The sequence below is a fragment of the Triticum aestivum genome, chromosome 1B, assembly GCF_018294505.1.
Source record: "Triticum aestivum cultivar Chinese Spring chromosome 1B, IWGSC CS RefSeq v2.1, whole genome shotgun sequence".
Taxonomy (NCBI): Eukaryota; Viridiplantae; Streptophyta; class Magnoliopsida; order Poales; family Poaceae; genus Triticum; species Triticum aestivum.
The window spans coordinates 562918291-562990379 of record NC_057795.1 but is presented as its reverse complement, the minus strand read 5'-3'; the positions used below and the strand labels follow the sequence as shown (position 1 = coordinate 562990379).

At 44.2% G+C, this 72089-nt stretch overlaps 2 protein-coding genes across 2 annotated transcripts; both read right to left on the bottom strand.

Annotated features, from left to right (window-relative positions):
* Positions 1-29878: 29878 nt before the first annotated feature.
* Positions 29879-31280, bottom strand: LOC123095258 (peroxidase 1). The gene is made up of 3 exons (XM_044517019.1): positions 31015-31280; positions 30740-30925; positions 29879-30654 (listed from the first exon to the last, which is right to left on the bottom strand). Exons 1-3 carry the CDS (start codon positions 31222-31224, stop codon positions 30067-30069), a joined length of 984 nt encoding a protein of 327 aa, XP_044372954.1. The 5' UTR covers positions 31225-31280; the 3' UTR covers positions 29879-30066.
* An 11612-nt stretch (positions 31281-42892) lies between these two features.
* LOC123095242 (peroxidase 1) lies at positions 42893-44477 on the bottom strand. The gene is made up of 3 exons (XM_044517017.1): positions 44203-44477; positions 43936-44121; positions 42893-43850 (listed from the first exon to the last, which is right to left on the bottom strand). The coding sequence occupies exons 1-3, from the start codon at positions 44410-44412 to the stop codon at positions 43263-43265; spliced, it is 984 nt and encodes a 327-aa protein (XP_044372952.1). The 5' UTR covers positions 44413-44477; the 3' UTR covers positions 42893-43262.
* Positions 44478-72089: the final 27612 nt, after the last annotated feature.

Below are 72089 nucleotides of genomic sequence, written 5' to 3'. Positions count from 1 at the left end.
GGAGGCAAAAAGAGGCACTTGACGGGCTGGATGAAGACAGCGACTTGTTAGAATTAAGCCTTTAAGATTAACGTGAATTGGATGTCAATCTCTAATTAGCACACCTTCTATGGATCAGAAGTGTGATTGGTAAGTACCTTCGATGGCCGTGGCCGTCGAAGACTGAGGCAAAATCCCTCGCCTGGTTGATGCAGACGCGATGCAGGATGGAATCGTGGTGATGTAGTCGTGGAGGGGTAGCAGCACATCCAGAAGCCTCGCCGACACTGCCTTTGTGGTGGCCGGCGATGGAGATGGTCTTCAGTACCTCACCATACCTTTAGGATCGGCAGTTAGGGGGCTTTGAGCGCGGTTCATTTGTCCATAATGAAAATCCCCATTTTCGTTATATATGTGTGTGCTTGGTACATGGGACCAAAACCGAAAGTTGTTATATGTGATCCCGTTCAAGGCACACTCGTGAGAGGTGGAGACTTTGTCTCCCTTATTTTTCTCTCGGTTTGTTAACCGTGATATCAATTCCAACGTTCTTCCCCTTGATCATAAGGTTAACAAACATCATAAACCCACCGTCATAGTAGAAGTAATGCACCAAGATCAAGTTTTAGAATGACCAATGAAATACCACTGACCTCGGTACCTATAGTACATCGTTCTATCTCGAAATGTCACATAATACTTTATGGGAGTTGGTTTATAAGATGGTCCTAATTTCCAGGGTTAAAAGGCTTTCGAGCAATCCATGCTAGCAACATAATCATACAATTGGGTGGTAAGCCTTCGATAGCTTGATCTTGCATTCTATCTTTCACAACACTAAATGTATTGTCAATCATTTTGGCAACACCATTTAGCTTGTTGTTACTCGCATAGAAAACTGTGTGTCCATATTGCAGTGGGTGGTTACAAAATGTTGTCTACCACCATAATTTTGGTAAATAATATTTCTTGGCATACAACCTGCCATTTCAACACCTTAACATTGGTATATAAAGAGAGAGCCCCTCATTGTCGATAGAGGTGGTTTTTGACACGGTAAGTGTGAAACTCTCTATCCACCAATCCTAGAAAGGGCAAAGGGAATCGAAGGTCGTCTACCACCGCGGGCCACCGCAGGGCTGTGCCAGTGGCTTGCTACCATCATCTAGGTGGCTTCCCTGCCGCTCATTTCATCCACCATTTCCTCATCGTTGGAGATCATGGGCTATGCTATGCCTACATCGGGTAGGCATGAGACCCTACACAGTACCCGTAAGATCTTACGAACTCCTTTCTATTAATTTGTTTTAGGTGGTCTAATGCTAGGATTAAGATCATGCCACGTTTATCTCTAAAGATTGGCTTAATTCTAACACGACTGGCACGTAGTAGGACACTTTGCCGAGAGCCTGAATAGGGGACTCGGCAAACTTGGAAGCCCAGGAGCGAGGCACGTGCCCCACATTGTTTGCCGAGATTCGAATGCAGGATCTTTGGAAACCGTGTCTTTACTGAGTTCTTTGTTTGCCCAGTACGACCCACTCGGCGATACCTTGCCCTGGTAAGTCCCTGCGGCTTAGCTTGGCTGAGATCCGTGTAAGTGTACTTGGCAAACTATTGATTAGGCTACCAGAGCTTGACATGTAGCTTTTTCGCCGAGCTTTGTTCTCGGCAATACTTCTTCACCAAGTAGTGTACGGACAGCCAGACGGAAGAACATCATTAGATCAATTCACTAAACAGCAATCTACCCAATAACTTACTAATTAGTCATCACGGAGTAAAGTGGGGTGCCAAGTTGTAATCAACAAAGGCTATGGGCAATGAGTGAATGCCACCTACTGGTGGTTCGAAGACATGGAAGTCTCATGATATGTATGTTTGTACCAGCGCCAGATGATATCTGGAATATATCATTATTGGAATTTCCAGGGTTTGGAGTGCCGGGAAAACTCAGCGAAAGCCGTTTCACACTCGGCAGAGACTTTGTCGAGTGTAGTTCTCGGCTAAGGGTACTCGACCCCTTCAGGCTTTGCCGAGGTTCGTCCATCGGGGATTCGGGAAACTCTTTGGCAAGCTTTAAGTAGGATACTCAGCAAAAAAGACACTTGATGGTCTGGACGGAGATGGCAACTGCCATGTGGCAGGATACTTTGCCGAGAGCCTAAATAGGGGACTTGGCAAACTTGGAAGCCCGGGAGCGAGGCACGTGGCCTCCATTGTTTGCTGAGATTCGAACACGGGATCTCGGCAAACCGTGTCTTTACCGGGTTCTTTGTTTGCCAAGTACTGCCCACTCGGCGATATCTTGCCCTGGCAAGTCCCAGCAGCCTAGCTTGGCCGAGATCCCTGTAAATGTACGTTGCAAACTATGGATTACAATACCAAAGCTCGACAGGTGGTTGTTTGGCCGACCTTTTTTCTGGGCAATACTTCTTTACCAAGTAGTGTACTCTGCAGAGAGCAATTCATATGTTTTCTTATATTTGTTTTTGCATCTTCCCTGTAACAAAATACATATCTACTATTCCTAAATAGTTTATCCCCACTAACTCTAATTATCTGAACATGCAACCCTCTACCTCACAAAGTGTGCCATGCAAGAATCCACTAACATTATATTGCAGCCCCATGCAAACCACATGCATACTCTTTGTTCACACACAATGCAAGTATGAAAGATTTCTACATTAAAAAAACATTATCTTTTGGTTTAGATCATTTTGTTCATACATAATTCATCTGGGATTCATCTTTAACTTCCCGCCGCAACGCGTGGGAAAATAATCTAGTATTTATGGCAAATTGTACCACAAAACTTACAACATCGTAGCCAATGCCACAAATAAAAGATAATAACAAGTCCCATGTTCTTCGTAATAAACTAACAAAAGCATCATAACAAGTCCCAAGTAGTCACTAAAAACTCAATGTGACCAATTAATGTTACATGGACCACCCAAGCATCACAATAAGCAAGATCACAATTAGGACAAACAAGTTCTTCAACCAATCCCGCCCGTATCCGATTTCTCTCCTCTTGGAGCAAATAGTTGGAGTAAGCATGCTCTACCTACTTTCTGGTATCACACCCTTTGTAGCAATTGTCTCTGTTACAATTGACTTGTTCATGGCATGCTTTCCATGAATCATAGACTCCTGAACATCTACATGCCTGAGTATACCACATTACCGTCATCTACAAAAGGGAGCATAACAAGATTTCATGATTCATATATGGAGGTGTAAGCAACATAAGGATTCATGATTCATATACCAAAAGCATCAGAAGTTGTCATCTGAGTCCACATCACCAGCTACATAACTACATACCTACATCAACGTCAAACTATCAAGCTAGACTACTCCGGGAATGGAGCTCTACTCCGAGTCATGGTCAGTGAAGGCGGACATCGTCGAGTCAGAGTAAGTGGGCATCCCCCCCAATGAAGGAGGCAGTGTCATCAAACTGGCACTCGACATAATCAATGGCACCAAGTCATCACTCTCCTCAGGCGGCACTTCTTTTCTTGGCTAGCTCCTCAAAAGGCTTCTGCTGCTCGGAACATAGGCGGACCATCATCTCGCAGATGCCCTCGATCTTTCGCTCATCCTAGATCGACTCGTAGATAACGCGGTTCTCGGCAAGGAATTGTGGGTTCTCCTAAATGAGTGGTGCGAAGGATGCCTCATCCTCGGCCAGGGAGTCCACCCTAATGGGAGTGATGGCGTAGGGTGACGCCATGACTACGATTTGATGCTAAAATCCTTCAACACATAAAAAAAATGTGTGACAAACATAATATGAAATAAATATCAAGCGTCAAAAAAATAATTTTGCTACAATGGAAAATTGACTTTCAATACGTCAAGACTCTCTTCACAACATAAGATTAATGTCGGGCATTCAAACATTCTGCATTGCTATCACACATGGGTTTGCCCAAGATGGAAGAAAAGATAGCCATTTCGAACATAACGGCTTTCGAGTTCTTCACGATCTTACTCCCTAGTTCGAGAGTAGGATAGTGAAGAACTGGAAAGCCATTATGTTACGAATGGTTCCACTACTAGGAAAATGTTTATACATAGAAGTCTAGCAGTAGCATTTGTTTGGGCCCCCACGGTACTGGTAACTGCCACTAGCGGTGGGTACAAAGCGTGCTACTGGTATGGCTTAGCAGCAACGTTGGCTAGCATGGGCCGCGCTGCTGTTATGTGGGCCACAGGGCCAAAAACGGTAGCCCACTTAGCTGTAGCGTGGGCTAACCACCGGCGCTGCAGCTAGTGGGCTTAGCAGTAGCTCCGACCCTTGCGCAGCGCTACTACAACAACAAAAGAAAACCCATGCCCCCGCCCCCCGCGCGCACCCTCATCGCTTTCGAGCGTCCCCTCTGCCCGGTGCCGCTGCAGCTAGAGTTCCTTCCCCAGCCACCGCGCGTCACCGCCACCGCAGGTAATGCTCCTCCCACCTCACCCCCCGCTCCTCCTCCACCCTCTCGCCACCCCCTCTGCTGCCGCCCGTGAGCTCTGGCCGACCGCTTATGGCCGACCGCCCTCCCCTTGCCGGCCTGCTATCGCCGCCCCCTCTCGTAGGAAAGTCACCGGCCTTCCCCCTCGTCAGCACCCACGACCGAGGTCACCATGCCACCCCCCTCCTCGTCAGCACCCCCAAGGGCTACCCAGTGCTGCATTTAGTTCTGTGAGCATCGAGCATCACTTGTACGCGTCGGTGCTATACAAACGGTTTTTAAACCCTTTCTGCGACGGCATTCGGAACTGTCACCTATTTAGTGTGGGCGATAGGGGGGGGGGGGGGTTCCTTCCAGCACGACCCATAAACCGTCAGGGATATGCCCTCCTAGCACACACGCTCGGCAAAATGAGGTCGTGTACGACCGGCGAGCGAGCAAATATGGTTATACGTACAGTAGTGCTAAAAAAATATAATTATACAGGCGAAATCATTTTCGGTCGTAAGTACATCCCACACAGTCAGTCCCCGCTAAACTTTTCCGTTCATATATACATCCCACACAGTCGCTGCAAGGAAAATATTTCCGTTCGTAGGTACATCACACACAATTTTCCCCGTTAAATCGTTTGTAATAGCGTTCCCATCGCACACAATATTAGTAATTTTATCGTGTACGTTATTGAATGCATGACACACGGTGCAAGAAACTATGTGGCAAAGGCTATCCATCACACACAACTTCTATGCAGAAAACGTTTGCGCAAGGTGGCCTAACGCAAACAGTTTTGAAGAGAATGTCGTGTGTGATTGTTCATCGATCAAACATGGTTTATTCCTAGAAACTGTGCGCGTTGCCTTAGGTCATCGCCCATGGTATTTTCTCAATAACCGTTTGCAATAGCAAAAACCAATTAGCAGGCTAATTTCCCTATTATTAATAATCCATTTGTTAATCTAATTGACATTCATATTAAACACGTAATATATTTCATTCCCATATTAAGGAAGTAGGATTTTATAATTGAAATACATCAGAGTACAACATGATATAGCTTCAACATTCAGCTATTCCATTACACAACTACACCAGCACCAAACTAGTTCCGCATGCAACATCTAGAACCTTTCGAAATTAGCATCATAGACGGTACATAGACAGATGCATCTCATCGGGAAAAGTGCTAAAGCAGAAGGCGAATATTGAGCTTTCATTTATGTTGAAGGTCTTTGTAAGCCAGTGCCTGTGGATTATTGACCGTCCATCCTTCGTCCTCTTCAGGAACACTTCAATATTGAACTGTGGGTGTTGTATGAATACCTTCCTCGCCTCCCGTCCATACAGGTAGTTTGAGAGGTAATCACCAGTGAATTGTTTTGGAAAGGCCTGAAAACAAGGATGTGCATAAATATCTTCTCTATATTGGAAATGGGGCAAAGGAATAAAAAAGACAAGGTATAATAGTTAGTACCATCCTGTAGTGAACTGATGTCTTCTTCATTGTGCAGACAAAGATCTTGTTGTTTTTTGTCGCTAATTTTTTTATCCTAACAATATTTCTGAGTTTCTTGACTTGACTGATATTCATGGACAACTCATTTTCCCATATGCAAAAAGGGTGAACAGTGGGTCAAAACCTTTGACAGCAGGACCTACATGTGCAAGACCAAATTGTTTAAAACCTAAGTATTAGAACGGTTCCTGCAATTGCACAATAATGTGCTATTAGACAAAGGACCATGCATGTGCAAACCTCGATTGTAAACCTCACTGCTTCCCATTGCTTCCTCGCAACACATATAAGGTAGTTAGCTAGTGATCAGGTTAAGTGAGGGTCCGCATGCTATTAGTAAAATATGTTGATGAAAAATAAGCACATTTCAGATTCCTCAGATTAATTCAAGCCACATGGAAGACCCATTTATACAAACCAAGCATCATTAAGAATTAGGAAATATAGCAAGTGTATATAGTAGCCAAACAGGATCTACAGGAGTATCAAGGAGATAGCCTTAACAACAGGGATCGATGGAGGAGTTGGGCGCTCTCAAGCTGGTGCTATCACTGATCCAAACCAAATATCATCATAATTAGAGGGATGCTTGTGGAGCTCTCCACCTTAGGCATTCCAGAGACCACCCCTGTTGGTTCTCATCCCCTCCTGCTAACATATAATCTGATAAAAAGAGATGTTGCAAGATTAAAAGGGAAAAGACTTATTTATCTTGATGGAATCAAGCCGACTTATTGGTGATTCTATGATTAACTCAACAAACCGGTTAACAAAGGATGGATTTAGCAAGCTGGATTATTTACCGGCGGGGTAGGCCAGGAATGCTGGGAGATGAACTCGTATTAGGTTTAGAGTGTGAATTGGATGACATTCCACCACCGATCCAACGCAATTCCTCCACTTGGCAGCCACAAGTATTGTTTGTCATCCTCCTCTCTTCAAATTATCGTGGATACACATCCTCATCTGATCCATCAACCATCTTGAATTGCATAAGTTGGAATAGGAGAAGATCTAAAGGTTGGAGGGGGGGGGGAATACCTGGATTAATTCCTATTCTTCTCACTAGTAGAAAACAGGGCATTTGTCCCGGTTTGTAAGGGCCTCTAGTCCCGGTTCTTGAACCGGGACTAATAGGTCGTTAGTAATGCCTCCCCCCTTTAGTCCTGGTTCTTACACGAACCGGGACAGATGGGCCTCCACGTGGCCGCTGCGGAAAGCCCAGGCAGGGGGGCCTTTGGTCCCGGTTGGTGACATAAACCGGGACCAAAAGGCATCCACGCGTCAGAAGCTGGCTGCAGCTGAGGTTTTTTTTTTGAAAGTGGCTGGTTTAGGGGTTTTGGGGGTTAATTTAGGTTGTTATTAGCTAGCTAATAGAGAGAAGTGTCCTCTCTTATATCTTCGTGCTTGGTTTACCAACGCTACTGCTATGTTCATTTCACCAGCTGATATATAATAACTCTTCATGCTCGCATCATACATCATCATATATAATAACAAGTCCTACTAATCATGCATCATCATACAACTTCTACTCGTTATTAATAACAAGTCATACGATCATCATACTCATAGTCATCGAACCCAACCCTACATAATTGTTCTTAGCACATGATCATCAGTATCAGGTAGGACCTAAACACACTTAAGATAAAATAGCATAAAACAATATAGACCCTGACTCTCCATTATGAAGAATGGAGACCATCCTGTCTCCAATTCTTGCGCTTCGCTTCCTTTTGCTTCCAAGAAGCTCCTTACGACTGTCCATACATTTTTTTCCATTTTTTGATTGTCATGTCTCCACTTCTTTTAGAAATCCGGTATGGACAGTTGAGATTCGTAGGATGACCTGGTTGTATGTTCAAAACATCAAGGCGACCGTGCGTATACATCAGATGAGGCACACAATCATTCGGGATTATCTGTTGAAAAACATAGTAATAACTTCATAGTTAGCAATGATGTACTAGTTTTAGAAGTATGCACAAAGATGCACGGATGTCGTAATAGTTAAAAATCTTACCAGGGTATCTCCATGGTAGTTACCGTAGTTCAACACGTGCACTAGTGGCACATATTGACCATAATGTTGAGGAGTTTGATTGTAGACATTGTAATTCTCAAGATCAGTACAAAATGCGATCAGATGATTTTTCTCCTTATAAGTTAATTCGCAGCCATTGGTGTAGTGGGTTTTGTCTACCATCTTCCGCACATTCTTTGAAGAATGAAAATAAGCTGTCAACGGAAATAAGCTGTCAACTATTTTGAAATAAATAATATAAATTACTTAATAACTATGTTTGAGAAACTCACATGGGGAAGAATTGGAAGTGTATCCACAAGGACCCAAATGTCCATATTGTCTTGCTCGATTGTAGGATCACCAAGATCCATGGTGATAATCATACCCTCATCAAACCATACATCTTGCAAAGTGCTTCCCAATTTTTGCAACCAAAATGGGTTACACTCTCAGCATTGTACAACTTTACTTCAAAATCCACACCATGATGGGTCCTTAGGTGAATTTGTTTGGTTTCCATACTTTCATGGTCTTCAAAACCCATCCTCTCCAAGACATAGCGTCTTGCATAGCATGGGATAAGCTAGTCGAATTGGAAAAGATGAAAAATACACGTTAAAAAAGATGAAGTCGTGCTTAATTATGAAAAAAACTATTGTCGTCGTTGCGTACCGTATGAACATCGAAGGTCTCCTCGAGCTTAATGCTGAAGCGCCGATCTTCGTCCAGCTCAAGGAACTTGTCGCACATACCTCGGTTGTCGTGGCACCAGTCGCACTCCCCCGAACGTTTTTCATTGTCCGAGTACGACATTTCCGGCCTATGTTCATAATTCAAATATTAAACTTGTACAATTAAATATATGTACTAAAAAAACCTAAATTAGATCATTATTAATCATGGGTTGACTATCGGTGATGGTAGCTCCTCCTTTCATTCCCGAGTGCATTATTACACCAAATTGTCTATCACACGGGAATGAAGGAGAAGCTACCCCCACGACGGCGCGGATGATGGAGGGGGCTCTTCAATTTTAGCATTCAAAGTAGGAGTACTTTTCCAATATGAGCATTCAATAAGCAAAACCAAATCATAAAATAAAGTAGTATTCAAATTAGCATGCATTCAATTATAACCAAAAGTACATCATCTCTTGTGTCCATACATCATCGAATATTATCACTAATACTCCTCGAATACTATCATACATATAGCATCGCCAATACAGCTAGAACCATAGCGCCCGACGGGTATCGTCGCGGGCGGTGGACACCCAAAGATAAGGAACCATCACATGATCATAGCTCCAGTGAGATCCCTGAAGAACCTGCCAGGTATTGTCGAACCTGCCCTCCAACGCAACCATGTAGCGACGGACGTGCTCGTCCTCCTCGCTGACTCGATGACGTACCACCTCCACGGTGTTCGGAAGCCTCGGCACCGTCACTGGCCCATGCGACCGCCACCAAATAAGGATCGGGTCAACAACGGGCTGGCTCCTCAGCAACCTACGTCCCCCGGAAGGTAGCACCTCCCAATACCAGCCCGGCGGAGCCCAGTCCCAGACATGGCCCTGATTAAGCAGGCCTCCACTGCCGAGTCGACGACGAGGATGCGGGATAGGCATCGTCGACGTCGATGCGGGAACTACTTTTATATATAGTAAAATAGAGTAGTTTTATTAATTAAATCAACTAGTTCAACTACTAAGCACTTACTATAAATAAATAAAGTAGTACTTACTAAAAATAAACTACTTCTATATATAGTAAAATAAAGTAGTTTATTAAATCAACTAGCTAGTTCAACTATATATTAAGCACTTACTATAAATAAAATAAAGTAGTACTTACTAAAAATAAACTAGTTTAACTATAGTTCTATTATTTTTCTAACTAATTATATTAAACACTTTCTCTTCTTATTTTCCTTTTTCCTCTATTGTAAATATGAACATATTCATAAATGACTTTGATCATGCACAATTTTCCTATACATACACAATATGAACATATACATAAATTGGCAAAGAAAATTCTATGAACAAAAAATCATTAAAATTCTATGAACAAAACTACAACAGAAAAAAATCAAAAAAAATTCTACGAACAGAAAAAATTATAAAAAATTGACATATTCGATCTTTGCATATATATGAACATACAAACATGCATTTGCAGTATGGATGGAACGTTGAAGTCAAAGATGACATGAAAATACGACTTGGAGAGATACAGGAGGAACAAAGGCGCTAGGGCTTGCTTGATGACGGGCCAATTGGGGGGAAGATGGGTGGAGAGAGACGGGGAGAAGGAGACATACTTTTTCAGATCTATTTTGCAAAGGGGCATACGTGTGGCCGTGTGGGATAATATTGTGAGGACTCTTGTACTTTTTTTTGTGGGAAACTATGGTACTTCATCTGATGGCTGCAGATGAGTAACATGTTGATCACATCGGATGGAATTTTTATTCACCCCTGATGGCGTTTTTATGTGTGAAGGCTTTCCTTGTTTCCGTAACTAAAAGGTAGACGTGGCAGATGGTTTTCGTATGTAACGGGGCCATCCCTGTTACGTATCTTTTTCCTTTTATCCTGGCCATAAATTTTGTAATCCAATGGTATAATTAATTCTAATGATGTGGATTAATGAGATCGCTAGAACGGTGCCTCCAATTAGTAAATAACAGATAACTAAGCTTATTCGAAGATTTTTAATTGTGCAAAGGAGAAATTACCCAAAACATTCTGATCACCATGTTGGCCTTTGTGTGGCACAAGACACCATCTATCATCTCCTCCGGCGGGGCCGGGGCAGCCAAGTAGTGCTCCCAGGTCAATCCTAGCTCTGGAAGCTGACCCTCAACGGGCAAGGTGAAAAATTCCGGGATGTTTTGCCAGCAAATCACACCAAGGACTTGGTTGGGCCTGTGGACATCCTGAGGGTGGTCCCAACCCCTGCGGTATGACAAGGCTAACGCATTAGATATTTGAAGAAACATGATGGCAAAAGGTACAAAAGAGTAAATGCACTTACCTCGTTCCATTAGGCCAAATAAACCACCTCTGCTCGCGGGTCATCGGCACGGACAGGAGCCGTGTACTATCACGCTGGTAGACGGTGCCCCCCTCAATCACCTCATCCTCGCTGGTGCTATCAGAAATCTGATGCCCGCCAACATCAGCATGGCCACTCGACCCCTTAGGAGGATCCTGCCAGGTACCCCATCCGGATGTCTCATGGGACGTAGCCTAGGCCGGAGTCACGTGGGCCCAAGTGTCTTGGACCGAGGTCTCGTGGGCCTAAGGCTCGTCGACCCGAGGCTCGTGGACCGGAGTCTCGTGGGCCGAAGGCCCGTCGACTTGAGGCTCGTGGACCGGAGTCCATGTAGCCTCCTCCTTAGACGTGCCACCTAGCAGTCGCGTGCTTGGGTGACTCACCTGGGGGTGGGGGCGAGGAAGGCGTAGGAGCCTGCCTACCTCTCCCGCGACCACGTCCTGATCTACCTCCTCTCTTCTTCCCTCCCCGACCTCCTCTCCCGGTGGGCACTGACGCTGACAAAGAAGGGCCCGCCGGTGTCCCCAAACTGTCTAACTCGTGTTTGAGCTGGATGGTGATTTTTTTGGGAGGAAGATGAAGTGTGTTGGTGCAGGAATAATTGGAGGGGGGCCACCATGGCCCCACGAGGCAGGGGGAGCGCCCTAGGGGAGGGGGCGCGCACTAGACCCTCGTGGCCAGGTGCCAGCTCCCCCTGCTGTGTTCTCAGTGCTAGATATTCTCAAATATTCCAGAAAAAAACATATTAAATTTGCAGGGCATTTGGAGAACTTTTATTTTTGGGGTATTTTTTTATTGCATGGATAATTCAGAAAACAGACAGAAAATACTATTTTTACTTTATTTAATCTAAATAACATAAAGTAAAAGGAGGATACAGAAGGTTGTGCCTTCTAATTTCATCCATCTCATGATCATCAAAAGGAATCCACTAACAAGGTTGATCAAGTCTTGTTAAAAAACTCATTCCGAATAACATGGAACCGGGGAAATTTTGAAAAACACTAGGTTACCTCAACGGGGATATGAACATCCCCAATAATAAGAATATCATATTTCCTCTTGATAGTAGGAAGTGGAAATTCAAAACCTCCAATAACGATAGTTGGAATTTTTCCAATAGAATTGATGATATGAACTTGAGGTTGTTTCCTCGGAAAGTGTACCGTATGCTCATTACCATTAACATTAAAAGTTACATTGCCTTTGTTGCAACCAATAACAACCCCTGAAGTATTCAAAAAGGGTCTACCAAGGATAATAGACATACTATTGTCCTCGGAAATATCAAGAATAAGAAAGTCCGTTAAGATAGTAACGTTTGCAACCACAACAGGCACATCCTCACAAATACCGACAAGTATAGCAGTTGATTTATCAGCCATTTGCAAAGATATTTCAGTAGGTGTCAACTTATTCAATTCAAGTCTACGATATAAAGAGAGAGGCGTAACACTAACACCGGCTCCAAGATCACAAAAAGCAGTTTTAATATAGTTTCTTTTAAAGGAGCATGGTATAGTTGGTACTCCTGGATCTCCAAGTTTCTTAGGTGTTCCACCTTTAAAAGTATAATTAGCAATCATGGTGGAAATTTCAGCTTCCGGTATCTTTCTTTTATTTGTAATAATATCTTTGATGTACTTAACATAAGGATTTACTTTAAGCATATCAGTCAAACACATACGCAAAAAGATAGGTCTAAATATTTCAGCAAAGCGCTCAAAATCCTCATCATCCTTTTTCTTGGATGGGTTCGAAGGAAAAGGCATGGGTTTTTGAACCCATGGTTCTCTTTCTTAACCGTCCTTCCTAGCAACAAAATCTCTCTTATCATAATGTTGATTCTTTGATTGTGGTTTATTAAGATCAACAGCAGGTTCAATTTCTACATCATTATTATTGCTAGGTTGAGCATCAACACGAACATTATCATTAACATTATCAATAGGTTCATGTTCATCACCAGATTGTGTTTCAGCATCAGAAATAGAAATATCATTGGGATTCTCAGGTGTGTCTACAACAGGTTCACTAGAAGCATGCAACGTCCTATCATTGTTCTTTTTCTTCTTTTTAGAAGGACTAGGTGCATCTACATTATTTATCTGAGAATCTTGCTCAATTATCTTAGGGTGGCCTTCAGGATTTCCTGAGTCATTTTACCAGTTCTAGTAGCCACTCTAACAGCAAAATCATATTTATTATTTAATTCATCGAGCAAATCACTTTGAGCTTTAAGTACTTGTTTTGCTTGAGTAGTAACCATAGAAGCATATTTACTAATGAGTTTAAGTTCACCTTTAACTCTAGCCATATAATCACGCAAGTGTCCAATCATGTAAGCATTACTCTTTAATTCTCTACCAACATAAGCATTGAAATTTTCTTTTCTAGCCATAAAGTCATCAAATTCATCCAAGCATTGGCTAGCAAACATAGTAGACAGGGGTTCAACCTTATCATATCTATAGAGAGAATTTACCTTTACTACCTGTGTCGGGTTATCAAGACCATGTGTTTCTTCAATAGGTTGTATATTAAGACCATGCATTTCTTCAAAAAGAGGTAAATTCTTAACATCTTCAGCTTTAATACCTTTTTCTTTCATAGATTTCTTTGCCTCTTGCATATCTTCAGGACTGAGAAATAGAACACCCCTCTTCTTCGGAGTTGGTTTAGGAGTTGGCACAGGAGTTGGTTCAGGAGTTGGCTCAGGAAGATTCCAATTATTTTCATTAGTCAACATATTATTCAATAGCAATTCAGCTTGATCGACTGTTCTTTCCCTGAAAACACAACCAGCACAACTATCCAAGTCGTCCTTGGAAGCATCCATTAGTCTATTATAAAGGATATCAAGTATTTCATTTTTCTTAAGAGGATTTTCAAACAAAGCATTAAGTAATTGGAGAAGCCTCCCCCAAGCTTGTGGGAGACTCTCTTCTTCAATTTGCACAAAATTATATATTTCCCTCAATGCAGCTTGTTTCTTATGAGCAGGGAAATATTTAGCAGAGAAGTAATAAATCATATCCTGGGGACTACGCACACAACCAGGATCAAGAGAATTAAACCAAGTTTTAGCATCACCCTTTAATGAGAATGGAAATATCTTAAGGATATAATAGTAGCAAGATTTCTCATCATTACTAAACAGGGTGGCTATAACATTCAATTTAGTAAGATGTGCCACAACAGTTTCAGATTCATAGCCATAAAAAGGATCAGATTCAACCAAAGTAATTATCTCAGGATCAACAGAGAATTCATAATCCTTATCAGTAACAAAGATAGGTGAAGTAGAAAAAGCAGGGTCATATTTCATTCTAGCATTCAGAGTTTTATGTTTTAGTTTAGCTAATAATTTCTTAAGATCAGATCTATCATTGCAAGCAAGAAAATCTCTAGCAGTTTCTTCATCCATAACATAGCCCTCAGGAACAACAAGCAATTCATACTTAGTGGGAGAACCTTCATCATCACTATCTTCAATAATTTCTTTTTCAATAATTTCATTCTCTCTAAACCTAGCAAGTTGTTCATCAAGAAATTCACCTAATGGCACAGTAGTTTCAAGCACAAAGGTAGTTTCATCATAAGTATCATGCATAGTAGAAGTGGCATCATCAATAACATGCGACATATCAGAATTAATAGCAGAAGCAGGTTTAGGTGCCACAAGCTTACTCATAACAGAAGGAGAATCTAGTGCAGAGCTAGATGGCAGTTCCTTACCTCCCCTCGTAGTTGAGGGATAAATCTTAGTTCTTTCGTCTTTCAAGTTCCTCATAGTGACCAGCAGATATAAATCCCAAGTGACTCGAAGAATAGAGCTATGCTCCCCGGCAACGGCGCCAGAAAATAGTCTTGATACCCCACAAACTTAGGGATATTAACGCCTCCTTTCAATATAGTACCGGACCAAAGCATTAACACATAGTGAATACATGAACTCCTTAAACTACGGTCATCACCGAGAAGTATCCCGATTATTGTCACATCGGGGTTGTTGGATCATAACACATAATAGGTTACTATAGACTTGCAAGATAGGATCAAGAACTCACATATATTCATGAAAACATAATAGGTTCAGATCTGAAATCATGGCACTCGGGCCCTAGTGACAAGCATTAAGCATAGCAAAGTCATAGCAACATCAATCTTAGAACATAGTGGATACTAGGGATCAAACCCTAACAAAACTAACTTAATTACATGATAAATCTCATCCAACCCATCACCGTCCAGCAAGCCTACGATGGAATTACTCAGGCATGGCGGTGAGCATCATGAAATTTGTGATGGAGGATGGTTGGGCATGACGATGACGACAGATCCCCCTCTCCGGAGCCCCGAACGAACTCCAGAGCAGCCCTCCTAAGAGAGATTAGGGCTTGGTGGCGGCTTTGTATCGTAAAACACGATGAAACTTTCTATTTGATTTTTTTCTCCGCGAAAGCAAATATATGGAGTTGGAGTTGAGGTCGGTGGACGTCCAGGGGGCCCACGAGGCAGGGGGCGCGCCCCCACCCTCGTGGACAGGGTGTGGGCCCCGTGACGCTGATTCTTTCACCAGTATTTTTTATTAATTTTGAAAAGTTGCTCCGTGGATTTTCAGGTTATTCTGAGAACTTTTATTTCTGCACAAAAATAACACCATGACAGTTCTGCTGAAAACAGCGTCAGTCCATGTTAGTTCCATTAAAATCATGCAAGTTAGAGTCCAAAACAAGGGCAAAAGTGTTCGGAAAAGTAGATACGACGGAGACGTATTAGGTACTTCTGCAACTCAAATAAAAAAACTTAGAACAGACGCGAGAATGTCAATTGTAACAGGTCGATATCTGCACGAGGGACGTAATTGCTTGTTGATGACACTATTGATGTGAGTGAGATCTTAGTTAAGCAATTCCGCTTGTCTTATTCAGCTAACCTTGGTAACTAAGCATATTAGAGCTAATTTAGAATTTTAGAGCTAACTTAGGTTAATTTGGAGCTAACTTAGGTAAAATTGATCATTTTGGAGCTAATTAAGCTTATTATGTCATTTTCGAGAAAAATAAGCTAAGTATATGACATATATCAGGTTACCAAGGTTGTTATGCCATTTCAAACCTAAGTAAGCTAATTATGTCACTTTTTACATAAAGAAGCTAAGTGTATGTCATTATTGAGCAAACCTAGGTAACTAAGCATATTAGATATAACTTAGCATATTAGAGCTAACTTAGGTCATTTTGGAGGAAACAAAGCTAAGTATAGATCATTTTGGAGCTAAGTAAGCTAATTATGTCATTTTTGAGGAAGGTAAGCTAAGTCTAGGTCATTATGGTAAGCATTTTGGAGGAAATAAAGCTAAGTCTAGGTCTTTATGTATTTCTTAAGCAAAACAGTAGAGAAAACTTACCGTCATCACGGAGGAGAAGCACCGGTGTGGCTCGTGCCGGTACAACCACCTGGAGAAGGATCATGTGATGCTTGTCTTGAGGCACGCCGCACCAAAGATCATTTGCAATGTCTCGTTAGCATGAGGACACTCAAATGTTACTACTAGTAAATAATGACCATTCAAATTAAACTCACTGTGGTCCCCGGAGCAATCTCTAGCATCGGTGGAGGGGTCTAACCGGCCTTCTGGCACACAGGCTGCACAATTGGTTTTCACGGGTCAGTCATACTAGTTAGTAATGAAAAGAATATTACGTGAATGATTTGGATAATATGCAGAAGAAACTTACCACGAGGAGCTCGTACATGGCCCGGTTCTGCATGTCATTCCATGCCCTCTCCTCCTCCATCAACCTTGCCATCTTCTCCTCCAACTCCTGTTGCTTCTCCTCCACCTGCCGGTCCCTCTCCGCTAGAAGTGCCTGGGTTCTATCTCTCTCACTCTGAAGAGCAGCCTGCAACACCACTCCTCGTTAGCATTGTAATCATCGATGACTGCACACACAATGTAATGCTTGAAAGAAATCCGAGTCTATAGAACTAACCTGGAAGGCAAGCTCGATTGGTCGTGGACGAGGCTTTATCTCAGGATCTGAGCTTGTTTGACGCGCCTTGATCTCCGGGAGAGTGCGAGGACAAAGGAAAAGTCCATCTCCAATGGCTATCGAGCCATGGGACCTCTCGCCACCAGATATAATCAACAGCTTCGGATCAAACGCCCGCTCGGGTTAAAGTCCTGCCCTTTCCTCACCTTCCCCTCATCTATGTACTTCACGAGCTTGTTGTGGGAGGAGATGTTGGTGAAGTTCTCTGGATGATCAAGGCCAGACGCAGAGAATGTCTTGGCCTTCTTGTATGGGGCAGTATGGGCCATGACATAGAGGTCGAACACCTGTGGCACCAGTACCATATTGTATCCCGCTTAAAAGAGAGGAACATATTATTAGTAATTAAAGGGCTCAAGCTAGCATGACAGAATGAATTGCATGAATCATGAAGCAAACCACATACCCAGTTCCGCCCGTAGTGATATAAGTTGGCGCTGCCTTGATGGTGTGGCACACCTCTCATTTGGGCACGCTTGTCCTTGGCATTTTTGTGGACGGCTAGCCATGCGTCTGAGCACCACTCATCCACCAACGCCTCCCAACAATCCATCTTATCCGCACACCATCTCGGGAGCACCTAAGTCAGTAAAGAGAAACTTGAGTGCTACACCTACAAATCAAATCAACGAAACTAAGAACCAGGCCTTAAGAATATAGTCAATTACCGTCATGTACTCCTCCTTCTTCAGAAACTTTCCGTGACACTTCTTCTTGGGCTTCCGAACACCCCGCGAAGCGAACTACTCTCGAACAACCTGCACCCGAGCCTCGTGCTGTAATTTTTGTAGTAGGTGCCTCCACTCGGCATCGATAACCCGTGCACATGCCTCCTCATATCCCTCCTTACACCTGTAGAAGGTCTGCAATCAAACAAGACAACATTGATTAGTACAACTAGTCATCAACCCGTGAATCCTCATGGGCTAGTGAATATTTAATATTTATGATTTATGTCATTGTAATAAGTACAATTTTAGGAGAACTATGATAATATTTTAAATATGTAATATGTTTGTTTAGTGATCTCATGGAAAGAGGGATTACCATTGTTTGATCAAGTTGTGATTAGACGATTTGGATGAATTATCATTTTTTGGACATCCCATGTCTCATAATTCTCAAATGAGAAGTTCGCTTTATGTGCTATTTCCTTCGAACTTATGTGTCTTTAAATTTCGAAAATATATATAGGAATCTATGTTTAATTGTAAGAAATCGCGAGGTCCGATGAAATTAAACACTTTCTTTGGGTCTAGTAGTTTGCAAAGGCAGTAAGCAGTTCTCATATGATGTTTTCTATACTTCTTATTGAAAAAGCATTTTAATTATCAGGCACAACTTTGTTGGATAAGTTTTACCTCGATCCATGCAAAGATGTATAATTATATCAAGATGAGAGGACAATCATCTTCTTTCATCTTTTGGTCGCCTTGGTAATATATGTGATTCCATTACCATAGAAAGACATTTGCTTATGTCTGCTACACAACCAATTTCTTCCACTAAGAATGAATAGTCATCCTAACTTTATTTCTCTCCATACTAAAACCGAATGGCGCTAAAATTAATGTCCAATTTTTCTCTTTTGTATATTCCCTTTATTTCCATAGCATTTGATATATGCCTTGAATTTATTATATATGCATATGGTCAGTCATGAATTTATTTATAACGAATAATATATTGCATTGCGGATTCTTCAATATTTTGGTGTAAGATGTATATTTGCTCACTTAAGACTTGACTATACATTTTGGATATATGGCATACATATGTACTCAGGCAGATAGCATAACTTTCTCAGGGATCATTCATCACGATGGCTAATTGTTTTTGTTCTTTATTTGTATACAAATTTCTGGCTGATTTAAAGGTGTTGTCAGTTCTGGCTAATCAGTTGTGCGTGCACATACACATCTGTACAACATATTGTGCAGAAAAAAAAGAAATATTAGCAGAGACTACATTGCTATTGACTTGGTTGTGTCCGGCAAATAATAATCAAGTCAAATATAACTATGCACTATTCCAGTATACACAACATGATGCCATTGCATTACTTTTGTTGCATGAATGGCTCTGGCTGTATACTGAAAAGACATGCGCCCATGAGTAGCTCTCATCAAGGAAGTCCTTAAATGTTATCATTGAAATACCAATGGTATAAATATTTTTGCTGAAGATATAAAACCATGCAATCCTAAACACTAATATCAAAACTCAGCATTGATGTCAACAGAAAGAGAGAGAACCGTGATGTCTTTCCCCAAAATAGTAGTAGTATTATATATGAGGGGAAGAATAAGTGCATAACTGAAAGTATATAATGAGTTGCGAAGTACTATGATGAGATGTTTGGAGCCCCGCATCATCACTGAACATTAAAATTTTGTTTATTCAGTACGTAAAGAAGGCAATGGCTTCAAAGATACTAACAATACAAATGCATCGAAAGTTAGTCCCTAATAAGATGAGATTGATATCAATTCCAATCAAAGTAATTCACATTATCCACACATATATTTTTTTAGTAAATGTTTTCATTGTCTTTGATTGATCACAAACTTATTTCTGCCTATCTGCATGAAGTTGATTCCTATGACATGATGGGAACTGTATCAAAAGCATATGAGTAGACCATGAAAATATCGAACAAAGTGCAAACATGATCCAACCTACTTGTTCTATTTATCCTGGACTGTATATAGTAGCCAAACAGGATCTACAGGAGTATCAAGGAGATAGCCTTAACAGTAGGGATCGACGGAGGAGTTGTGCGCTCTCAAGCTGGTGCTATCACTGATCCGAACCAAATATCATCATAATTAGAGGGTTGCTTGTGCAGCTCTCCACCTTAGGCATTCCAGAGACCACCTCTGCTGGTTCTCATCCCCTCCTGCTAACATTTAATCTGATAAAAAGAGATGTTGCAAGATTAAAAGGGAAAAGGCTTATTTTTCTTGATCGGATGAAGCCGACTTATTGGTGATTCTGTGATTAACTCAACAAACCGGTTAACAAAGGATGGATTTAGCAAGCTGGATTATTTACCGGCGGGGTAGGCCAGGAATGCTGGGAGATGAACTCGTATTAGGTTTAGAGTGTGAATTGGATGACATTCCACCACCGATCCAATGCTATTCCTCCACTTGGCAGCCACAAGTATTGTTTACCATCCTCCTCTCTTCAAATTATCGTGGATACACATCCTCATCTGATCCATCAACCATCTTGAATTCCATAAGTTGGAATAGGAGAAGATCTAAAGGTTGGGGGGGGGGGGGGGGAAGAGATACATGGATTGATTCCTGTTCTTCTAGATGGATTTGTAGTATGGATGGAACTTTGAAGTCAAAGATGACATGAAAATACGACTTGGAGAGATACAAGAGGAACAGAGGCACTAGGGCTTGCTTGATGACGGGCCAATTGGGGGGAAGATGGGTGGAGAGAGACGGGGAGAAGGAGACGTACTTTTTCAGATCTGTTTTGCAAAGGGGCATACATGTGGCCGTGTGGGATAATATCGTGAGGACTCTTGTACTTTTTTTTGTGGGAAACTCTGGTACTTCATCCGATGGCTGCAGATGAGTAACATGTTGATCACATCGGATGGAATTTTTTTCACCCCTGATGGCGTTTTTATGTGTGAAGGCTTTCCTTGTTTCTGTAACTAAAAGGTAGACATGGTAGATGGTTTTCGTATGTAACGGGGCCATCCGTGTTACGTATCTTTTTCCTTTTATCCTGGCCATAAATTTCGTAATCCAATGGTATAATTAATTCTAATGACGTGGATTAATGAGATCGCTAGAACGGTGCCTCCAATTAGTAAATAAGAGATAACTAAGCTTATTCGAAGATTTTTAATTGTGCAAAGGAGAAATTACCCAAAACATTCTGATCACCATGTTGGCCCTTGTGTGGCACAAGACACCATCTATCATCTCCTCCGGCGGGGCTGGGGCAGCCAAGTAGTGCTCCCAGGTCAATCCTAGCTCTGGAAGCTGACCCTCAACGGATAACGTGACAAACCCCGAGATTGCCGGCAAATCACACCAAGGACTTGGTTGGGCCTGCAGACATCCTGAGGATGGTCCCAAGCCCTGTGGTATGACAAGGCCAACGCATTAGATATTTGAAGAAACATGATGGCAAAAGGTACAAAAGAGTAAATGCACTTACCCCATCCCATTAGGGCAAATCAACAACCTCTGCTCGCGGGTCACCGACACGGACAGGAGCTGTGTACTATCACGCTGGTAGACGGTGCCCCGCTCAACCACCTCATCCTCGCTGGTGCTATCAGAAATCTGATGCCCGCCACCATGAGCATGGCCACTTGACCCCTCAGGCGGATCCTGCCAGGTACCCCATCCGGATGTCTCATGGGATGTAGCCTAGGACGGAGTCACATGGGCCCAAGTGTCTTGGACAGAGGTCTCGTGGGCCGAAGTCTCGTCGACCCGAGGCTCGTGGACCGGAGTCTCGTGGGCCGAAGGCCCGTCGACCTGAGCCTTGTGGACCGGAGTCCATGTAGCCTCCTCCTCAGACGTGCCCTCCCAGCAGTCGCGTGCTTGCGTGACTCACCTAGGGGTGGTGGCGAGGAAGGCGTAGGAGCCTGCCTACCTCTCCCGCGGCCACGTCCTGATCTACCTCCTCTCTTCTTCCCTCCCCAACCTCCTCTCATGGTGGGCACTGACGCCGACAAAGAAGGGCCCGCCAGTGTCCCCAAACTGTCTAACAATGCTATCCAGAGAGGTGCGGGTGGAATGGAAGAACCCCTCCCACCATGCTCCGGACCCGAGCCCACCATCTTTCAACACCTGTCATGACAGAAGAGTAAACGTAATTAGTACAACATAAAAGAATTGAATACCGACATGAATAATAAAATGTATATTAACTCACTAGATAATAGGTAAAGATAGGTCCATCAGCACGTATATTCAAACAACTAAACTGACTCATGACAAAAGATCCTCGACCATCGACCCCTCGACCCCTCGGCGATGAGGATTGAAAGCCAAGATTTGAAACTTCAAACAACCAAACTGACAACAAATCAGGGCATAGAAAGAGAAACGCAAGATGAAATAGTACATAGTGAGAGGTTGTGCAACTAGGATGATTTTTCTGTACAAGCCTTTTTAATGAATTGGAGACGATGATGGCGAAGAAGTCGAAAGACTCCAATGGCTTTCGAGTTCTTCACCATCATCTTCTCAAATTCGTTAAAAAGCTGTTATAAAATATCATCCTAGTTGCAAAACCTCTCACTATGTATTGTTTCATCTTTGGTTTCTCTTTCTACGCTTTGATTATTTGTGTCAGTTTGGATGTTTCAAGTTTCAACACTTGGATTTTAATCCTCGGCGATCATCAACCCCTAGACCCTTGACCCCTCAGCAACCCTCGACCCCTCGATCCCTCAGCTGTCATGTCGAACACCTTCACTGTGATGCCGCTGTTGTCATAGCTTAAGATGCGGACATGCCCGAGCTGAATGTCATCAGCGCGGGCAAACTGCTTCAATCCGTTCTTTGCGAATGGATCGAAGCAGTTCACCCATGTGCATGACATTCAGCTCGGTGGCGTCCTCATCTTAAGCTACACCACCAGTCGGTCGGCACTCGGACCAGAAGATCCTCGCCCCTCGACCCTCGACCCATCGCCACTCGACCACTCATCCCCTCGGCGACCCTCGACCCCTAACCCCTCCGCGACCCTCAACCCCTCGACCCCTGACCCCTCGGCAATCCTCGACCCTCGACCCCTCGGCGGTCCTGTGTGCATGGTGCGGCTATTGTCGTAGCTTAAGATACATACGTGCCCAAACTGAAGGTCTTCAGCGCGGGCGAACTGCTTCCATCCGTTCTTAACACACAGATGGAAGCAGTTCAACGACTCTCATGACCTTCAGCTCGGGGACGTCCTCATCTTAAGCTACGACACCAGTCGGTCAGCACTCGGACCGGAAGATCCTCGAGCATCAACCCCTAGACCATCGACCCCTCGATCCTCGACCCTCTGCCCCGACCCTCGACCCCTTGGCGACCGGTGATCCTCGACCCGCTTCCGTCGGTGCCGACGCACCCCTAACCTCGACCCGGTACCGTCGGCACCGATGCACCCCTAACCTCCTCTTCTTCTTCTTTCGCCTCTTCTTCTTCTTCTTCTTCTTCTTCTTCTTCTTCTTCTTCTTCTTCTTCTTCTTCTTCTTCTTCTTCTTCTTCTTCTTCTCCTTCTTCTTCCTCTTATTCTTCTTCTTCTTCTTCTTCCTCTTATAATTATTATAATTATAATTATTATTATTATCTTTTTTTTCATCTTTCATCTTTCTTCTTTCTTATTAACTAAACCTAAACTAAACTAAATATAAACCTTAACCTAAAAACAGAAGAAAAAAAACCTAAACTACACTAACTACACTAACTAGACCTAAAAGACAGAAGAAGAAAAAAACCTAAACTAAACCTAGACTCTTCTTCTTCCTTCCTTCTCCTCCTCCTCCTCTTCTTCTTCTTCTTCTTCTTCTTCTTCTTCTTCTTCTTCTTCTTCTTCTTCTTCTTCTTCTTCTTCTTCTTGTTCTTCTAATTATTCTTATTTTTTACTTTTTTAGAACTAAACCTAAACCTAAAACTAAACTAAACCTAAACCTAAACCTAAAAACAAAACTGAAACTAAAACTAAAACTGAACATAAACCTAAAACTAAAAAATAGAAGAAAAAAAGAAAAACAAGAGGAGCTAGAGCTCACCTTCAGAAGTGGGGAGGCCGGTGGAAGAGGTGGCCGGTGGAGGAGGGGGTGGGGCGGCCTGGGGCAGGGCCGGGGGTGCCGGGGGGTAGGGGCGCTGGGCGGCGATGGCGACGGGGTTGCGGGGCTCCGGGGCGGTGGGGCGCGGGGGGGCCTGGGCACGGTGGCGCCGATTCGGCAGGGTGACGGGGGCGACAAGGCCACGGTGGTGTCAGGGCCGCGGTGGCGCTGAGGCGGTGAGCCGGTGGGGCGGCGGAGTGGTTGGGCGATGGGGCGGCGGCGGGTGGTGGGGACAGTGGCGCACGTGCGGTGGTCGTCGGGGAGGAGAGGGAGAGAAACGGGGCGGGGTGGGCTGGGGCGCGGCCGTTAGTTAATCAAATGTTTGTCGTCTGCCCCGCCTTTGTCGTCTGCCTTGTTGCTCTTCGTTGTCTACTAGCAGACGGCAAAGAAGTTGCTGATGGCAAATCCTCTGATTCCAGTAGCGTGGGTGGTAGAAGGAATACCGAATTGTTTCTTTGGGATAACCTACAAAGTAAGATTTCTCTGATTTGGAATTGAGCTTATTTGGTTGTAAACGCTTCACATAGGTCTCACAACCCCAAATTTTGAGATGCGACAAATTGGGTTTCTTCCCATTCCATAACTCGTATGGCGTCGACTCAACAAACTTAGAGAGTGCTCTATTTAGTGTGTATGTTGCTGTTTCAAGTGCCTATCCCCAAAATGATTAAGGCAGATCGGTAAAAGACATCATTCAGCTCACCATGTACAACATGGTTCGGCTTCACCTCTTAGACAATCCATTTCTTTGTGTAGTTCCAAGAGGAGTAAGTTGCAAAACAATTCCATGGTCACTTAGATGTTTGCTAAACTCATGACTTTGATATTCGCCTCTGCGATCTGACCGTAGAAACTTTATCTTCTTGCCATGATGATTATCAACTTCATTTTGAAGTCGCTGAACTTTCCAAAGGTCTTGGACATATGTTTCATTAAGTAAATATAACCATATCTATTCAAATCATCAGTAAGGTTATGAAGTATAAGCATCCACCGCACGCCGATGTGCTCATCAGGCCACGTATATCACTATATGTATTATTTCCAATAATTCACCCGCCCATTAAGGATGACCCTCAGTTTACCCATCAAGCAAGGCTCACATGTGTCAAATGGTTCAAAATCAAAATATGCTAATACTCCATCTTTATGAAGTTTTTGCATACGTTTCTTCCCGATGTGACCACGGCAGCAGTGCCACATGTAAGTGGTATTATTAGTCTTCTTAAGACGTTTAACTTGTATGTTAATTATAGACATCATTTTCACATTCATGATCCAAAATGAAAAGCCACCGATGATATATGCAAAGCAATAAAACATATTGCTATAATAAATTGAACAACCATTGTTCTGAGACTTATAAGAATAACCATCGTTTATTGGACATAATCCGGAGATAATGTTCTTACACAACTTCAAAATGAAATAACAATTATTCACTTCTAAGATAAATCTTGAAGGTAAACTTAAAGACATGACTATGATGGTTTGTGTAGCGATCCCATCACCATTCCCAACACGCATCACGACTTCATTTCCTGAAGAAAATTGATAATATTCCACATAACCTTACAAAGGTTAATCTCAAAGGTATCATTAAAATATATATAGCAGGTTGCATCTTACTTCACAAACTGGTTTGATATTCTAGTGGCCAAGGAGACACTGGACAACCCTAAAGGGTGTGGTTGCGAGTACCAGGGAATGTAAGGTCTTCCTAAAAAAATCATTCATACACTGTTGGCATGGTTTGCGAGAAAAATCAGCCAATTTGTAGATAAATCTGTGTAAAAAAATAGTTAGTTCACGAGTGGTCAAAGGAACGTTGTATGGCAGCCACGTGACCGATTTTTCCCTCCCAACCTGATTTTGGCCTTATTTGATCAAATCAACAGGTATACGTCCTAAACTAATCACTTTCTGAGTTGTTGCCTAAAGCATGCAATCAGTTTGAGTTAGTGGACTAGTGACACAGTTCACACTTGTGTGTCTTATGGAATTCTACTTTCAAATGAAACCATCCATTTTAATGGTGCAATTCATGAACAGATTCATGGAGGACCACCACCTTGTCCACGATAATCCTATCATGCATTAACGATGTTTGTGTGGGTTGAACCACTTGGTCGACAACCCCATTGAGTCAATTATTCGCCACCTTTGTAAATATGAAGTTAATGTTAAGAAGGCATGTCAATATGTACAATGGAAATTGATTAGCCTCCTTAGTCATGGGCATCAAAATAATTTCACAAAAATAGTCTTAAAAGCTTAAGGTGCTCCACATGGAGGTCCTCAAACAACTCCACGACCTCCTAGAAGGTCTGATAGGCTCGTTTGAGAAGTCATCCGGTCCAGGCAATTTATTATGAATACAACTTTGCTCACACTGTGTTTAGGAAAAAGGGTTAAGAGGAGCTTGTTTTGACCATCCAGAACCTATTGAGATGTCATCTACCGAATCATTCAGAGAGAAATTACTGTAATTGGAAGTTCCAAATAGACATATTATTTGGTAGTATAAGTCCGTAGGGAAGTCATGGGGGGAGAGAGAGAGAGAGAGAGAGAGAGAGAGAGAGAGAGAAATGTTGCTACATAGCTACACTACAACAAAATGTTAGCCTGAAAAAGACACCACTCAAGTGTAATCATGAGAGTGCATAGTACATCTATTTATTTGAGCTGGCTAATCTAGATTGGATCTAAAGGAAGACTTTTTGGAGATTGGATCAATTGTTATCCTAGTCCATCCCTTGCAAATAAATATTTAGTGTATAGCCACCCCTAAAACATTGTAATAATAGGAAAAAGGAGATATATAGGAGAAGGCAATGCCCTCGAACAAGCAGATGCGGGTGGGGGTACTATGTGGGTCATGTGATGAACTCACTCGTTAGGGTTTGACACATGGGCCAGTTGCATGGACTCCCTAGTGGTTTCCATAGGTTGGCTTTTGTCATGTTTCCCTATCTTGTCTGCTTGATCTGTAATGTTTGAATATTTTCTTAAATTTTGTGGGTTTTATCAACTAACCTAAAAAGGAATTTTTCTAGATTTTAGTAGCGACAAGTAGGTTAGGCCTAAAGGAAAATTTAATATATGTGAAAGTTATTAAAGTTTAAAGGAATACATGCGCTTCTGGTCGTAGTACTGGAAAAACAACATAAGGGTTATACAACGACAGTGTTAGACATCACAAATTTAATATAAGCTTCCTTCCACAAAAAGTTGGAAGTCCCACTCTTATTGCTGAGGATAGCAAGGAAAACCCATCAAGAAGGGTGAGCGAGAATTCTATTGAGGAAAAACTCCAAATACGAGATCTTGTGATAGAGAACGTATTATTTGCCTCAACAAGAGGTGAAGTAAATTTTCACCGAGAAGCAAGGTTGGAGAAAGTGCTAGCCTAGAACTTACGTAGTGTTTAAGCACCCTAAGTGTAGCCTAGGTGGATGTATAGTATTCGCTATCAAGGTATATTTGAGGTAACATATGTGTATCAACATTAATTTAGAGCATACAAGTGAATAATCTACCACGTCTAGCCTTTAGAATATGGCCTAGGCCCACTTGGCCAATCTATGCAATATGGCATGATTTCTCTCTTGAGTGGATAATTTCTTTCTTCACGTCCCTAGAATTTCGCTCATGCCCTCAGCGAGACATTCGGTCGTTGCCAAACGCCTAAGGGTGTCTAAGCACCTTCTCGGCGCTGCCTTTTCCAGCATAGGTGAGAGATCTCTTCACACCACACTTGAGATGAAATCCCCTCCCATAAGAATGAGATGCCTTACAAGCTACTACGAGGCATTTTTATAGGCTCTTAGACTTGTACAAAAGACTAGAAATACCTTTTTTACTTCAAACATCATCTCTCTTGGTGAGAAGGAAAAATTAAGGACATCTCGTAGTCTTAGGGCTTCGTTTTTTATGTTTTTTGAATTTTGTTAGGGTTTGCATTCTACTCAAAGAGGCGAGGTGGCGACAACTCTCTATAGATGGAATATGATTCTCCTTGCTAGCCCACATTCCATTATAGGGCGTGTGAAGGTTTTTGTCCGATGAATCTCATGGGATTTGGTCGGCGTTTGTCTTCGATGGATCCACATGGATCAGGTCTTTGTTCCTTAGTGGTCATTTGTCTATAGGTTAGATCTTTCCTATTTACGCTTCTCTTCATCAATGGCGGTAGCTATTCTGGTGCGCTGGTCTAGTAGGTATTAGCACGGCGACTTTCCAACTGTCAACTATAACAATGTTTGCCCGCCTTTGGTGAGTGAGTGGCGATCACGGCAGCGTGCCTTCAGCTCGCTAGAGTGCTTGTAGTTCTCGCTAGGTGTCTGTGAACCTTGATGTAATTTTTACTTTTGATATTTTTTGTACTACCTTGACATCTGATGAATAGATCGGAAGCTTTCCCAGCAAAAAACGAAAGGTCATATATATGGTTGGTCTTGAGGGCACAATGGAAAGGCTTTTATACTCCAGTAATGCTCCAAGGTGCTGATTGGCTTCTACTATATGACTCTTCTTTACTTTTACCACTCTGTATTATCTTCACATGTACGAACAAAGGAGTACATGTAGATAAAAATCATAGGACATGTGTGAAAAATGTATTTCTACCTTGGATCGATCGTTCTTCATGCTTGTGCACTCGGTTTTCACTAATACACAACGGAACATAAAGATACACTTTCTAACAAGAAGAGACTAAATGCATGCCAACACCCAAAAAGTTGATAAGGTGGTTGATGGCTGCTATCCAAAGTCTGAAAAGTAACAAAATTAAAATAGTCAAACTATAACTCTTCTTTTTACTACTTCCTCCATCCCATAATATAAGAGTATTTTTCAGACTACACTAGTGTGAAAACATATGAAAGTAGTACATATGAAACATTGTGATGCCCTAAGAAAACAAAAAAAAACTCTTATATTATGGGACGGAGAGAGTAGTACATACGAAACATTGTGATGCTCTAAGAAAACGAAAAAAAATATATCATTATTTATGTAACAAGTGTAAAATAAAACAAGACAATTTGGAAAAAACTAGTAAGGGTGACATGAATCTCCAGATGATAACGCATGACACGTCGGATGTGGCAATTTCGAAGTGTTCGCCGTGTGTACAAGATATTCAATTGGTTGTAACAAAACAATAAATTAATGAAAGAAAAAGATTTGAGAGAGAAAGGAGCTACAACAATCTTACATTAATTTAGAGGGAAAAAAGGATGGTCACACGAATCAAAACAGCCAGCGCTCAAAAAATTGGTAAGGCGGTTGATGACTGCTATCCAACCGGCCAAAAAGTAACTAAATTAAAATAGTCTAACTATAACTCTGTCTTTTTAATAGTACATGTGAAACATTATGACATGCTCTGAGATAAAACAAAAAACACAACAAAACATTATGCAACAATCTAAAATAAAACAAGACAAATCTAAATAAACAAAACTTGTAAGCGTGACATGAATCTCCAGGTGACAACGGACCGCACGTCGGATGTGGCAATATTGAAGTGTTGGTCTTGTGTACAAGGAACTAACATGGTTGTAACGAAACAATAAATTGATGAAAGAAAAGGATTTGGGAGAGAAAGGAGCTATATAACAATCTTATCGTAATTTACAAGTAAAAAAGATGGTCACAAATCAAAACAGCCTTGTACTTCTTCGGTGGCTTAATGGTTAACCACGCTGCACTTCTTCCTGATCTCGCCCTGGCTTCCGGTGAGCGGGTTGGCATTGCCCATCTCCGACGAATCTCATGGGGTCGTGTTGGCTTATGTGTTCGGTGGATCCACATGGATCAGATCTTTGTTCGTCAGTCGTCATTTGTCTATAGGGTAGATCATTCCGATCTACGCTTCTCTTCATCGGCAATGATAGTTGTTCTGGTGCGCTGGTCCAGTAGGGATTAACACGTCGGATGTGGCAATTTCAGTGTTCGTCGTGCGTACAAGAAGTTCACATGGTTGTAATGAAACAATAAATTAATGAAAAAAAGAAGTTGAGAGAGAAAGGAGCTACGACAATCTTACAGCAATTCGACAATCTTACAGCAATTTACAGGGAAAAAATCACAAACATCAAAACAGCCTTGTACTTCTTCGGTGGCTTAACGGTTAACCACGTTGCACTTCTTCCTGATCTCGCCCTGGCTTCCGGTGAGCGGGTTGGCGTTGCCCATCTTGATCATGGAGGCGGCGAAGTCAGCGAAGAACTCGTCCTTGAAGGCGCCGGTCGCATGACGCTGGACGTAGGCGCGGGTGAAGGGGTCGGTGAGGAGGGCGCCGTCGGAGTGGAAGAGGCCCCTCCGCTTGCTCACCAGCTTGAAGTAGTCGGTGTCGAAGGTCTTGAAGCTGCCGGGGTCCATCTCCACGAGGGTGGTGTTGTCGTTGAGGCTGGCACACTTGCTCTTTAGCCGCATCATGTACTGCGGCTCCAGCGTGGGGTCGATGTCGCTGGGGTTCTCCATGCCGGTGAAGTTGTAGAGCCGGTCGGAGAAGGAGAAGCAGTGCGACGTCCCGATGGTGTGCCCGGCGGACAAGACGACAAGGTCCTTTGCGTCGAGGTTCACGGCGGCGAAGAGCTGGGTGAGCACGGTGAAGTTGGAGGTCGGGGGTGGCAGAGCGTCGGTCTCGTTGGAAATGGACACGCTGCCGTCTCGGCGGCCGAGAGGAACTGTCCAGAATGGACCCTTGCTCTGGAGAAACCATGATCGAGCAGCATTAGAATTTGGCTTGCACACGTACCATGTCATTTGCAAAATGGCCTAGTACTCTACTCACCAGCCATACTGCGTCCCTGGCAATGAGGGCGAGGATGTCGGCGCAGGAGACGGTGTCGGGGCAGGCCTTCTCCACCGCGGCCTTCACCCTCTCGACAAACCCGAAGCCTCGCAGCGTCTGGTTCGGCTGCGCGTCCTTCTCCGCCGTCTTGTTGGCCGAGTCCAGCAGAACCGAGCCGTCGCACCCCTGCATTAATTCATGGTGGTCACTGGTCAGGCCACCGCACACAACAGGGTACGGGCAGGACAGACAACATGCATGCAAATGTAGCTTACCCTGACGAAGCAGTCGTGGAAGTGCATCCGGAGGAGCGGCCCGGCGAGGCTGGGCGCCAGTGACAGCGCCCTCACCATCTCCTTCCTCACGACGTCCTCCACGCTGGGGCACGTCTCGCCGTAGAACTTCTCGTGCAGCTGCGCCTGCGCGCACGTCGCTGCCACCGCCGCGAGCAGCAGCGCCACCATCGTCGCAGCCCTCGACGCCATCTTGCTTGGCTATGCAAGAAACGATGATCGTTAGGTGGCTGGTTGATCAGGAGAAGCTTGAGCTGCTGCTGCTGCTGATGGGCTGGCACCGGGGAAATATATAGCGCCGGAGTGTCCCCACGCCTGCATGTGGTGGGCTGTCCTCCGGAGCAGCAGGTAAAATTCCCATGGTTTAATGAGTTGTTCCTTGTTTGCACTCTTCGGAATCTTTGCCGTGGCAGGTACACCGACGGCGCACGGTATGTATAATGGAGGCGGCCGGACAGCCAGACGGAAGACGAAATTCGCTGCCATGTTTTAATCAACAGAGAGGGCAATAGTGAATGCCACCTACTGGTAGTTTGTAAGCGTGGGAATTTCATGGTGCATATATTTGTACCGGTGCCACATGCTATACTGAATATATATACTTGAGATTTTTCGAGCAATATACGTGCTTACACAAACAGAATTAGGGGTACCTCGCAAACTTACCCTGCTGTGTCCGTGCAAAAAAAAGAAAAAAGCTTACCCTTCGCCCACTAGGGTCGTGTTTGGTTGTCATGTGGGAATTTGTCTGCATTGCATACATGTCCTAGTTGGATCTGGCTAAGGCAAAACAGGCAAACAAAAAAAAAACTACATCTGCACCTCATTTGGTCGCCCTCATTAGATTTTTTTTTTAAAAGGGGGAGGACCCCCGGCCTCTGCATCTAGACGATGCATGCAGCCACAAGCCCTCATTAGATGAATTCACTAATTTTCTCTAGACAACAATCTACTCACTAACTTACTAATTAGCCATCACGGAGCAAACTGCGGTGCCAAGTTCTAATCAACAAAGGCTACGTGCAACAAACGAATGCCACCACCTACTGGTAGTTTGAAGACATGGAAATATCATAATCCATATATTTATACTGGCACCACATGCTATCCCGAATCAGTTTTGTTATGTCTCAGTCGGTGATATATTCGTTTGATCTTGCGTGAAGATCCATGCAAATTTTGATGTGGTCTGAAATACTTGTAACCCCGGAATTTTAAGCCAGATTCAAACAAACTTGAAAATAAATTTAACTTATGTTAGAATTCATTGAAAGTTAGTGATTTTTTTAAAGAATATTCGCAGATGTCATCCAAACTCGCTTTGTTCTAAGATTAAAAACCTTGCCAAGAATTAGGCTAATATTATGCCTTTGTCGAGGCCTGGCCCAAAATACCAGGAGAATTTAAATATCATGTTTTGATCAACATATAATTTGAATAATGACGTTTAAATTCCAAACATGGTTAAAATGATATTTATAAATTTGGAGGTCTAGTTTTTATAAGTTTCAAGCTTGGCACGTGCTTGGAATTTTGTATTCACAAAAAGCCAATGGATGTGAAATCCCCCCCCCCCCCCCCCCCCCCGGCGCGTTTGAGCCAAGCACCAAATTCAATATTTAAACCCAAATATTAAGCTAGAGGTAATACACCTACGAAAGTTGTAGGTAAACCCACCATAACAATCATACAGACATTCTAGAACACAAGAAAAATAGTTGCCGAGGCAAGATCCTAAACCCGCCGAGGCAAGGAAAATAGTTGCATCTTATTGCTTGGTCATCTTGTCATCGACCGTCGCGCAAGAAAACCATACACTATTAGGAAATGGCTTATAGGTGAACACAAATTAGTGACGGGTGAGACGTGTCACCCGCCACAGCTAATTTGAAACATAGCAGTGACGGGTACCAAAGCTTACCTGCCACTACTAGTAACAGAGCAGCGGCGGGCAGGAATACGTGCCCGCCACTGGTAGACCGTTTCAGAGCTGGCCGCGTAATGCAACCTAACTGTGGCGAGTAGTAACAAAGGCCTGCCACTGCTTATTTGTACATCAATGGCGAGTGTGACTGTTGCTTGCCATAGCTAAATTGTGCTAAGCACTCTTACCAGGCACGAAGGAAGTACATATTATACACTTGTAGTAGTGGCCGGTGCAGTCGCCCGACTGCCAGTGTTGTCCACTTACGTGTTGCGGGCGCCCTGCCGTGCCCGTCACATGTAGACCCACGACCCTGGCTGCAGTTTACTTCCTCCCCACCTGAAAAACCGTTCCAAAATTTGGCATTTCCCCTGCCCCCCCCCCCCCCCCCCCCGCCCATCGTGCCCTCCTCCGCCATCATCGGATACCTCGCACCGCCTTCGTACGCCAAACGAGCCACCTCTCTCGTATGGTCAAAGTTATGTTTAGGGAAAATAGATATTTAGCATGGATTAAATTTGAGTAGTGTATCTTACTGTTATTTGTGCTTAGGGTAACTATGAGTAGATTAGGAACATTTTGTAGGTATTGACATGAGTGACAATGTTTTGGCAAAACGTCAATTCATTTCTGTTTCGTCGAATTTCTGGTACCCGTTATGTCCTCTTTTTAGCATAGGTCATGTCGAAATTTTCTTTCATTTTTTAACTAGAATCCATTGTAGTATCATGACGAAAGAAGAAATCAGCCAATGAACCTATCACCAGTAAGGCACCAGGAGAAGATGTGGTGAATGTTTCTACCAGTAGGTGCTTCATGCAAATGTTTAAGCCCGGTGAACCGATGTTACCACAACGCAAGTTGGGTGCGCTAAGCGTTGAAATTCAGCTTCTACACGAAGAAGTAGTAGCTAGGTTAGGAGAGGGTCTTGGATTTGTCGACGAGTACCCTGCTGATAAAATATATCTTGGCTTTGAGACTGTGTCAACGACAATATTTTCTACGTGGAAGTAATCAAGCCGTCTTCAATGAGGCTTTGGTCGCTCTGGCATGCTACAAAAATCCATTACTCTAGAATGACGAAGTTGGCTTCCTTGATCCGTATCTCATGCGTTGGGCCAATGTGGATTCTGATAAAGGCCAACGTCTTTTCACGACTTACCTCCACAAGACCATTCTTCATAGTCCTCGGCACAAGCACAACTTTATCATGCCTTACTTCAAAACGTAAGTTCATTTCTTTATTCTTGCACTACACCTGAGTACTTTGATGTTAATCTCATTATTGTTACATTGTTCAATTGTTCCCCAAGACGGCCGAGCTTATTTCTTCGATTCCAGGAGAGACCCTAAGAAGCCATGGACCGATCTGAAGAAAGTTATCAATGCTGCTCTTTTGATGTGTCATAAGTCCGACCGTAAGAACATGCCACATTCGTAGTACAAATTTAACCCTAGCTTCTGTTGCCGGCCATCAAGAAGACACCCCTAGCTTATATATAGGGATGTACTTTTAGATTTTATTTAAGATAAAAATACATTCAGATTTAGTAAGAGTTTGTTTTACAATGTTGTGCATAACTGCTATTGATCATAGGAGAACACTCGAACGCAAATGTTCGCTCGATGTGTCTGATGCTCGACGCATCATGCACCACCCCCTTCGTGGCAGTCCACCCAGCGTGTAGCCTGCATTGTGGAAGACCTCTCTAGATCGGGCGGCCAGCAATACGTTGCGCGGGAAGATTCTCTGTACCATGCCGTTTTCCAAATACATGCTACAGTCAAGTACTAAGATTTTCCATTTTATAGGCCAGTCATTAGAGACATGTGTTATAGCCTACGGCAGTGAGATAGTGCATAGTATTTGATGTGTCATCTGGACATTAGCTTCTCCCTGAATGTTAAATAGTAAAAAGTTCTGGTCATAATGAAATTTTGCTGTCTTTCCTTATGTATAGAACACTTCACTACAGATAACTGTTCCCTATGTTACATCGTGTAATATTTTCAGAGAAACTTGCTGGCATTCTTTATTATTCTTTAAGGTATTTCATGGCTCCCTTTGGTCAAAACATTCTTCCGGTGTTCCATTACATAATTAATAGAAAACGTATAGAGTGCATATTGTTGGCATACTTATCTTGCCTTCAGAACAAAATTTCTAAGCAAATGAAAATTTTGTGCCTTTTTGTAACTGAGAAGGATCCATCCAGCTTAGAAATACGAGTGGTAAAATATCCCCAGATGTAGCAAATAATGTTTGTTTTCAGTATAAATTCCACATACCATATATGTCTTATGGTTTCTTTGCAATTCCATATGAGTCCGTACAACATTATTTGCCATTCACCCATCGTTTACGTGTTTTTATCTGCAGTAAATTGGTGAAAGAAATGCATGCCATCATTTAATATACCATGGAGTATAATTTCCACATGCCATACTCAAGACTTCTCTGTCATATATGAGGTTATTACCAAAATTTTGATTACTGCAGTTCACAACAGGTATATTACAACTTTGATGATGCTCCACATAAGGGTCAGATATCTGCATATATCTTCATCTCAATACAGTTTTTGTTTGGCGTGCCGTAGATGCCAAGTTCATGTTCTTTGGTGTTATACAGATGTATTATGTTGGTAACCAACACTAAGCTAGATTAGTTGTGCAGACTCCAGGAGTGAAGAGATATGAGTCCTGTTAGAGATCACAGTGGCCTCGGCAGAAAATATCAGATGGTTCCTGAGATGTCAGATAAATTGTTGCCTAACAAAACCCACTGTGTTTCAGTCGGTACACATATTATCATACATTATAAAATGGCCACTGTGTCATCCCGCTGATAATAGTGGTGTGAAGCTGATCATACTTCTGTTGAAGTATGTAGGTACACTGATTTTGTTGAATCCATCACCATATTTTCCCTCTTCTACTACTTCTCTTACAGCAAGCATGATATATAAGACAACCTAGCCACAAGCTTAGCGTGAGTCATATGTATACATTGTTTTTTACACGATCCATTGATATCAAGCATAGTAGAAAGCCTTATTAGATGCTACTTTCGTGTATCTAGGCATCCTCTCTCTTATTTCAAACTAATGATTCAGGCCTCTAGATATGGTCCTAACCTTTTTGAGAAAAAAATTGGTAGCCAAGCATGATGGTTTAAGTGTCATAGATGATCCTTTCTCTGCCACTTTACTAGCAGACTTTAATAGAAGGACTACAATTTATGTTGATCTATAAATGATTTATTCTTTATTAAAAAATAATTATATAAGCTAATAGTGATCTTCCTTCTGTTTTTCAGTTCTCAAATTGTTTTGTCAGTTAGCAATCCAAATTAAAGTTATATTCAGCAATAGATAATTGGTTCAATTTTTCAGATCTCAAACGACTTTGTCTGCTGCAAGCTCCATTTGCTGCCATGGCAAAACTGGTAACAAATAGATTTACTTGGCGACTTTTTTAAGATTGTAGATCACTTTGTCTGCTGCAAAGAAAAACTCAATTTGCTGCTGAGGACAAAACTGACAACATATTTATTTACTTGGTCCGAAGAAATCGACCATTGCAGCAGGTTACATGTACGTGGTGATCAGCTTTTGTCTTATCTGGCCTGAATGGATATTTATTATAAAAAACTAACTGATGTAAAACAATGGACAGGAAGCTAGCACGTCGATTCCAATCATATTTTCTTATTACTGTGTCGAGTGGTACATCCAGCTGGGAAATATGTTGTACTTTAAATTCTTATAACATAGATTAGACTACGTGATGTAATCCTTTTCATGTGATCAAGGGTTTCGTCTTATACATATCACCAAATACTACAAAGTTCAATGGTTCTTGAAATTTTGTGCGCTTAAATTCGAACCTGGTCCTTAGCATAAAAATCAGTGAAAACATTTCAGGCAAAAAACTCATATACCATCTATACCAGGCAAAATAGTTGCACAACTCAATTAACTTGGACAAGGAAGTTAAGTTAAAAAAAAGGAACTTACACTTGCCGGTATCAAATCTGTGTTAATTAGTTAAGTTGGTTTGTATATGGTTCACTCCAGAATGTATCACTTCAAGGGAACGCTAGCCGGGCAGAACACATGTACATACACTGTCACAATTTTCATTTCTTTAAACTATAAAGCAAAAACACGTGCACATGAATTTTACTTCTTTTGTTGTTGTTCAAATATCAATGAGAAAACAATTACATGTTTTAGAAAAGCTAACTCTAAATTATATTCTCACTTGGCAATAAAGTCATAAAACCTTTAAAATAAAAATGTTATTGAAAACCAAACTAGCCCGTGCGGATGCACGGGTTGCTGACTAGTTGATATAATTGGAATTGCGGAAGCAAATACCAATTTACTAAAAAAAAGAATAATGTCTATTTTTCTGAAGATCCACTATGACAATGAAAAAGATTTCTACATATCCGACCAAATCCCCATTCCTTAAAGGAATCTTGGAGATAATGTAACACTTACTCTCAAACTTCTAGAATATTTTACTAAATTCTATGTATTAGAACTTACTGATTCAGAAACATCTACGAATCGAAGGATACTAGAATTATATTAACTGTATTAAGATAACATCACTCTCTAGATGATCGTAATTCCAGTTTCCCTCTCATTGATAAATTAAGCATTGGAATTAGTTCCTCACTACAACTTTAATATGCTTCTACATCATTCAGAATCTCGAAAACACCATGGTAACTAGGGCTTGTGTAAATAGTCTGTGGCCTAAAATAAGCATATCCTTCTTCAACATATAATTCTCGAACTATAACTAATACCTAGATAACCAAGGATATAGTTTATGTTGCTAGTACAGCGAATAAATTTGTTGATGGACTGAAATTTTGACAATATCATTATCACTAACAATGGGATCTGCACCATAATCACTTTGCTGACCTTGTCACCTGTCCTTTAACAGATAACTGCATATCAGATCAAAATAAACTAGTATAGGGAAAAATAAGAAATCCTAACTTGTGAGCAGTGCAACAATGTTAACATACCAAATCCTGGGGTGTATCCAAGGTTAGCTTTCCTAATTCAGTGTCATGGACCAGCATAGTGGAGTGAAAATCTTCAATAACATCAATCAAGGGAGACTGAGCTTTATTTTTTGCTCAAGAACAACATGTAGGAGGACAGATTGATATAAATTTGTTGCTAAGAACGAAGAACAGTAACTAATGTAAGTTCGAGATTGCAAACTTGGATCTTGGGATAAGAAACTACATCTCCAAGCCCTGGCGATTTTGCCACCAAAGTTGTTTTGCTGATTGCCGTCGTTGAAGTTCGGTGAGAAGTTTGAGGTAAAAGAACCTGAGACTGGTGGGGAGATGGAAACATGGCACAACTGGCATCTATTTAAATGGCTGTGAAACGACTTTCCCGTGATTTTATGTAATTTCTTTAGGATAATGGTTTTTCATTTCTGAATGTTAGTCCAAGTTGTATAAAGTATAATTTTATATTGTAAAAACCAAAGACCAAAGATTGTAATTTATATTCATAGATATTGCCTTGGAAGGAATATTGTAAATATAGTATTTATGAACTGATAATGTAGTAGAGAGACTTTGTGGAGGGAAATTTAATATAGAACCCCTTGAAAGTTTCAAGAGAAGGAACTAAGAGTTAGGCCTATTCCGTATAGAGGGAGATGTGAAAAAATGTGTGGAAATAGTAAGGTTCTGCGATGAGGTCATATCCAAATAAGATATATATTAACAGGGAGCCCATTACCTTGTAAAAACCGTCCGCTCCCCTTGGGTCTCAAACTAAATCAAATACAACCATACAACCAGATCACAGACCAGAATTCTTCTTCGTCTAATTGGGATGATGGCTGGTAACCAAAGATTCAACCCTAGGTAGTTGTCTTTGTTGTTCTACCCCACTGTTTCCTCGTAGGTTTACCTCGGAAACTTGTACCAGGCAGGAAATTTGACTCATATGTATCCGCGCTTTTGGTGAGAGAAGTGAAACTGTGGATAAGGAACTTTGGCAAAGAGCTAAAGGCACACATGATAAGGTGACACATAATTGAAACAGTTAGCTTGTAGGTATGATTGCATTTTGCCACAACACAAGTTTTTTTTATCATCAATTTGGATATTTAATATATCTTATGAGCATTTGTGTTGATATTGGTATGACTATGCGTCATTTAGTAGTGTCAACATATCAACATATGACTGCAGAATGAGTTTAGATTTGAATAAACTTTATTTGTCAGCTTTAAGATGTGTACAATTATGATACTTTCAATTGAACTATTTTTTTAAGGATTCACAACTGTGTAAGGTATGATAATGGGCTCATTTTTACTCTATATGATTTTCAAATCTAAAACTATTTATTGTATTCGAAAATTTAAGTACTTCGATCAGGAACTTACATTTTTGCGTTACAGAAAATATCAAGATTTTTGAATATGAGTTAAACTTCTGATTTAGACTCTGCACATGAGAGAGAGAGAGAGAGAGAGAGAGAGAGAGAGAGAGAGAGAGAGAGAGAGAGAGAGAGAGAGAAACGACATATTTAAGAAGCTATCAAGTTACTAATTAAGGCATATGGTCAATACGTTAAGAAGCCATGTCAATATGTACAATGGAAATTGATTATCCTCTTTAGTCATGGGAAGTAAAACAATTGCACAAAAAAATAGTATTGAAAGCTCAGGGTGATCAACATGGAGGGTCTCAGATAACTCCACGACTCCTAGAAGGTTTGATAAACTCGGTTGAGAATTCATCCAATCCAAGTGCTTTATATTTAATACAACTTCGCTCACCCGGTGTTTAGAAAAAAGGGTTTGTGATGAGCTTATTTTGAGCAAAGACTTTTCTTCTATTGAAACATTTAGAGAGAAAGTACTTGAACTGGGAGTTCCAAATAGACATATTATCTGATAATATAAGCCTTTAGGGAAGTCATGGAGAGAGAGAGCGCTGCTACATAGCTACTACTGCAAAAATGGTAGCCGCAAAAGGACACCACTCAAGTGTAATCATGAGAGTGCATAGTACATCTATTTATTCGAGTTGGCTAATCTAGATTGGATCGAGAGAAAGCCTTTTCAGAGATTGGATCTATTGTGATCCTCGTATATTTCATGTAAATAAAGATTTAGTGTACAACCATCACTAAAAAATTGTAATAAATATGCGAAGGAGATATAGGGGTGAACGAAAAGCCCTCAGACGAGCAAGCGCGGTTGTGCGGGGGTGGGGGTGGGGGTACTATATATGTGGGTCATGTAATGAACCCACACAACAAGGTTGGACACATGGGCCAACTGCATGGACTAGTGGTCGTCATGAGTTGGCTTTTGTCTTGTTTCTCATCTTGTCTCCTTGTCTCCTTGGTCTGTAACCAACCTAAATTTTCTCTCTATATATTTTAGCCCTAAACACAATTAAATATATGAGAAAAACATTAAACTTCAAAAGAAATACATGCACTTCTGTTGTAGTACTGAAAAAAAATAAGAAGGGGTTGGGAGCAGCGTTTTGGCTCCCGAGCTCAGCTGCTCTGGATATCTGTACCATTCAGAGCCATGTGGGGATCTGTGCCAAAAGGGATTTCTGAGGAGATACCAGCTCTATACCACCACAAAATACAGGACCTGTACCTGGTATAAAATATATCTCGTACCTGTCTCTATCGTAAGCCACTTCTCCACCTCCCTCAGCGTCGCTCAACAAGAACGAGCGTGTCTCCCTCCTCTGGCACTGGATCTAGGCCCGGGGTGTATATGTCGTTCCCCTTCTTTCCCGATGGCCTGCCCCCACTCGAATTAGGCTTCCTCCTTCGTCGATTGACTGCTCTATGATGGACTCGAGGACATGCGAGGCTCGCTCGTCATGGCAGAAGGGAGGAGTTCGGGCAGGGTTCTCCATGCGTGGATCCAGCCATATCAGATCCATCACCCTCTTTTCCTCTCATTGGTCCGCCGTCTTGGCCCATTGCGGTGAGGTCGTTGTTCTGGCCATGGGATGCATGGTCATCTTCTTGTATCTCAGAACGTCTCATCAAATCAGATATGGTAAAGTTAGTTGGTGCTAATCTTGCCTTTTGTTGCACATCTGCTCAATTAGCGTTGCTGTTCTCGTTAAAAGTACAGTGGCTAAGAGTATTTATCAAGACTAGATTTTTTTTTGGGAAAGCCTAACTAGACTTTGTGCATTTTTAGTGTGGTTAATGTGATGTTAAATTGCACCCTACGTCATGTTAATCGAGTATTAGCAATGTGTTCATCAGCAAGTCACCTTATTTTTTGAGGATACAAGCAAGTCACCTTATGTTCGTCTTCAAAATGCTTGTGCAAAAATATACGTTTTTTTATTGTTTCAATTTTATCCTTGCATCTATTTGACTATTGTGATTGACCGAAAATTTAGTAGCAGGCCTTCTCATGCAAAAGCTCTTTGTGGATTGGATTTTTCTTTTGCGAAAATTTAATGAAGGAATACAGCTGAAACACTCATGCTTTTACCAATCTTAGAGCAGCTCGATGGTATAGATATAGAGAGTAGATGGGCTCGAGAGCCAGATTGAATATCCCGTATACAAAGATCATGTTAGACATCAAATTTAGTATAAGCTCTGTTCCACTAAAACAAGGAAGCCCTACTCTTCTAGTCAAGGATATCAAGGTAAAACCATCGAGAAGGGTGAACAAGAATTCCATTGGGAGGAAAAACTCTGAAAACAAGATATGATAGAGAACCTCTTGCGTCGACAAGAGGTGAGATAATTTTTCACCGAGAGGCAAGGTTGGAGAAAGCGCTAGGCATAAACAAGGAGTTTGGCCTTCTCCTAGCACCTAAGTGGTGCTTAAGCGCCTTAGGCGTAGCCTAGGTGCATGTATAGTTTTGGCTATCAGGGTGTATTTGGGGTAATATATGTATGTGTATCAATATTAATTTAGAGCATATAAATGCGCAAACTACCATATCTAGCCTTTAGAATATGGACTAGGCCCGTTTGGCCTATCTATCCAATGTATCATGATTTCTCGTTTGAGTAGATAATTTCTTCTTTTGCATGCCTAGAGTTTCTCTTATATCCTAGGCGAGTCGTTTGGTCGTTGCCTAGCACCCAAGGGTGTCTATGCGCCTTTCGGCGTCATCTTTTCCAGCACAACTAAGAGGAGATCTCTTCACACCACACTTGAGATGAAATCCCCTCCCATAAGAATGAGATGCCTTACAAGCTACCACCGGACACTTTTTATTGGAATGTTTTTTTACTTCGACCATCATTGCTCTTGTGGAGGAGGAAAACTAAGGAGGCCTCACATTCCTAGGTCTATAAACGCCTTGAAAAGCGGACGCGAAGTACCAACACATGAGCTCAAATGCACCCTAATGAACAGTATAATCAAAAAAATAGTAAAATTATTCAAAAAAATTCTGAAAAATTTTCTTATTGACTCCGCGTCTAGGTGTATAAGTTACCTTAGTAAAACCAAATAATCTAAAAACACTTAGGCTCGGTGCATTAACTTCCACATGGTTTCTTGTTTCTTGACACAAATAAAGGAATCAACCAATAAATAATATAAGGCATGTATGCTTTCAATGACTCGAGACTATCAAACACGATATACAATGGTCAGTCCATTATATGCAATGCTATTAATTAGCAAATAAACACTAAGTTCTCTCGTTTTTTCCTCCCCCTTGATCGCGATGCACAACCTTAAATGACTTACACCTAGACGGAGGCAGTACCTTGGATCTATCGTTCTTCGTGCTTGTGCACTTGGTTTTTACAGATACACAACTAGACATAAAGATACATTTTCTAACAAGAAGAGACCAAATGCACGCCAGTGCCAACAGTCAATGCCGCAAAATTTGATAGTTGTTATCCATCCTGCCCCAAATAACTAAATAAAGATAATCCGACAATAACTCTTCTTTTTACTTGTACATGTGAAACATTATGATATGCTCTGAGGTAAAACAAAAAACACAAAAAAACATTTTGTAACAATCTAAAATAAATCAAAGACAAACTTAGACAAAACTAGTAACCGTGACATGAATAATCTCCAGATGACAATGGACGACACGTCGGAGGTGGCAATATCAAAGTGTTGGTCGTGTGTACAAGGAACTAACATGGTTGTAACGAAACAATAAATTAGTGAAAGAAAAAGATTTGAGAGAGAAAGGAGCTATAACAATCTTACAGTAATTTAAAAGGAAAAAAGATCGCCACAAATCAAAACAGCCTTGTACTTCGTCGGTGGTTTAATGGTTGACCACGCTGCACTTCTTCCTGATCTCACCTTGGCTTCCGGTGAGCGGGTTGGCGTTGCCCATCTTGATCATGGAGGCGGCGAAGTCAGCGAAGAACTCGTCCTTGAAGGCGCCGGTGGCATGGCGCTGGACGTAGGCGCGGGTGAAGGGGTCGGAGAGGAGGGCGCCGTCGGAGTGGAAGAGGCCCCTCCGCTTGCTCACCAGCTTGAAGTAGTCGGTGTCGAAGGTCTTGAAGCTGCCGGGGTCCATCTCCACGAGGGTGGTGTTGTCGTTGAGGCTGGCACACTTGCTCTTTAGCCGCATCATGTACTGTGGCTCCAGCGTGGGGTCGATGTCGCTGGGGTTCTCCATGCCGGTGAAGTTGTAGAGCCGGTCGGAGAAGGAGAAGCAGTGGGACGTCCCAATCGTGTGCCCGGCGGACAGGACGACGAGGTCCTTGGCGTCGAGGTTCACGGCGGCGAAGAGCTGGGTGAGCACGGTGAAGTTGGAGGTCGGGGGTGGCAGAGCGTCGGTCTCGTTGGAAATGGACACGCTGCCGTCTCGGCGGCCGAGAGGAACTGTCCAGAATGGCCCCTTGCTCTGGAGAAACCATGATCGAGCAGCATTAGAATTTGGCTTCCACACGTACCATGTCATTTGCAAAATGGCCTAGTACTCTACTCACCAGCCATACTGCGTCCCTGGCAATGAGGGCGAGGATGTCGGCGCAGGAGACGGTGTCGGGGCAGGCCTTCTCCACCGCGGCCTTCACTCTCTCGACAAACCCGAAGCCTCGCAGCGTCTGGTTCGGCTGCGCGTCCTTCTCCGCCGTCTTGTTGGCCGAGTCCAGCAGAACCGAGCCGTCGCACCCCTGCATTCATGGCGGTCACTGGTCAGGCCACAGCACACAACAGGGTACGGGACAGACAACATGCATGCAAAGGTAGCTTACCCTGACGAAGCAGTCGTGGAAGTGCATCCGGAGGAGCGGCCCGGCGAGGCTGGGCGCCAGTGACAGCGCCCTCACCATCTCCTTCCGGACGACGTCCTCCACGCTGGGGCACGTCTCGCCGTAGAACTTCTCGTGCAGCTGCGCCTGCGCGCACGTCGCCGCCACCGCCGCGAGCAGCAGCGCCACCATCGTCGCAGCCCTCGACGCCATCTTGCTTCGCTATGCAAGAAACGACGATCGTTAGGTGGCTGGTTGATCAGGAGAAGCTTGAGCTGCTGCTGCTGCTGATGGACTGGCACCGGGGAAATATATAGCGCCGGAGTGTCCCCACGCCTGCATGTGGTGGGCTGTCCTCCGGAGCAGCAGGTAAAATTCCCATGGTTTAATGAGTTGTTCCTTGTTTGCACTCTCCGGAATCTTTGCCGTGGCAGGTACACCGGCGGCCACCGTACGTATAATGGAGGCGGACGGACAGCCAGACGGAAGCACGTCATTAGATCAATTCACTAAACAGCAATCTACTCACTTAACTTACTAATTAGTGAGAGTTGAACAGAACCCCCCCCCCCCCTCGTGTCGCCTCCTTTGAGGCGACCCGAGGGCCAACCCTAGCCCGCCGCCGTGTCGACTAGTAGAAAAAGAGGCTTCCGTCCAGCCTCATTAGTCGCGAAACTGTAGGAACCGCGACTAATGAAGTCTCCAGCCAATGCGGAGCCATTGTTAGAGACAACGTCTCGATCACCGTCCAGGAGTGGAATGAGCCAAAGAAGGCACGAATTGATGGTTTCACTTTTGTCGATAAGAGAACAAAAAAAGATTGCTTCAAGAAGCTTATGGAACATTTCGTTCTACCCCCGGAATACAACAAATTCGATGAGGAGGGTAACAAGATTGAGGAAAACAAGGAGAGGAGGAGGCTAGTCAAACAGTTCGCTCTTCATAAGATGGCCGACGCATTCCGGAAATTCAAGCAAAATCTAGCCCATGACTTTGTCAAGCAGAACAAGACTCCGGATTTCAAAGGACAATATGAGAAACTGAAAGATGATTGGCCAGAATTTGTGAAGCAAAAGAAATCGGAGCAGTTCATTCAAATATCGAAAAAAAATAAGGAAAATGCGGCTAAGAAGGAGTACAATCATGTTATGGGGCCAGGAGGGTATCGCCTTTGGGAGCCTAGGTGGGAGAAGATGGAGAACGAGCTGAGGGCGCGAGGAATCCGTCCAGGTACGGAGGGATGGGACCCAAGGGCCAAAAGCTGGTGGTACGGGCATGGGGGAACGCTGAACCCGGAGACAGGGGAGTGTGTTTACCGGGGCAAATTAATTAAACCCACCCAAGCCCTTATTAACGCAATGAGGGATGCTCAACAGGGGAAGATCAAGTTCAACAGAGAGAACGACGCGCTGACAAAAGCCCTCGGGAATCCTGAACACGGAGGACGTGTACGAGGCATGGGGCACATTCCGTGGAAAATAGGGTTCCCCCAGAACGATGACCCGTACGGTTACAGAAGCCGTAAGAGAAAGATGGATCAGGAAGCAGATGTTGTGGCGCGGTTGGCATCGGAAATGGAGGTGATGAAGAAAACCATGAGTGTACTAGTAGCCGAAAGAGATGCAGCTCGGGTGCAGCATGAAGATCATCCAGCGGATCTCGGAAGCCAGCAGCGGAGAAGCAGCGTGGCTTCCACGGAGGCCCCACCGGAGCCTCTGGTGGTCCAAATTACTGCACCGGAGCCTCTGGTGGTCGAAATTACTTCATCGGAGCCTCCTCGCTACCCCGTGGACGATATAAAGGAGATGAAAGAATGTCATCTGTATTATCCTATCGGGAACATGTCCATGAAGGTAGCCATCGGCAGTGCTTTACCATGTTTACCTGGAGCACTCCACCACAACAACCCCATTCAAGATGGCTATGCTTGTGTCACGGTGGAGGACATAGTCCAAGGGTTTGAGGACCTGGAGATTGACATTGCTACACCTGAAGGGGAGAAAAGACTTGGAGATGTCAAGCGCCATTTCATTCTATGGCAAAAGAAGTTTATCAAGTTTCCAGGCGAGGCGCCAAGGACAACAAGTCCACCCCCCTACGGTGGTGGTGGTGGCGGTGGCGGTGGTGGTGGTGGTGGTGGTGGTGGCGGTTCACCTACACCTCCGTCACGTCAGCCGACGCCGCCCCCCAGTCCACAACGTCCGGCGGGTGATCAGCCGCCGCCCCCCAGTCCTCGTCCGGCGGGTGATCAGACGCCGCCCCCCAATCCACCTCCGGCAAAGAAGCAGAAGCAGTCCTGGATTATTAACCCGGACCCTTATGTACCTAAGACCACAAAGGTACCGGAGCCATCACTGAAGCCTCTCCCCACAAGGCCTTGGGAACGTAGTGCCGAGGAAGTCGACGCGGCCGCGGCTGCTGATTTGGAGAAATGGAAGGCGGACTGCAAGAAGAAAACAGAGCCCGAGCCCAAGCCAGTATTTTCTGATGAGCAAAAGAAGTGGGCTAAGTCATTTTTGAGCACACCGTCCCAAGCCGCGAAGAATCTGCCTAACGACTATGCACGTGAACTTCGCAGGCAGGCACTCATGTTCAAGGAGAACAAAGAGCGGGAGAAGGCCGAAAGTAAAAAAAGCGGGAAACAAGTTGCCCAGCTCGGGGAACAAAGTAAACAATCGATTGCCCCGCTTATAGTGGAAGCCTTCTGTCCTGATGCCCCCGAGATCATACAAGCTGCGGCAGCACAGGGATTGACTGTAACGAGTGCCAGAGAACAAGCGGCCAACTTAGGTATTACTCTTCGTGAACTGTTAGGCCTTGATGAGGCGCCAGTGAAGGAGGTAGTAATTACATATGTCAAGAATGGGCCTCTCGTCGAGCCTGCGGAGGAAAAGGATCTACCTCCACAAATGAAAGGTCTGCTGAAATGGTACAAGGGTTACATAAAAAATAAAAACGCCAAAGAATATATTTATGCGGAAGTTAGACATGAGCATCACTTCAAACATTACTATGTACAAATTGAACTGAGTGAATTGTTCCAGCTTTTCAATCTGCGCGAGCTCGATAAATCTATCATCAGTTGCTACGTTCTGTAAGTGATTTATTAATTTCTACCCCATCTCGTTCATATTGCCTGCACTATATATATGTCCTAACTATATTGTTGTGTCCGCTATTATACATGCAGAATGAAGATTAAGGAATGCAGAGTAAGGAACATCCATGATGTTGGGTTCATTGACCCACACATCGTTAATGGACATGTGTTGGAGCGTTATCCCGCCGACGTGGAGGCAGACCTGTGGCAGTTTCTTACAAAGCAGGAACTCAAAAGTGATATTCTATTTCCTTACCATTTTGAGTGAGTGTTTCTGTCTTGAGCACATTCTCTTTTGTTTACTCCATGCATGGTATGTGGCCGGCTAATCGATGAGTTATGCATGACGTACTGTGCATGTATCGTGTCCGCAGGTTCCACTGGATTCTGCTAGTAATTAAAGTTAACACCTCAGAATGTCTCGTCCACGACTCTGTGAATATGGATCCAAAGCTTTGGGGCGGCATGAGAAGAATGCTGCAGAAGTAATTATTTTCATTCATTTGCGCTCTATATCGATCGGCCTATTTCGTTCATTTCCTAATATCAAGTAACTAATTAATAACTCTCTTGTTCATTTAATTTTCTTTGCCTCGTAGGGTTTGGAGACGGTTCGTAGATACAAAGGTCGGTGAATTCAAAAAAGAGCTAGAATTCAAAATGTTAAAGGCTAAGAATGCTGGGGATATTCAGCCACCGGAGACCAATCTATGTGGATACTATGTCTGTGAGATGATCCGGAGATACACCTCTGAGCGGGTTCCGAGTGATACCAATGCTAAGAGGAATAACCTCCGGTGGATGCTTAGTCCAGAAGCTCGCTTCCGACCACTTTAAGAGGAACTAGCTGGATGGTTCAGCAGGGAAGTCCTCCATCCTAAAGGAGAACACTATTACGAGGACGTAGAACTTTATATGCATTAAATCATGTATGGAAACTTGTTCAAAATTGTATATGGTCATCCGATGATATTGAATATATATTGTATATTCCTCTTGAATTCTTTTTGGTTCTAATTTCAAATTTATTTGAAATTGTACATTCATATGCATGTATGTAGTACCGTAGAATATATGAAACTCCTTCAAAATTAAAATAAAGCACAAAAGAAATAAAACAATACAAATTAAACAGAAAACAGGTTTAAGGGGGGAGGTTTAGGGGGGGGGGGCTAAAACCCTAAACCTGCGGCGGCCTTTAGTCGCGGTTGGCCAGAAGAACCGCGACTAAAGTTCCTCCGCCCCGACGGCCACCTGGCGCCCACGTGGACGGGCCTTTAGTCGCGGTTCTTAAGCAACCGCGACTAAAGGGGGGGGGCCTTTAGTCGCGCCCGGTCGGTCGCGGTTGCGCAACCGCGACTAATGGCAGTTGCGAACCGCGACCAAAGGCCTTTTTTCCACCAGTGGTCCCTCCCCTCCCCCTCCTCCCCCTCCCGCCACCGGAGGTGCTAGCCGGCGCGGGTGCGCGACACCTAGGAAGGTGGCGGCAGGGATCCGACAGATCCGGCTTGCTGGTGAGCCTCGGCGCCCGGAGCGGTGGCTCTGACGGGTGGCGCGCGGCGTGGCCTTTGCGGTGGGCCTCGCCGGCGAGTGGTGCGTGCGCTGCCTCCCTCGCCGTGCGAGCGGCAGGGGGTGGCGGTCGTCGGTGGTCCGGCGTCCCCACGGTGGTCTGCTGGCAAATCCTGGAGAAGTCCCTTCCTCGACCCCGATATACTCGGATCCGTGCCGGCCCTTCCCTCTGGTGGCTACGGTCGTCGTCCCCGGGGCTCTACCGGGCAGATCTGGTGGCTGGGCGTGTTTCCGGGGAAAACCCCTGGCCGCCGCGGCGGCTACTCCAAAGGCGACGTCTTCCGGCGCCGTTCTCCTTCCTTGAGGCTTTGGAGTGGAGTCCCTCCCTCCTACCCCCCTCGAGCACAAGTGAAAGCCTGCCCTGCCCTGCTTGGATGACGACGACACTCGGTGCCGTGCTCCTGCCTGAAAGCGTCTTCCGGGGCTTGCTCTTGCGTTGGTGGAGCTGCTGGTGGTGCGGTGAAGGGTGCGGCGGCCTGATCCTCTATGCGGCAGCCTGCACGGTCCCTGGTGCGGATGGTCTCTACCACTGAAGCCATATGAGGGGATTGGTGTCTCCTTTTTCGGCGCCGGTGGTACCCTGGTTGGTGGGAGTCCTGATCTCCTACGATTGCGGATCCACAACCCGTGCAAGGCTTGGCGCCTCTTCGGCCTTCTCTGTGGCATTCCATCTTCGATCGACGAGTCTCGGCCGGCGCCCTGCCTTGCCGCTGCCGACGATGGTCTTCTAGTGGTCGGCCTCTGTTGCGTGTGGGTCTGCTGCTACTGTGTATCATGGTAGCTTGGGATCCTTGGTCTGGGTTCTATGGAATATCTCCGTCGTTCGCCGGTGCGGCACCTGTCGAGCCTAGGTGAAAGGGCAGTGGCCCTTTGCGGCGACGGAAACAGACCTTGTGGTTGCTCATGTTTGGCCCTCTGGTTGCAGTCAGCGGCACGATGCATTGCCCGGTGTTGCCCTCCTTTTGAGGCCTCAGTTTGGTTAGTCAGTTTTGGCTTTGCGGCGGTCGATGGCTTCGGCGCTTGCTGTAGACTTTGAGTCGTTCCTCGCAGCACTATGTATCCTTTTCCGCATTGCTTTGTTTCTCTGTTGTGTAATTTCTATGTATTCCTGGCTGGTTGATAGCTTTGTTAATTCAAAGCCAGGCTAGGTTCGAGCCTTTTCTCGGGCTCGGCTAATGCCTTTTCTCTAAAAAAACTTACTAATTAGTCATCATGGAGCAAACTGCGGTGCCAAGTTGTAAACAACAAAGGGTACAGGCAATGATTGAATGACGCCTATTGGTGGTGTGATGACATGGAAGTCTCATGATCCATATGTTTGTATCAGCGCCACATGCTATATATCTGGAATATATCACTACTAGAATTTCCGAGTTTTCCGAATGTCAGGAAAACTTTGGAAAGTCGTTTCCCACTCGGTAGAGACTTTGCCGAGTGTAGTTCTCAGGTAAGGATACTCGGCCGGTACCCTTTAGGCAAAGCCCACTATGGCGTCGGTCGTCCATCTGGGACTCGGCATCCTCTTTGCCTAGCTCTAAGTGGGATACTCGACAAAAATAGGCACTTTTATGTGAGGAGGCAAAAAGAGGCACTTGACGGGCTGGATGAAGACAGCGATTTGTTAGAATTAAGCCTTCAAGGTTAACGTGAATTGGATCTTGATCTCTAATTAGAACACCTCCCATGGATCAGAAGTGTGATTGGTAAGTACCTTCGATGGCCGTGGCCGTCGAAGATTGAGGCAAAATCCCTCGCCTGCTTGATGCAGACGCGATGCAGGGTGGAACCGTGGTGATGTAGTCGTGGAGGGGCAGCAACACATCCAGAAGCCTCGCCGGCACTGCCTTTGTGGTGGCCGGTGATGGAGATGGTCTTCACGTACCTCACCATAGCTTTAGGATAAGCAGTTAGGGGGCTTAGAGCGCGGTTCAGTTGTCCATAACAAAACCCCCCATTTTCGTTATATATGTGTGTGTTTGGTACATGGGACCAAAACCGAAAGTTGTTATATGTGATCCCGTGCAAGGCATAGTCGTGAGAGGTGGAGACTTTGTCCTCTTATTTTTCTCTCGGTTTGTTAACCGTGATATCAATTCCAACATTCTCCCCCTTGATCGTAAGGTTAACAAACATCATAAGCCCACTGTCATAGTAGAAGTAATGCACCAAGATAAAGTTTTAGAATGACCAATGAAATGCCACTGAACCTCGGTACCTATAGTACATTATTCTATCACGAAATGTCACATAATACTTTATGGGAGTTGGTTTATAAGATGGTCCTAATTTCCAGGACTAAAAGGCTTTCCAACAATCCATGCTAGCAACATAATCATACAATTGGGTGGTAAGCCTTCGATAGCTTGATCTTGCATTCTATCTTTCACAACACTAAACATATTGCCAGTCATTTTGGCAACACCATTTAGCTTGTTGTTACTCGCATAGAAAATTGTGTGTCCATATTGCAGTGGGTGGTTACAAAATGTTGTCTACCACCATAATTTTGGGAATAATATTTCCTGACATACAACCTGCCATTTCAACACCTTAACATTGCTATATAAAGAGAGAGCCCCTCATTGTGGATAGAAGTGGTTTTTGACACGGTAAGTGTGAAACTCTCTAACCACCGATCCTAAAGAAAGGGCAAAGGGAATCGAAGGCCGTATACCACCGCAGGGCTGTGCCGGTGGCTTGCTACCATCATCTAGGTGGCTTCCCTGCCGCTCATCTTCATCCACCATTTCCTCATCGCTGGAGATCATGGGCTACGCTATGCCTATATCGGGCAGGCATGAGACCCTACACGGTAAGTTATTATTTATTTCCTTATTTTATGATAAATGTTTATTATTCATGCTAGAATTGTATTAGCCGAAAACTTAGTACATGTGTGAATACACAGACAAAACATATTGTCCATAGTATGCCTCTACTTGACTAGCTCGTTTGTCAAAGATGGTTATGTTTCCTAACCATAGACATATGTTGTCATTTGATGAACGGGATCAAATCATTAGGAGAATTATGTGATGGACATGACCCATCCATTAGCTTAGCACTATGATCGTTTCAGTCTCATTGCTACTGCTCTCTTCATGATTTATACATGTTTGAAAGTGCTAGTATTCGACTAGAGGGGGGTGAATAGGTGAAGGTCTTCAAAACATGGATGTTTCGAAGACAAACGAAAGAAATGAACCTATTGATATGCAGCGGAAGGTAGATTACACTAGACAAGCCATAGTCATGTAAGCAATGAAGTGAAAGCACGAAGACTATAAGCAGCTAGGTAGATTGGATTAGGATGGAAGATAGTATGAAGCCAAACAGACAACCGTCTTCACACAGTGAAGTCAAACAGATAAGGCAAGTAGCAAAGACTTCATGAAGAAAAACTGTAAGTAAGGCAAGAGAGGTAGGATAGAACCAGTTGCTCGGAGAGGACAAGGGATTTGTTCGACCAGTTCCAGTTGATGTGACAACTGTACGTCTGGTTAGGGAGGCTGAGATTCAACTCAGAAGACCGCGTCTTCACCTTATTCCCCTTGAGCTAAGAACACTTGGTCCTCGCCCAATTAGTCTAGTAAGTCTTCAAGGGAGACTTCCAAACCTTCATAGACTTCGTTCACCGGCAATCCACAATGACTCTTGGATGCTCAGAATGCGACGCCTAACCGGCTGGAGGATTCACAGTCCTCAAGTGTAACAAGTCTTCAGATCACGCGGACAGAAAGACTTCAGTGATGCCTAACACTCTTTGGCTCTGGGTGTTTTGGGCTTTGTCCTTGCAAGGACTCTCTCTCAAAGGGTTCGGAGGTGGGTTGCTCTCAAACGACAAAAGCCGTGTACTAACTCTGAACAGCCACCAATTCATGGTGTAGGGGGTGGGCTATTTATAGCCAAGAGGCAACCCGACCTGATTTGTACAAAATGACCTTGGGTCACTAAGGAACTGACACGTGTCCAACGGTCAGATTTCGAACACACGCAGCAGCTTGACTTGGGCTACAAGTAAAGATGACTCATCCAGCTCTGGATAAGATTTGCTCTCATTGTCTTTGCTTGAAGACATAGGATTTTGGTTGAGCATCACATCAGTCACTCTGACTTTGTTCACTTGGACCCCACTTAACAGTACAGTGGTTCCTATGACTCAACAAAGAAGAAAATGAAACTACGAAACAACTATGTCTTTGCACTCCATAGTCTTCACGCGATGTGTTCTCCTGTCATAGTCTTCAGTGTGAATGTCTTCACAGACCACCATTGTCTTCAATGTCTTCACACATTTTTAGGGGTCATCTCTGGTAGGTAAAGCGAATCAATATGGGACTACTACCTGTGTTATCCTGCAATTCTCACAAACACATTAGTCCCACAACCAAGTTTGTCGTCAATACTCCAAAACCAACTAGGGGTGGCACTAGATGCACTTACAATGTTCCTCATACTATGAGATTATGCAACTCCCGAATACAGGAGGAACACTTTGTGTGCTACCAAACGTCACAATGTAAAAGGGTGATTATAAAGGTGCTCTGCAGGTGTCTCCAAAGGTGTTTGTTGAGTTGGCATAAATCAAGATTAGGATTTGTCACTTCGTGTTTCGGAGAGGTATCTCTGGGCCCTCTCGGTAATACTCAACACTATAAGCCTTGCAAGCATTGTGACTAATGAGTTAGTTGCGGGACTAAGTATTATGAAACGAGTAAAGAGACTTGCTGGTAACGAGATTGAACTAGGGATGATGATACCGACGATCGAATCTTGGACAAGTAACATACCGATGACAAAGGAAACAACGTATGTTGTTATGAAGTTTGACCGATAAAGATCTTCGTAGAATATGTAGGAACCAATATGAGTATCCAGGTTCCGCTATTGGTTATTGACTGGAGACGTGTCTCGGTCTTGTCTACATAGTTCTCGAAGCCGTAGGGTTCGCACACTTAACGTTCGATGACGATTTGTATTATGAGTTATGTGATGTGATGTACCGAAGGTAGTTCGGCGTCCTGGATGAGATCATGGACGTGACGAGGAGTCTCGAAATGGTTGATACATAAAGATCGATATATTGGAAGGCTATATTCAGACATCGGAAAGGTTTCGAATGATTTGGGTATTTTTTGGAGTACCAGAGAGTTACGGGAATACGTATTGGGCCTTAATGGGCCATACGGGAAATGAGAGAAAGGCCTCAAGGGTGGCCGCGCCCCTTCCCCATGGACTGGTCCGAATTGGACTAGGGAAGGGGGCCAGTCCCTTCCTTCCTTCTCCTTCTCCCTTCCCCTTTTCCTATTCCATGTGGGAGGTGGAATCCTACTAGGACTAGGGAGTCCTAGTAGGACGCCACACTTTGGGCGCGCCTTATGAGGGCCGGCCTCCTCCTCCCTCCATCCTTTATATACGTTGCCAGGGGGCACCCCATAGACACAAGTTGACATTGTTTAGCCGTGTGCGGTGCCCCCTTCCACAGTTACACACCTCGGTCATATCGTCGTAGTGCTTAGGCGAAGCCCTGCGCCGGTAACTTCATCATCACCGTCACCACGCCGTCGTGCTCACGAAACTCTCCTTCGGCCTCAACTGGATCAAGAGTACGAGGGATGTCCCCGAGCTGAACGTGTGCTGATCGCGGAGGTGCCGTGCATTCGGTGCTAAGATCAGTCGGATCGTGAAGACGTACGACTAAATCAACCGCGTTGTCATAACACTTCCACTTTCGGTCTACGAGGGTACGTGGACACACTCTCCCCTCTCGTTACTATGCATCACCTAGATAGATCTTGCGTGATCGTAGGAATTTTTTTGAAATTACCGCGTTCCCCAAAACATAGTACCCATAAGATCTTACGAACTCCTCTATATTAATTTGTTTTAGGTGGTCTAATGCTAGGCTTAAGATGATGTCACGTTTATCTCTAAAGATTGGCTTAATTCTAACACGACTGCCATGTAGTAGGACACTTTGCCGAGAGCCTGAATAGGGGACTCGACAAACTTGGAAGCCCTGGAGTGAGGCACGTGCCCTGCATTGTTTCCAGAGATTCGAATGCAGGATCTTTGGAAACCATGTCTTTACTGAGTTCTTTGTTTGCCCAGTACGTCCCACTCGGCGATACCTTGCCATGGTAAGTCCCAGTGGCTTAGCTTGGCCGAGATCCGTGTAAGTGTACTTGGAAAACTATGGATTAGGCTACCAGAGCTTGTCATGTAGCTGATTCGCCGAGCTTTGTTCTCGGCAATACTTCTTCACCGAGTAGTGTATGGACAGCTAGACAGAAGAACATCATTAGATCAATTCACTAAATAGCAATCTACCCAATAACTTACTAATTAGTCATAATGGAGCAAACTGTTGTGCCAAGTTGTAATCAACAAGGCCTATGGGCAATGAGTGAATGCCACCTACTGGTGGTTCGAATACATGGATGTCTCATGATATCTATGTTTGTACCAGCGCCACATGATATCTGGAATATATCACTACTAGAATTTCCAATTTTTGGTGTGCCAGGAAAACTGAGCGAAAGCCGTTTCACACTTGGTAGAGACTTTGTCGAGTGTAGTTCTTGGCTAAGGGAACTCGACCCCTTTAGGCAAACCCCAATTTGCCGAGGTTCATCCATCGGGGACTCGGGAAACTCTTTGGCAAGCTTTAAGTAGGATACTCAGCAAAAAAAGACACTAGACGGACCAGACGGAGATGGCAACTGCCATGTGGCAGGACACTTTGCGTATAGGCTAAATAGGGGACTTGGCAAACTTGGAAACCCAGGAGTGAGGCACGTCGCCTCCAGTGTTTGCTAAGAGTCGAACACGGGATCTCGGCAAACCGTGTCTTTATTGGGTTCTTTGTTTGTCAACTACTGCCCACTCGGCGATATCTTGCCCTGGCAAGTCCCAGCAGCCTAGCTTGGCCGAGATCCCTATAAGTGTACGTTGCAATCTATGGATTACGCTACCAAAGCTCGGCATGTGGTTGTTTGGCCGACCTTTTTTCTCGGTAATACTTCTTTACCAAGTAGTGTACTCAGCAAAGAGCAATTCATATGTTTTCTTATATTTGTTTTTGCATCTTCCGTGCAACAAAATACATATCTACTATTCCTAAATAGTTGAACCCCACTAACTCCAATTCTCTCAACATGCAGCCCTCTACCTCACAAAGTGTGCCATGTAAGCATCCACTAACATTATTTTGTAGCCCCATGCAAACCACATGCATACTCTTTATTCACACATAATGCAAGTATGAAAGATTTCTACATTAAAAAATATTGTCTTTTGATTTCGATCATTTTCTTCATACATAATTCATCTGGGATTCATCTTTAACTTCTCGCCGCAACCCATGGGAAAATCATCTAGTATTTATGGCAAATTGTACCAAAAAATTTACCACATCGTAGCCAATGCCACACCCAAAAGATAATAACAAGTCCCACGTTCTAGTAATAAACTATTAAAAGCATCATAACAAGTCCCAAGTAGTCACAAAAACCTCAATGTGACCAATTTATGTTACATGGACCACCCAAGCATCACAATAAGCAAGATCACAATTAGGACAAACAAGTTCTTCAACCAATTCTGCCCGTATCCGATTTCTCTCCTCTTGGAGAAAATAGTTGGAGTAAGCATGCTCTGCCTCCTTTCTGGTATCACACCCTTTGTAGCAATTGTCTCTGTTACGATTGACTTGTTCATGGCATGCTTTCCATGAATCATAGACTCTTGAACACCTACATAACTGAGTATACCACATTACGGTCATCTACAAAAGGGAGCATAACAAGATTTCATGATTTATATGTGGAGGCGTAAGCAACATAAGGATTCATGATTCATATACCAAAAACATCAGAAGTTGTCTTCTGAGTCCACATCACCAGCTACATAACTACATACCTACATCGACGTCAAATTATCAAGCTAGACTACTCCGGGAATGGAGCTCTACTCCAAGTCAAAGTCAGTGAAGCCGGACATCGTCGAGTCGGAGTAGGTGGGAATCCCCCCCAATGAATGAAGGAGGCAGTGTCATCAGCATTGGCACTCGACAGAATCAATGGCACCAAGTCATCACTATCCTCAGGCGGCACTTCTTTCTTGGCTAGCTCCTCAAAAGAATTCTGCTGCTCGGAACATAGGCGGACCATCATCATGCAAACGCCCTTGATATTTCGCTCATCCTAGATCGACTCGTAGATAGCGTGGTTCTTGGCAAGGAATTGTGGGTTCTCCTAAGCGAGTGCTGTAAAGGATTGAGGGAGTCCTGGATAAGGGGGTATCCGGACAGCCCGACTATATTCATCGTCCGGACTATAGAAGCGTCAAGATACAAGACTCAAGACTTTGGCTTGTGTCCGGATGGGACTCTCCTTTGCGTGGAAGACAAGCTTGGCGATCCGGATATTATGTTTCCTTCCTTGTAACCGACTCCATGTAAACCCTAGCTCTCCGGTTTCTATATAAACCGGAGAGCACGGTCCTTAGAAGGCCGATCACATTTACAATCATACCATCATAGGCTAGCTCTTAGGGTTTAGCCTCTACGATCTCGTGGTAGATCTACTCTAGTATTCCACATATCTTCAATATTAATCAAGCAGGAAGTAGGGTTTTACCTCCATCGAGAGGGCCCGAACCTGGGTAAACATTGTGTCCCTTGCTTCCTGTTACCATCAGCCTAAGACGCACAGACCGGGACCCCCTACCCAAGATCCGCCGGTTTTGACACCGACATTGGTGCTTTCATTGAGAGTTCCACTGTGTCGCCGCTGCAAAGGCTCGATGGCTCATCTTGTTGTCAAGGACGACATCACCTGTGGGGGAGCGCTGGTTGTAGGCCAGACTCTCCGACTTGGCGGCTTCGTTATGACCGCCCCATCGGCTGTCGCGCCGACGATGGCCTCTCGGGCCATCACGCATAACCTTCGCATTGATTCGGAGCTTGCCAAACAGATGGATCCGATGGAGCTCTCCTCCCTTAACGAGCTCTTGGATCGCATCGCCGCTTTGGGAGTCACCGCGAACTACGACCTGATTGGGCTTAAACCCGACCAGAGGGACGTTAGATCCCCGCCGGCCACCCATGAGATAGCGGTAGTGGAGGAACCACACGTGGGTTGCTCCTCAACTTTGAGGACAAATTATGTTTGGCTCACCGAACACAGTGAGCAGAACACCCACCCAAAGGAATACGTGACCCAGGTCCCGGACTTAGAATCGGCCGCTTGGCCAAAGGGATTAGGTAATACCCCAGATCCCGAACTGTCAGGCCTGGCACTTCCCGTGCCCCCGGGCGTCAGATCAGATCAAAATCCGGATTCAGCCAATGACGCCCGCTCGGACTTGATCCGTCTCTCCTGTGTCCGGCAGGAACCCTAGGAGACGGTACATCGTTACTGGGCCAGATTCCTCCTTACTCTTAATAAGGTCAAGGACTGCCACGAGGAAGACGTAGTCTCTCTTTTTTGCAGGAACTGCACGAACAAAGGACTCCTTAATGCTATAAGTCGCCGTGACATAGTGCACTTTACAGACTTAGCAACCATAGTACAAAAGTACTATGCGATGGAAAGTGCCTGGAAAACCCAAACATAATTTTGGGATAGTACGGCCCTCACGGAACCTTTATCCGAACTAAACGGCCGAACTCTCGTAAGTCGACCAACTCAATTCCCAAAAAACCAAAACCCGCCCCAGGGCGTGGAACCATATTGGAGGAATGGCTCAACGGGCCGTGTAAGCTTCACAGCACGCCGGATGCAACGCCGACCCATATCCTCAGAGCATGTTGGATACTCCGGCAGGTAGCTAAGAGTGGCGAGGATCTCCTCGAGAGCCATAAAGCAGAACCACATCCCGCCAAGGAACACAATACAGTGTTGACGGTCTTCGAGACCTTCGCCTCAAACAATAGGTGCAAGCGAGCGCATCGAAGCTCCGCTAAAATTTGCCATGTGGCAAAGGTAAATCCGTGGAACTACACTGCTATAACCTTCAATGCCAGTGACAAACCCTGATTCCAGTCCGTCCGGGCGCCGGCCGCCCTGGTCCTCAGCCCAATAGTGGATGGCTTTCGGCTCACTAACACTACTAGGAAAAGGGCTATAGATGGGATGGGCACTAATGGCGCACCTGTCAGGTGGTGCGCCACTACTATATACTAATGGCGCACCATTTGGTGATGCGCCATTAGTGTGGAAGACACTAGTGGCACACCAGACACATGGTGCGCCACTAGTAATAATTTTTTTTCCATTTTTCCATACATACTAATGGCACATCCGGGCGAAGTGCGCCATTACCAGTTCTAACTAGTAATGGCGCAGCAGACAGACAGTGCGCCAGTACTGTATTCTTTTTTTTATTCTTTTTTTGCAAAACTACTAATGGCGCACCGTGTCACAGTGCGCCATTACTAGTTTAAACTAGTAATGGCGCACTATGTCTCGGTGCGCCATTAGTATATATATTTATTCTTTTTACTTTTTTGCAAAACTACTAATGGCGCACAGGGCGCCGAGCACAACCTGATGACATATGAGGCGTACGATATCAACGGCTACACATTCTACACCGAGAACAAGGACATGAAGAGCGATGGTTATCAGAACTCCGGGGTAACGATGGAATCCTACACTGGTAACGACAAGGACAGATACTACGGAAGGATCGAGGAGATCTGGGATCTGAGCTACGCTGGAGAGAAGGTCCCGATGTTCCGTGTCAGATGGGCCAAGAGCGTCCTAAAAGAAGACCGGTATTTCATCACCATGGTTATACCCGAAGATCGATTGTATTTAAATCATAGTCTTCATTTCTCGATTGTATTTCATGTGCACTTTTTGATATCATGAATATTTTTAAATTTCATGGGCACTTTTTGAATTCATGAGGACACTCGATCTCGATCCCCCTCCATCTCGATCTCGATCCCCCTCCATCTCGATCCCACCCGCACCCTCCCCCGCTAGCTCCACCGCCGCCGACGACCCACCACAACCCTCCCCCGCTCCACCGCCGCCGACGAGCACCCGGCCCCCCGAACCCTCCCCCGCTCCACCGCCGCCGCCGATGATATTTTCAAGTAACAAATTTGAACATATTTTTAAAAAAATTATTACTGTTTTTATAAAAAAAATATTACTGTTATGATTTAAACAAGTTTGAACATATTTAAACACAAATCAATATCAAACAACATTTAAAATGCTTTTGAATTTATGAAGACACTCGATCTCGATCCCCCTCCATCTCGATCTCGATTCCCCCTCCATCTCGATCTCGATCCCCCTCCATCTCGATCCCACCCGCACCCTCCCCCGCTAGCTCCACCGCCGCCGACGACCCACCGCAACCCTCCCCAGCTCCACCGCCGCCGACGAGCACCCGGCCCCCCGCACCCTCCACCGCTCCACCGCCGCCGCCGATGATATTTTCAAGTAACAAATTTGAACATATTTTTTAAAAAAATATTACTGTTTTTATAAAAAAAATATTACTGTTATGATTTAAACAAGTTTGAACATATTTAAACACAAATAAATATCAAACAGCATTTAAAATGCTTTTGAATTCATGAGGACACTCGATCTCGATCCCCCTCCATCTCGATCTCGATTCCCCCTTCATCTCGATCTCGATCCCCCTCCATCTCGATCCCACCTGCACCCTCCCCCGCTAGCTCCACCGCCGCCGCCGACCCACCGCAACCCTCCGCCGCTCCACCGCCGCCGACGAGCACCCGACCCTTGCACCCTCCCCCGCTCCACCGCCGCCACCGATGATATTTTCAAGTAACAAATTTGAACATATTTTTTAAAAAATTGTTACTGTTTTTATAAAAAAGTATTACTGTTATGATTTAAACAAGTTTGAACATATTTAAACACAAATAAATATCAAACAACATTTGAAATGCATAAAAAAATATTGGGGAGCCTGGGAATCGAACCCAAGACCTCCTGGTGTGTGTGCTGCATGCTGACCAGTCAGGCTAGTGGGCGGGTTCTTGTGTGGATTGGGTTAGGTGGAATATAACCTGAGTGCTCGAACTGTAATAAAAAAACATTCTAATGGTGCACCTCTGCGGGGTGTGCCATTAGTAAGCTTCCCCCACTCCACCTATTCCCCTCCCTCCCTTTCTCCCCACTCAACCTAATTTGCCGCAACCGTACGCCGCTGCCACGCCTGCACGCCCCCTCCGTCCCCTCCGTCCCCTGCCGCTGCCGCCCCGACCCCCGCCGGACTCCACCCCCGCCGCCCCCGCGCCCCCGCGCCCCCCACCACTGCAGCTCCCCCGCGCCCCACGCCCCCACCACTGCAGCTCCCCCGCGCCGCCGCCCCCGCGCCCCCGCGCCCCGAGCCGGAGGAGGAGGACCAGGAGGAGGACGAGGAGGAGGAGGAGACGACCGCGGCTTCCTCCGGGTCCAAGGCAGCCAGCCGGCGCCGTGTACGCCCTCGACTGCAGGTGATCCCCTCCCCTCCACTTCCTTCTTCTTCTTCTTCCTCTTGCCCTCAACCTCTGCTCTGAGTCTCGACCGCTGTGCCGGGCCCGTCCATCTCCGGCGAGCTCACCACACCGCGCGAGCTCAACAACCGTTGTGCAGGGCAACACCACGCAGTTGAATGTCAAAATTTCAACAATTTTATGGAGTACAATTGTAACAGTACAGTCAGAATTGTGTATGATTGTGCCTAAAGTAGATAATAGTGGACTTTTTTAGAGGCAAGACTATTACAGAAAAATTCAGTCAGGTACAGTTACAGAAAAATTCAGTTAGGTACAGTTACAGAAAAATTCAGTTAGGTACAGTTACAGAAAAATTCAGTTAGGTACAGTTACAGAAAAATTCAGTTAGGCTTTTTTAGAGGCAATACTAGTGGATTTTAGGTATCTATTTGCTTGTCCTTCAAATAGGGGCAAGACTGTTACAGAAAAATTACTAAATACAGTTAGCTATTGTCAAAAAATTCAGTTAGGTACAGTTAGCATCATGTAAGAAAATGGCCATAATGTTCCCTGATAATGATGTATTTGTCATAAAAATATCATATTTGTGACAGTTAGCATCAGTTAGGTACAGTTAGGTACTGTCAGGCTTGTTAGATTAATCTTCAGTTTACTTGACTTTTGAGCCTGCTAGTAGTTTACTTCCATGAGTTGTTTGATTGACATGGCACATTTGCAATGGAGTTTTATATATCTTTAGCCACAGTTTACTTGACTTTCAGGTTTGCTCGGCTCTTTACTTTACTTTAATTCTGGTGGGTCGATTTCTTCTCCCTCGTGTGGCATCACTGTCATATGACAGTATTAATAAGCAAAGATTTTGTATGCTATCCCCATTGATTTTGGGGACTGTATTGCTTTGCTTGGATTTTGATTTTGTTCTACTATTGGATTGGGTTGAGGACAAGTTTTGTAGGTCTGAACCTTCAAATTCCATTCCTAGGTAGGGTAGCAATAGCCAGTAGCTTAATTACTTAGTTTTGACTACCTGTCTGTCAATCTCTAGGCCTGTAGCTGCAGGCTCTAGAATTCAATTCAGATAAGCACCTATCTATCATCATTTTCATTTCATTCTCACTTCGTTTCACCTATATATGTATGCTATATATCCTCCCTCTCCACAAACAAACATAGATAGACCATTTCTTACTCTAGATAGGTAAGTACCCAATTCCTACACTAGATACATAGATAGGCAGCAGCAGCTTAACTGATCCCAAATCCTCCTCCTTCAAGGGCCACTTCTACCATTTCTTTGCTCCATATAAATTGCAGACAAACAAATTAATGTGCTCATATATTCACATTACAGTCAGTCAAACAAGATTTTGGGGGTAGTATTTCTGATTTTAGAGCATCTTTGCTGGATGTATTTTGTGATGAAAAAGACTCTTCCTTTGCACTAGTTTTCCTCTCGTTTGTTGTTACGCAAGATTATGATGATGGAAGAGACATTACTGAAGTGTTAAAGTATGCATGTTTTGCTTAGTTGAAGAATCTGAGATATTGTGGTACGAGTTGGTGGCTTAAATTTGCTTGTTCTTTGCTGTTTCCCATGATGTGCAACATATGCAGCTAGATTGTTCCTGCTCTTGTGTATCTGGTTTTATATCTATAACCTGCCATTACTAGATATTCCAATTGTGGTGTCCCCGTGATATAGGGTTGGCTGTTTAATTGATACACACCAAATTTTGTGGTAGCAGTGGTCGTTTCCTGATCAATCATGCCTAGTAGACTTTTAAATAAATTAGGAGCAGTGAACCCTTGTTTTGGAAACTTGAAACTGACTGGCTGTTTAGCAATGTTCAGTAGGACCGAATTGTAGTAGCGCATTTACAGGGTAAGCTTGCTGCATTCTTTCCAGTATGTGTTCTTCTCTACTTGATGGTGTGATGAAATGGTGCTTGATCTCAAGTTAGAAAGCAAGAGTGTGACAAAGTTATGTTAGGATGTAGTTTGTGATGATGCTACTTGTGATCTTGTGATGATGCTACTTGTGATCTTGTGATGATGCTACTTGTGATCTTGTGATGATCCTACTTGTGATCTTATGAAATGACCCATTAGTGACTTCATTACGTGGGATAATGATTTTGCAGGTACCCCGAGAGGCCCTTGAGTTTGCCGGAATGTCGATTAACTTCCGTTCTAGCAAATTCGGGTACTCCATATGTCCTATTTTCAGCAAAGGTCATGCTGAAATTTTCCGTGAATTTTAGCATGACTTTGCTAAAAATAGGACATATGGGGTACTTGCGACTAATGCCTGTTATCATGCATGTTTTATGATCTGTTGTAAGGGTACTAATTGGTCTCTTCTGCTGCTTATCAGAGATGGCGGGAAGCAGCCACCACCGCTCTGCGACACCCCAGTACGAGTTGGATGCTTCCGAGTTCTTCAGTATCATACTTGGGACTTCAGTATCATCCATGACGCAGGTATATAAAACGAGAGATCTTCCCTTCACCCATCTCATTATGATATCTGTTGTTTGCTACATCACTCATTGTCCCAAACTACAGAGGCTGCCTGGCAATTTTATGAACATGCTGGGTGAAGATCCGCCAAATAATGTGAAGCTGCGACAGGCCGGCAGTGGGTTTCGCAGGCAGTGGGATGTGGAGTTGGTGATCAAGGAGGGCCACATGTACTTGTCTCATGGGTGGCAAAAGTTCTACCATGCCTACGACCTGCGGCTGGGGTACTTCCTTCTCTTCAGGTACGACGACGACGCCACCATGCTCATCGTGAAGGCGTTCAACGCGACTATGTGTCTCATGCGCTACGCTGATGATGATGATGTCGATACATTCTGCCTCTTCTTATTCCTCTACATTTGGCTTTGTCTCACATTGATTGTTAACGCTCATTGTTGCATTTGAACAGGTAATGGGAGCAGCAGCAGCGACACTAGCTACAACCAAAGCAGCAACGACTATGGCTGTAGCAAAAGCAACACCGATTCTGGCTTTAGTGAAAGCAGCAGCGATTCTGGCAGCAGCATAGACAACAAGAAGGATGACCCGGACTGGAGTGCGGGAGAAGGGGAGCAGAGTGGGGATGAGGAGCTGCAGGATGACGATGGGCATCCGGCTGAGGATGACCTAGCGCTGGTGGTGGCTGACCAAGGGCAAGAGATGGTGGTGGCTGACCATGGGCAAGAGATGGAGGTGGCTGAGGATGACCTAGCGATGGTCGTGCCCGTCCTGCCTGAAGGTGGCCTCGTGATGGTGGTGGTGCCTGACAATGACCACGCACCGGTGGTGGCGCCGGCGATCCCATAGCTGGGCGACATGACCACGCTAAATGTGGTAGAAGACTACATCCCACTGCCTCCACTGCCTCCACCGCCTCGCCGCTCTTGGCGCATCAGGCTGAGGAAGGAGAAGGAGAAGAACAATGCATGAGAACTGAACTTTGTCAGGTATGTCAGATCTCCAAAATGATATATATATATATATATATATACTTAGTTACCTATGTTATCTCTAATATGCTTAGTTTCCTATAGGTTAGCTTCATTTTACCTAAGTTGGCTCTAATATGCTACCTTAGAGCTTATATGCTTAGTTTCCTATAGGTTAGCTCCAAAATAACTTATGTTAGCACAAAATGATCAAGTTTACATAATAAGTTTATAGTCTTTTTCTTATTCTTCTTCTTTTCCAAAATAACATAGGTTAGCTTCATTTTACCTAAGTTGGCTCTAATATACTAACTTAGAGCTTATATGCTTAGTTTCCTATAGGTTAGCTCCAAAATAACTTATGTTATCACAAAATGATCAAGTTTACATAATAAGCTTATAGTCTTCTTCTTATTCTTCTTCTTTTCCAAAATTCTTCTTATTCTTCTTCTAGTGTTCTTCTTCTTCTAGTATTCTTCTAGTCTTCTTCTTCTTCTTCTAACTTCTTGTTTATCTTTTTGCAGATTTGATTTAATTCACGGAAGCTTGCATGGATGGAGTGCTTCTTTTCCATTTGTGTTTTTATTTTGTATCAATGTGAAACTTTTGTGAATTGATGGATAACGGTATTGGATGAACAATGTGAACCTTTTGTAATATGTAACGATGGAACTATGTGTTGGCTATGTATGTATATATGATGGAACTTGTGTGTTGGCTATGATTGTTATATGGATGCTTGTTGTATATATATGTGTTGGATATCTCATATGTGAAATAGTGTCCTGAGATTAAGAAAAAAAATTTAAAAAATTGTTACTAATGGCGCACTACCATGTGGTGCACCATTAGTATAGCAGACACTAGTGGCGCACTGTGGGCAAAACTAATGGCGCATTGCATGGTGCGCCATTAGTATACCAGATACTAATGGCGCACTAGTGGTGCGCCATTTGTAAAAGATACTAGTGGCGTGATAGTAATGGCACACCGGTAGTGCGCCATTAGTAGGCAAAACCGGTGCGCCATTAGTAGGCCTTTTCCTAGTAGTGTAAAGTACTCATGGACGGCGGAAGCGGATTAAACCTAATCTATAAAGAAACACTCAAGAAGATGGAGATTGACAAAAGCCGCATTGAATAAAGTGGCACGACCTTCGGGGGAATAATCCCTAGTTGGGAGGCACGGTGTGCGGGAAAAAATCACACTCGATGTGGTATTCGGTACCCCAGAGAATTACAGGGCCGAAGAAATCACCTTCCAAATGGCTCCTTTCAACAGCAGATACCACGCCCTTCTAGGGCGGGATGCGTTTGCGAGCTTTCAAGCCATACCCCATTACGGGTACATGAAGCTTAAAATGCCCGGACACAATGGAATCATCACTCTAGCTAGTGATCCGGACGTCGCACTCCGCGCTGAAAACAAAACCACAGCGCTGGCCTTGGAAGCATTATCCGAAGCCCTAGCAGCAGAAGAATTAACCATGCTACGCGCCACCGTGGACAAGGATGACGTGATACTCGACAAGCGACCCAAGTCCACCTCATTCAAACCCGCAGATGAGATAGTCAAATTCCAAGTCCACCCAACATACCCCACAAAGACAACTTCCATCGGGACACATTTGAACCCTGCTATGGACGCCGCATTGCGCGGCTTCTTGCGCGAGAATTGGGATATGTTCGCCTGGCACCCATCGGAGATGCCAAGCATCCCACGTGGATTGGCCGAACACAGCCTCAACATACTGAAGGGATACAAACCTGTTAAACAGACTGAGGGAGTCCTGGATTAGGGGGTGTCCGGATGGCCGGACTATGACCTTTGGCCGGACTCCCGAACTATGAAGATACAAGATTGAAGACTTCGTCCTGTGTCCGTATAGGACTTTCCTTGGCGTGGAAGGCAAGCTTGGCGATACGATATGTAGATATCCTCCCATTGTAACCGACTCTATGTAACCCTAGCCCTCTCCGGTGTCTATATAAACCGGAGAGTTTTAGTCCGTAGGACTAACAACAATCATACCATAGGCTAGCTTCTAGGGTTTACCCTCTCTGATCTCGTGGTTGATCAACTCTTGTACTACCCATATCATCAATATTAATCAAGCAGGAGTAGGGTTTTACCTCCATCGAGAGTTCCCGAACCTGGGTAAAAACATCGTGTCCCTTGTCTCCTATTACCATCCGCCTAGACGCACAGTTCGGGACCCCCTACCCGAGATCCGCCGGTTTTGAGACCGACATTGTTGCTTTTATTGAGAGTTCCTCCGTGTCGTCACCTTTAGGCCTGATGGCTTCTTCGATCATCAACCACGACGCGGTCCAGGGTGAGACTTTTCTCCCCGGACAGATCTTCGTGTTTGGCGGCTTCGCACTGCGGGCCAATCCGCTTGGCCATCTGGAGCAGATCGAAAGCTACGCCCCTGGCCATCAGGTCAGATTTGGAAGTTTAAACTACACGGCTGACATCCGCGGGGACTTGGTCTTCGACGGATTCGATGTTGGGGAACGTAGCAGAAATTCAAAAAATTTCCTACGTGTCACCAAGATCTATCTATGGAGAAACCGGCAATGAGGGGAAGGAGAGTGCATCTACATACCCTTGTAGATCGCTAAGCGGAAGCGTTCAACAGAATGGGGTTGAAGAAGTCGTACTCGTCATGATCCAAATCACCGGAGATCCTAGTGCCGAACGGACGACACCTCCGCGTTAAACACACGTACAACCCGGTGACGTCTCCCGTGCCTTGATCCAGCAAGGAGAGAGGGAGAGGTTGAGGAAGACTCCGTCCAGCAGCAGCACAATGGCATGGTGGTGGTGGAGGAGCGTGGCAATCCTGCAGGGCTTCGCCAAGCACCGCGAGATATGAGGAGAAAGAGAGGTAGGGCTGCGCCAACAGGAGAAGAACTTCGTGTGTTGGGCTGCTCCTTTGCCTCCACTATATATAGGGGGAGAGGGGGCTGCGCCCCCACCTAGGTTTCCACCCCTATGGGTGGCGGCCAGCCCTAGATCCCATCTAGGGGGGTGGCCAAGGGGGGGAGAGGGGGAAACTTGCCCCCCAAGTTAGGTGGAGGCGCCCCCTCCCCAAACCCTAGGCGCCTTGGGCCCTAGTGGGGGGGCGCACCAGCCCACCTGGGGCTGGTCCCCTCCCACACTTGGCCCATGCAGCCCTTCGGGGATGGTGGCCCCACTTGGTGGACCCCCTGGACCCTCCCGGTGGTCCCGGTATGTTACCGATAAAACCCGAAACTTTTCCAGTGACCAAAACAGGACTTCCCATATATAAATCTTTACCTCCGGACCATTCCGGAACTCCTTGTGACTTCCGGGATCTCATCCGGGACTACGAACAACATTCGGTAACCACATACAAACTTCCTTTATAACCCTAGCGTCATCGAACCTTAAGTGTGTAGACCCTTCGGGTTCGGGAACCATGCAGACATGACCGAGACGTTCTACGGTCAATAACCAACATCGGGATCTGGATACCCATGTTGGATCCCACATGTTCCACGATGATCTCATCGGATGAACGATGATGTCGAGGACTCAATCGATCCCGTATACAATTCCCTTTGTCTAGCGGTATTGTACTTGCCAGAGATTCGATCGTCGGTATGCCGATACCTTGTTCAATCTCGTTACCGGCAAGTCTCTTTACTCGTTCCGTAACACATCATCCCGTGATCAACCCCTTGGTCACATTGTGCACATTATGATGATGTCCTACCGAGTGATCCCAGAGATACCTCTCCGTCAATCGGAGTGACAAATCCCAGTCTCGATTCGTGCCAACCCAACAAACACTTTCGGAGATACCTGTAGTGCACCTTTATAGCCACCCAGTTACATTGTGACGTTTGGTGCACCCAAAGCATTCCTACGGTATCCGGGAGTTGCACAATCTCATGGTCTAAGGAAATGATACTTTACATTAGAAAAGCTTTAGCATACGAACTACGATCTTTGTGCTAGGCTCAGGATTGGGTCTTGTCCATCACATCATTGTCCTAATGATGTGATCCTGTTATCAACGACATCCAATGTCCATGGTCAGGAAACCATAACCATCTATTGATTAACGAGCTAGTCAATCAGAGGCTTACAAGGGACGTGGTGTTGTCTATGTACCCACACATGTATCTGAGTTTCCTATCAATACAATTATAGCATGGATAATAAACGATTATAATGAACAAGGAAATATAATAATAATAACTAATTTATTATTGCCTCTAGGGCATATTTTGAACAGTCTCCCACTTGCACTAGAGTCAATAATCTAGTTCACATCGCCATGTGATTAACACTGATAGGTCACGTCGCCATGTGACCAACATCCAAAGAGTTTACTAGTGTCACTAAACTAGTTCACATCACCATGTGATTAAGACTCAATGAGTTCTGGGGTTTGATCATGTTTTGCTTGTGAGAGAGGTTTTAGTCAACGGGTCAGCAGTATCCAGATCTGTATGTACTTCGCAATTCTCTATGTCATATTGTAAATGCTGCTTCCACGCTCCACTTGGAGCTATTCCAAATGGTTGCTCTTCTATACGTATCCGGTTTTCTACTCAGAGTCATTCGGATAGGTGTTAAAGCTTGCATCAACGTAACCCTTTACGCCGAACTATTTATCACCTCCATAATCGAGAAACATGTCCTTATTTACTCCAAAGACAATTTTGACCGCGGTCCAATGATCCATTCCTGGATCATTCTTGTACCCCTTGACTGACTCATGGCAAGTCACACTTCTGGGGCGGTACACAACACAGCATACTATAGAGCCTATGTCTGAAGCATAGGGGACAACCTTCGTCCTTTCTTTCTCTTCTACTATGGCCGAGCTTTAACTCTTAACTTCATACCTTACAACTCAGGCAAGAACTCCTTCTTTGACTGATCCATCTTGAACACCTTCAAGATCATGTCAAGGTATGTGCTCATTTGAAAGTACCATTTAGCGTTTTTGATCTGTCCTCATAGATCTTGATGCTCAATGTTCAACCAGCTTATTCCAGGTTTTCTATTGAAAAACACTTTTCAAATAACCCTATATGCTTTCCAGAAATTCTACATCATTTCTGATCAACAATATGTCAACAACATATACTCATCAGAAATTCTATAGTGCTCCCACTCACTTCTTTGGAAATACAAGTTTCTCATAAACTTTGTATAAACCCAAAATATTTGATCATCTCATCAAAGCGTACATTCCAACTCCGAGATGCTTACTCCAGTCCTTAGAAGGATTGCTGGAGCTTTGCATATTTGTTAGCGTTCTTCAGGATTGACAAAACCTTCTGGTTATATCACATACAACCTTTCTTCAAGGATATCGTCGAGGAAACAATGTTTTGACATCCTATCTGCAAGATTTCATAAATCATGCAGTAATTGCTAATATAATTCCAACAGACTCTTAGCATCGCTACGAGTGAGAAAGTCTCATCGTAGTCAACTCCTTGAACTTGTCGGAAAACATCTTAACGACAAGTCGAGCTTTCTTAATGGCGATACTTACCATCATTTGTCTGTCTTCCTTTTAAAATCCATCTTTACCCAACGGCCTTACGACCATCAAGTATTTCTTGCAAAGTCATGGATCCTCTCTCGGATTTTATGGCCTCGAGCCATTCATCGGAATCCGGGCCCACCATCACTTCTCCATAGCTCGTGGGTTCATTGTTGTCTAGCAACATGACCTCTAAGACAGGATTGCGTACCACTCTGAAGTAGTACGCGTCCTTGTCGACCTACGAGGTTTGGTAGTGACTTGATCCGAAACATCATGATCACTATCATCAGCTTCCGCTTCAATTGGTGTAGGTGCCACATGAACAACTTCATGTGCCCTGCTACACACTGGTTGAAGTGATGGTTCAATAACCTCATCAAGTCTCCACCATCCTCCCACTCAATTCTTTCAAGAGAAACTTTTCCTCGAGAAAGGACCCGTTTCTAGAAACAATTACTTTTGCTTCCGGATCTGAGATAGGAGGTATACCCAACTGTTTTGGGTGTCCTATGAAGATGCATTTTTATCCGCTTTGGGTTCGAGCTCATCAACCTAAAACTTTTTCACATAAGCGTCGCATCCCCAAACTTTTAAGAAACGACAACTAAGATTTCTCCAAACCATAGTTCAAACGGTGTTGTCTCAACGGAATTACGTGGTGCCGTATTAAAGTGAGTGCGGTTGTCTCTAATGCCTAACCCATGAACGATAGTGGTAATTCGATAAGAGACATCATGGTACGCACCATATCCAATAGGGTGCAACTATGATGTTCGGACACACCATCACACTATGGTGTTCCAGGTGGTATTAATTGTGAAACAATTTCCACAATGTCTTAATTGCGTGCCAAAGCTCGTAACTCAGATACTCATCTCTACGATCATATCATAGACATTTTGTCCTCTTGTCACGATGACCTTTAACTTCACCCTGAAATTACTTGAACCATTCAATAATTCAGACTTGTGTTTCATCAAGTAAATATACTCAGTATCTACTCAAATCATCTGTGAAGTAAGAACATAACGATATCCACTGCGTGCCTCAGCACTCATTGGACTGCACACATCAAAATGTATTACTTCCAACAAGTTGCTTTCTTGTTCCATTTTACTGAAAACCAGGCTTTCAGTCATCTTGCCCATGTGGTATGATTTGCATGTCTCAAGTGATTCAAAATCAAGTGAGTCCAAACGATCCATCTGCATGGAGTTTCTTCATGCGTATACACCAATAGACACGGTTCACATGTCTCAAACTTTTCAAAAAACGAGTGAGTCCAAAGATCCATCAACATGGAGCTTCTTCATGCGTTTTACACCAATACGACATACATGGCAGTGCCACAAGTAAGTGGTACCATCATTACTATCTTATATCTTTTGGCATGAAAATGTGTATCACTACGATCGAGATTCAATAAACCATTCTTTTAGGTGCAAGACCATTGAAGGTATTATTCAAATAAACAGAGTAACCATTATTCTCCTTAAATGAATAACCGTATTGCGATAGACATAATCCAATCATGTCTATGCTCAACGCAAACACCAAATCTCGATGGTAGAGGGAGCGTGCGATGCTTGATCACATCAACTTTGGAAACACTTCCAACACATACCGCCAGCTCACCTTCAGCTAGTCTCTGTTTATTCGGTAGCTTTTATTTCGAGTTACTAACACTTAGCAACCGAACCGGTATCTAATACCCTGGTGCTACTAGGAGTACTAGTAAAGTAC

Excerpts from the sequence above, each read along its gene's own strand:
- LOC123095242 (XM_044517017.1), bottom strand. The coding sequence starts at position 44,412 with ATGGCGTCGAGGGCTGCGACGATGGTGGCGCTGCTGCTCGCGGCGGTG. Across the intron at positions 44,122-44,202 it reads TCCACGACTGCTTCGTCAGG|GGGTGCGACGGCTCGGTTCT; the intron begins GTAAGCTACCTT and ends CCATGAATGCAG. Across the intron at positions 43,851-43,935 it reads CCAGGGACGCAGTATGGCTG|AGCAAGGGGCCATTCTGGAC; the intron begins GTGAGTAGAGTA and ends TGGTTTCTCCAG.
- LOC123095258 (XM_044517019.1), bottom strand. The coding sequence starts at position 31,224 with ATGGCGTCGAGGGCTGCGACGATGGTGGCGCTGCTGCTCGCGGCGGTG. Across the intron at positions 30,926-31,014 it reads TCCACGACTGCTTCGTCAGG|GGGTGCGACGGCTCGGTTCT; the intron begins GTAAGCTACATT and ends GAATTAATGCAG. Across the intron at positions 30,655-30,739 it reads CCAGGGACGCAGTATGGCTG|AGCAAGGGTCCATTCTGGAC; the intron begins GTGAGTAGAGTA and ends TGGTTTCTCCAG.